General features: G+C 52.7%; 1 protein-coding gene across 2 annotated transcripts; it reads right to left on the bottom strand.

Annotated features, from left to right (window-relative positions):
* Positions 1 to 24,649: 24,649 nt before the first annotated feature.
* On the bottom strand, positions 24,650 to 71,784 carry WFS1 (wolframin ER transmembrane glycoprotein). 2 transcript variants are annotated; one of them, XM_078879730.1, is made up of 15 exons: positions 71,735 to 71,784; positions 65,422 to 65,531; positions 63,211 to 63,364; positions 62,547 to 62,717; positions 62,177 to 62,254; positions 61,427 to 61,596; positions 60,460 to 60,687; positions 59,983 to 60,164; positions 59,327 to 59,463; positions 50,421 to 50,597; positions 49,745 to 49,956; positions 49,286 to 49,471; positions 40,746 to 40,886; positions 36,690 to 36,935; positions 24,650 to 26,250 (listed from the first exon to the last, which is right to left on the bottom strand). In XM_078879730.1, the coding sequence occupies exons 1-15, from the start codon at positions 71,763 to 71,765 to the stop codon at positions 25,852 to 25,854; spliced, it is 2,622 nt and encodes an 873-aa protein (XP_078735856.1). In that variant the 5' UTR covers positions 71,766 to 71,784; the 3' UTR covers positions 24,650 to 25,851. The 2 variants fall into 2 exon arrangements, with proteins under 2 accessions (XP_078735856.1, XP_078735857.1); XM_078879731.1 differs by having other exon boundaries at positions 61,427 to 61,593.
* Between the last annotated feature and the right edge of the window lie 305 nt (positions 71,785 to 72,089).

The raw sequence follows: 72,089 nt of genomic DNA, 5'->3' as shown, positions 1-72,089 counted from the left end.
ACCCACTCACCCACCCACCCACCCACTCACCCACCCACTCACCCACCCACCCACCCACTCACCCACCCACCCACTCACCCACTCACTCACCCACTCACTCACCCACCCACTCACCCACCCACTCACCCACTCACTCACCCACCCACTCACCCACTCACCCATCCACTCACCCACCCACCCACTCACCCATCCACTCACCCACACACTCACCCACTCACTCACCCACCCACTCACCCACCCACTCACCCACTCACCCACTCACTCACTCACCCAGTCACTCACTCACCCACTCACTCACCCACTCATTCGCTCACTCACTCACTCACCCACTCACTCACTCACTCACCCACTCACTCACTAACCCACCCACTCACCCACCCACTTACCCACTCACTCACTCATCCACTCACCCACCCACTCACTCACCCACTCACTCACTCATCCAGTCACCCACCCACTCACCCACCCACTTACCCACTCACTCACTCACCCACCCACTCACCCACCAACTCATCCACCCACTCACCCACTCACTCACCCACTCACCCACCCACTCACCCACCCACTCACCCACCCACTCACTCACTCACTCACTCACCCACTCACCCACTCACCCACCCACTCACCCACCCACTCACCCACCCACTCACCCACCCACTCACCCACCCACTCACTCACCCACCCACTCACCCACTCACTCACCCACCCACTCACCCACTCACTCACCCACCCACTCACCCACCCACTCACCCACTCACCCACCCACTCACCCACTCACTCACTCACTCACCCACTCACTCACCCAGTCACTCACCCACTCACCCACCCACTCATTCACTCACCCACTCACTCACCAACTCACTCACTCACCCACTCACTCACCCACTCACTCACCAACTCACCCACTCACCCACCCACCCACTCACCCACCCACTCACCCACCCACTCACCCACTCACTCACCCACCCACTCACCCACTCACTCACTCACCCAGTCACCCACCCACTCACTCACTCACCCACTCACCCACCCACTCATTCACTCACTCACTCACTCACTCACTCACCCACTCACTCACTCACTCACCCACTCACCCACTAACCCACCCACTCACCCACCCACTTACCCACTCACTCACTCATCCACTCACCCACCCACTCACTCACCCACTCACTCACTCATCCAGTCACCCACCCACTCACCCACCCACTTACTCACTCACTCACTCACCCACCCACCCACTCACCCACCCACTCATCCACCCACTCACTCACTCACTCACCCACTCACTCACTCACTCACTCACCCACTCACTCACCCACCCACTCACTCACCCACTCACCCACCCACCCACTCACCCACCCACTCACTCACTCACTCACCCACTCACTCACCCACTCACCCACCCACCCACTCACCCACCCACTCACCCACCCACCCACCCACTCACCCACCCACCCACTCACCCACTCACTCACCCACTCACTCACCCACCCACTCACCCACCCACTCACCCACTCACTCACCCACCCACTCACCCACTCACCCATCCACTCACCCACCCACCCACTCACCCATCCACTCACCCACACACTCACCCACTCACTCACCCACCCACTCACCCACCCACTCACCCACTCACCCACTCACTCACTCACTCACCCAGTCACTCACTCACCCACTCACTCACCCACTCATTCGCTCACTCACTCACTCACCCACTCACTCACTCACTCACCCACTCACTTACTAACCCACCCACTCACCCACCCACTTACCCACTCACTCACTCATCCACTCACCCACCCACTCACTCACCCACTCACTCACTCATCCAGTCACCCACCCACTCACCCACCCACTTACCCACTCACTCACTCACCCACCCACTCACCCACCAACTCATCCACCCACTCACCCACTCACTCACCCACTCACCCACCCACTCACCCACCCACTCACCCACCCACTCACTCACTCACTCACTCACTCACTCACCCACTCACCCACCCACTCACCCACCCACTCACCCACCCACTCACCCACCCACTCACCCACCCACTCACTCACCCACCCACTCACCCACTCACTCACCCACCCACTCACCCACTCACTCACCCACCCACTCACCCACCCACTCACCCACTCACCCACCCACTCACCCACTCACTCACTCACTCACCCACTCACTCACCCAGTCACTCACCCACTCACCCACCCACTCATTCACTCACCCACTCACTCACTCACTCACCCACTCACTCACTCACTCACCCACTCTCCCACTCACCCACCCACTCACCCACCCACTTACCCACTCACTCACTCACCCACTCACCCACCCACTCACTCACTCACCCACCCACCCACCCACTCACCCACTCACTCACCCACTCACTCACCCACTCACTCACCCACTCACCCACTCACTCACCCACTCACCCACTCACTCACCCACTCACTCACCCACCCATTCACTCACCCACTCACTCACCCACCCACCCACTCACCCACCCACTCACCCAAAACTCACCCACCCACTCACCCACCCACTCACCCACCCACCCACTCACCCACCTACTCACCCACCCACTCACCCACCCACCCACTCACTCACCCACTCACTCACCCACTCACTCACCCACTCACCCACTCACTCACCCACTCACTCACCCACTCAATCACTCAATCGTGACAACCATTCCACAGTCATGGCAGCAGCCCTTTTGCAGAAATCAAATAAAATATTGGAGAGGGCTTCACACAAGAAACAAAAAGATTTAGTGGTTTGGATGTGGCTCTCCAATGAGTACAGAGAGGGTACCACAAGTAGCGGTGCATACTCGGGCGCAAGGAAATAGAAGCAGAGACAAAGAATGAGATAGATCGATGCAATAAAGAATTGGCAGTGGTGCACCAAGCACGACCCCTTGCTGAGCGCTGCAGCAGCAGCCCCCCCCCATCCCCGGACCCCTCCCCCACCCTCCACTTCTCACCCTGACGCCACACAACCCGTGGGTAGGCGATGCCCTCTGGTGGACAAGGCGCGGTACAGGCGGCAGCACGAGACGCCAGCAGCGTTGCGCTGCCAGGGTTATTCTCCCGAACACCTCCGTACACTTACACACACCTACACACACCTCTATGCACTTACACACACATACACACACACCTCTATACACTTACACACACCTACACACACCTCTATACACTTACACACACCTACACACACCTCTATACACTTACACACACCTACACACACCTCTATACACTTACACACACCTACATACACCTCTATACACTTACACACACATACACACACACCTTTACACACCTACACACACACACACCTCTATACACTTACACACCTACACACACCCCTCTATACACTTACACACACCTCTATACACTTACACACACACCGCTATACACTTACACACACATACACACACACCTCTACACACCTGCACACCTACACACACCTATATACACTTACACACACCTCTATACACTTACACACACATACACACACACCTCTATACACTTACACACACACACCTCTATACACTTACACACACCTACACACACACCTCTACACACCTACACACCTACATACACACCTTTATACACTTACACACACAAACACACACACACCTATATACACTTACACACACCTCTACACACCTACACACACACCTCTACACACCTACACACACACCTCTATACACTTACACACACCTACACACACCCCTCTACACACTTGCACACATACAGACACACCTCTATACACGTACACACACCTACACACACCTCTACACACTTACACACACCTACACACACACCTCTATACACTTACACACACCTACACACACCTCTATACACTTACACACACACCTCTATACACTTACACACACACCTCTATACACTTACACACACACCTCTATACACTTACACACACACCTCTATACACTTACACACACACCTCTATACACTTACACACACCTACATACACACCTCTACACACCTACACACCTACACACACCTACACACAAATACACACACACCTCTACACACCTACACACACACCTCTATACACTTACACACACCTGCACACACACCTCTACACACTTACACACCTACACACACACCTCTATACACGTACACACACCTACACACACCTCTACACACTTACACACACCTACACACGCACCTCTATACACTTACACACACCTCTACACACTTACACACACCTACACACACCTATACACGTACACACACCTACACACACCTCTGCACACTTACACACACCTACACACACACCTCTATATACTTACACACACCTACACACAAGTACCTCGATACACCTACACATACACCTCTATACACTCACACACACCTACACACACACACTTCCATACACTCACACACACCTACACACACACCTCTACACACTTACACACACCTACACACGCACCTCTATACACTTACACACACCTATACACACACCTCTACACACTTACACACACCTACACACACACCTCTATACACTCACACACACCTACACACAACTACACACACCTACACACACCTCTATACACTTACACACACACCTCTATACACTTACACAAACACCTCTATACACTTACACACACACCTCTATACACTTACACACACCTACATACACACCTCTACACACCTACACACCTACACACACCTACACCTACATACACACACACCTCTACACACCTACACACACACCTCTATACACTTACACACACCTGCACACACACCTCTACACACTTACACACCTACACACACACCTCTATACACGTACACACACCTACACACACCTCTAAACACTTACACACACCTACATACGCACCTCTATACACTTACACACACCTCTACACACTTACACACACCTACACACACCTATACACTTACACACACCTACACACACCTCTACACACTTACACACCTACACACACACCTCTGCACACTTACACACACCTACACACACACCTCTATATACTTACACACACCTACACACAAGTACCTCGATACACCTACACATACACCTCTATACACTCACACACACCTACACACACACACTTCCATACACTCACACACACCTACACACACACCTTTACACACTTACACACACCTACACACACACCTCTATACACTCACACACACCTACACACACCTACACACACCTACACACACCTCTATACACTTACACACACACCTCTATATACTTACACACACACCTCTATACACTTACACACACACCTCTATACACTTACACACACCTACATACACACCTCTACACACCTCTACACACCTCTACACACCTCTACACACACCTACACACACATACACACACACCTCTACACACCTACACACACACCTCTATACACTTACACACACCTGCACACACACCTCTACACACTTACACACCTACACACACACCTCTATACACGTACACACACCTACACACACCTCTACACACTTACACACACCTACACACGCACCTCTATACACTTACACACACCTCTACACACTTACACACACCTGCACACACCTATACACTTACACACACCTACACACACCTCTACATACTTACACACCTACACACACACCTCTACACACTTACACACACCTACACACACACCTCTAAATACTTACACACACCTACACACAAGTACCTCTATACACCTACACACACACACCTCTATACACTCACACACACCTACACACACACACTTCTATACACTCACACACACCTACACACACACATCTAGACACTTACACACACCTACACACACACCTCTATACACACACACCTACACACACACCTAGATACACTCACACACACCTACACACACCTCTATACACACACACACACCGACACACACCTCTATACACTCACACACACCTACACACACCTCTATACACTCACACACACTGACACACACCTCTATACACTTACAGACACCTACACACACACCTCTACACACCTACACACCTATACACACACCTCTATATACTTACACACACCTACACACACACCTCTATACACTTACACACACACCTCTATACACTTACACACACACCTTTATACACTTACACACACCTACACACACACCTCTATACACCTAAACACCTACACACACACACACCTCTATACACTTACACACACCTACACACACCTCTATATACCTAAACACCTACACACACACCTCTATACACCTAAACACCTACACACACACCGCTATACACCTAAACACCTACACACACACCTCTATACACGTACACACACCTACACACACACCTCTATACACTTACACACACACCTCTATACACTTACACACACCTACACACACACCTGAATACACCTAAACACCTACACACGCACACCTCTATACACTTACACACACCTACACACACACCTCTACACACCTACACACACCTACATACACACCTCTATACACTTACATACACACCTCTATACACTTACACACACCTACACACACACCTCTACACACCTACACACACACACCTCTACACACCTACACACACACACCTCTGCACACCTACATACACACCTCTATACACTTACACATACCTACAAACACACCTCTACACACTTACACACCTACACACACACCTCTATACACGTACACACACCTCTACACACTTACACACACCTACACACACACTTATATACACTTACACACACCTACACACACACCTCTACACACTTACACACCTACACACACACCTCTATACACTTACACACACCTACACACACCTCTACACACTTACACACCTCTACACACTTACACACACCTACACACACCTCTACACACTTACACACACCTACACACGCACCTCTATACACTTACACACACCTTCACACACACCTCTACACACTTACACACCTACACACACACCTCTATACACTTACACACACCTACACACACCTCTACACACTTACACACCTCTACACACTTACACACCTCTACACACTTACACACACCTACACACACACCTCTATATACTTATACACACCTACACACAAGTACCTCTATACACCTACACACACACCTCTATACATCTACACACACACCGACACACACCTCTATACACTCACACACACCTACACACACCTCTATACACTCACACACACTGACACACACCTCTACACACCTACACACACCTATACACCCACCTCTATATACTTACACACACCTACACACACACACCTCTATACACTTACACACACACCTCTATACACTTACACACACACCTTTATACACTTACACACACCTACACACACACCTCTATACACCTAAACACCTACACACACACACACACCTCTATACACTTACACACACCTACACACACCTCTATATACCTAAACACCTACACACACACCTCTATACACCTACACACACACCGCTATACACCTAAACACCTACACACACACCTCTATACACGTACACACACCTACACACACACCTCTATACACTTACACACACACCTCTATACACTTACGCACACACCTTTATACAATTACACACACCTACACACACACCTCTATACACCTAAACACCTACACACACACACCTCTATACACTTACACACACCTACACACACCTCTATATACCTAAACACCTACACACACACCTCTATACACCTAAACACCTACACACACACCGCTATACACCTAAACACCTACACACACACCTCTATACACGTACACACACCTACACACACACCTCTATACACTTACACACACACCTCTATACACTTACACACACCTACACACACACCTCAATACACCTAAACACCTACACACGCACACCTCTATACACTTACACACACCTACACACACACCTCTACACACCTACACACACCTACATACACACCTCTATACACTTACATACGCACCTCTATACACTTACACACACCTACACACACACCTCTACACACCTACACACACACACCTCTACACACCTACACACACACACACACACCTCTGCACACCTACATACACACCTCTATACACTTACACATACCTACAAACACACCTCTACACACTTACACACCTACACACACACCTCTATACACGTACACACACCTCTACACACTTACACACACCTACACACACACCTATATACACTTACACACACCTACACACACACCTCTACACACTTACACACCTACACACACACCTCTATACACTTACACACACCTACACACACCTCTACACACTTACACACCTCTACACACTTACACACACCTACACACACCTCTACACACTTACACACACCTACACACGCACCTCTATACACTTACACACACCTACACACACACTTCTACACACTTACACACCTACACACACACCTCTATACACTTACACACACCTACACACACATCTACACACACATCTACACACTTACACACCTCTACACACTTACACACACCTACACACACACCTCTATATACTTATACACACCTACACACAAGTACCTCTATACACCTACACACACACCTCTATACATCTACACACACACCGACACACACCTCTATACACTCACACACACCTACACACACCTCTATACACTCACACACACTGACACACACCTCTACACACCTACACACACCTATACACCCACCTCTATATACTTACACACACCTACACACACACACCTCTATACACCTACACACACACCTCTATACACTTACACACACCTACACACACCTCTATACACCTAAACACCTACACACACCTCTATACACGTACACACACCTACACACACACCTCTATACACTTACACACACCTACACACACACCTCTATACACCTAAACACCTACACACACCTCTATACCCTTACTCACACCTACACGCAGGAGGAGGTGGTAGTGCAGGAACGAAAGGACCTGGCTCGTGTGGCGAACGCGATCCGTGCGCTCCTCCGCAGCATGATGCTGTTTTGTTGCGGCCGGTCGACCGCACAGTTGGGGTGATGGAGGTGGTGCGGTGCTTACCATGGTTGGCCCCTGTCGCCCGCGTGACGTGCTGGGGCCCCTCCCTCGGCTCCTACTGTACTCGTAGTGGGAAATTCGAGCCATAGGCCTGTCGTAATGGCGGGAGTTTCGGCCGGGCGCTGTCCGTATTCGCGCCGCGCCGCTCCTTCCAGCCCCAGGCGGGTTATCTGCTCCAGCGTGGCGGCCGCTGCATATAGGAGCTCCGCCAATCGGGAGTGAGCCACCCACAGCTAGTCAGCAGACGTCTCGACTCTCTCTGGGTGCCCTGCTGGTGGTGGACCCGGCAGCAGTTGGGCATGTACGTCGGCCACGATTGCACCGCCTCTCCCAAGCTGTCGTCCCTTCCAGGGTCTTGGGTACGAGTTGTCCGTCTTGTATCCATTCTTTTTACCACTTCTAACGCCAGATGTAGTAAGTTCCCAGGGAAACAGACGACATAGTCGAGGCACACTCTTTTATTTAACCAAAGGGCAGTAACAATACTTGAAGGGGTAACGGCCCCTTCCTCAATGGGAACCACCCCTAGTACTATTCCCTGACGGTCCTATTCCCAGTCCTCCGCTAAGAGTGCTATGGGAGGCTATCTGATCCGGCCCTGTTCAAGCACGGATCCCGGCAGCCAGCTAACCAGGCCGTACTCTTACAAGAGCAGAGGTCCTGAAGCTCTTGGGGCCGCGCCACTGGCTTGCCCTGCTCGCCCTGACAAGGACAGCGAGCCAGGGGAGTCCCAGGGCCTATTCTGCCGGTCTTCAGTCTTCACTGGTAAGCTTCTAACACACTGGCCCCGAGCTCTCTGGCTCCCCGCCTTTTATAGGAATCCTCTCCGAGGGGTGGAGATATGGGGGATCACAGCGCCCCCATGGCCCCCCAGGGTTAACCGATGCGGACGTGGATGTAGACACCCGTGTGTGGGTGCAGACACCCTTGTGTTTCTGTCCACCTTTCTCCCCGTAACAACCCCTACACTTGTGTAGTGGGTTAAATTGAGGCGCACACTAAGCTGGAGGCAACACTATTTATTAACAATTATAACCAACAAGAACACTATACATAAGGTGGTGACCACCGCTCCTAACTTAGCTAACACACGGGGATACTACATTACCGGACCAGGACACGCTGCCTGGTCCACTAGCGGAGACGGGGGATTGAGGATCGTAGATGTTGTCTTCATCCCAGAGTAGAACCAGCAGAACAGCCCAGCTCTCCGTCTACAGCCTGTTGGGGTCTCTCCCTGCTGCGTGCCGACGGCAGGGGTCCCGCCGTTTGCCGACCCCTCGCTGGTCTATGACCAGCTGTTGCCGCCGCTGGGCTTATCGCCCGACGGCTCCCCTCCCTGGTCCGCCCCTCCGCTAGCTCGCGTGAGAGGCATGGCTCGTCGCCCGCTCCCGTTTGCCTGTAAACACTGCGTTGCCTCTCCGCCAATCACACGCTCTGAACAGGGGTCAGGGGTCGGAGGGCGAATGACGTTGCTCGCACCCACGCGGCCTCCGTGAGCGGGCGAGAACGCTCGTTTAAAGGGACCATGGAACAGGCGTTTACGGTGGGTGTGAGCCCTCACACCGCACAAGTCTCCGCGGCGACAGATGGAGCGGGTACCTGTGGACGCACCGACCACCCACGCTACGAGCGCACACACCTACACACAGCACCACGCGCTTTCACCCACTCGTAAAACCACACGAGGCTGCGCTGGGTTATTAATGATTTATTATCGGCGACTGCGATTTACAGTTGGGTCCATATTGATCGGCGAGGCAGGTCTACGCTATCGTCCCAGGGTCTGTACCCGATTTATCCGATTTGATAGGTTCTAAGCGGTTCTGGTTCCTCTAGCCTCTATCCCAATACTCCCTTTCCGCTTACTCACGGTTAGATGCCCACGGCATTCCGTTGATCTCGTCCTCACTGCGCACCTCGACGCGTCACACGGACGTTCGAGTGGCCGGGCTGGAGACCGTCCCGTGGGCTGACTTTGGAGCAAGAGGCCCTCTCGCTGTTTGTGTTCCCCTTTTATCGGTACTCCACATCAAAGGCCCCCAACCCGAGAGCCCTCTCGGCCAATCAGGTCATCGCACCCGTCAAGCCACATTCCTGGTTTCCTTAACAATGGGCGCACGCCGGCCGTGGTGCCGGCGGCGGCCCCCGGGTGCCTTTGTTATGTCAATCAGCTGCGGCTTGTCGTAACAAGGCTCGCCGCGTGCTGCGGCGCGCCAGCAGTTCCCGAGCACACCCCCATGCCAATCAGCCGCCCCCCCCCCTCTGGCTTCCCCTTAGTTCGTGGTTGTGGACCTCTGCCTGCCTCGCCGATACGTGTGTGTGGGGGGTGCGTTTCAACCGTGGTGGCTGGGCAGCCCCCCGCCGTGAACATGCAATCTTAACGCCGGTCAAGCGCCACGGTGCGAATTAGCATCGGGGGAGGTCGTCTAATTCCCTGGCCGCAGGAAACCGTGAAGATTATCCCTACGAGGGCTTTCGGGTGAAAACCTTCCAGCCAGGGGACCTCCCCACGGAGCTCTATGGGAGGGGAATTGTGTGAGGGTGTGTTTATGTGGGGAGCGGTGAGGGAGAAGCGGGGTCGGCCCCGTCGCTTGGTGGTGGCGAGGTTGTAGATGGGGTGCCCACCGAGTGGCTTCGCGGCGGCGGCATCACATAGCCCCCCGAGGTGCCAGTCCCCGTCCCGGGTTGACTGGAGCACCTTGCTTGGGCCGCACCCACGAGGAAATGCTGCGGGGTCTGGGGGATCCGTCCGGACCTCGTGGCTGGTCTCGGGGCGGGTGGTTCCGTCCTCTGGAGTTCCTGCGGCGGCCTCCTCCACTCCAATGGCTCTCCCCGTCCCCCGACACCTGCGGGCTGGGGCACAAACTCAGCAGCAGAAGGGTTTAGGGGCCGTCGCCTGCGCCGTCTCCTGACTGGATCGAGGCGTCTCGGGGTCGGGGGCCCAGCGGGCCCCATGTAGTGTGCGGGGCCCCTGAGCACGGGGGGTGCGGGTACTCCGGGATTTCGGGGCCTTCGGGCGGCGGGGTTCTCTCTCGCCGGGGCCGCTTTCCATGGTTTTAAGCGGCGGACGTTGACCACCGTCTCTCGACCCCTCTCCCCGCCCTGGATTAGTACCGTCAAGGGGGAGATCTGCCGCACCACGGTCTAGGGTCCTCGCCAGTAGGTCGTCAGTTTCCCCACCTGCCTGGCCCCGACGCGAGGGGTGTGTAGCCACACCTTAGCGCCTGTCAGGAATAAGGGGGGCTCCATGCGGGGTCGGGTGCCCTGTTCTTGCCGCCGATGCGCGGCTTCCCCTTGCGGGTATGCTCGGCCTCGGGCCTCCTGTAGGGTCTCCATCAGGTGTTCCACGGGGCGGCTCCCCTCCGGTTCGGGGGAAGGAACGCTGAACAGCAGGTCTGCGGGTAAACGGGACTCACGGCCAAACATCATTAAGAACGGGGTTTGTTCCGTCGACGTGTGTATGGTGGTGGCGTAGGCGAATAGGGCGTAGGGGAGGTGTTCGTCCCAATCCCGTTGATTTACATCCGCTATACGTTTGAGCTTCCCCGCTAAGGTCTGATTCATGCGCTCTACCATACCGTTCGCTTGGGGGTGGTACGCTGTGGTTCGGTCCTTCTGGATTCCGAACTCTCAGCACAGTGCCTGGAACAGCTCGGCCTGGAACTCGCTACCCTGGTCGGTGAGGACTCGTTCTGGGATCCCATGCTTAAGTACGTAATCCTCCTAGAATGCCTGGGCCACCACCAGGGCCGTTTTATCAGGGATGGCCACTGCCATGGGGTAGCGGGTGAAATTCTCCACTGCTACTAGGATATACCGGTTGCCTCGATGGGACCGCGGAAATGGCCCCTGTAGGTTGATCCCGACCAGCTGGTTCGTGCGGCTGACACGGAACGGCCTTAGGGGTACCTGATAGTGGGTCGGTTCAGGCCCGCACTGTTGACAAGCGCGGCAGCCCTGTACCCAGGTGGCCACGTCTTGCGTCAATTTGGGCCAAAGATACTGGCGACGCAGGGCCTCCCGTGTGCGCCGTTCCCCGTCATGGCCCCCGAGCGGGTGGTCGTGCACCAGCCGTAGCAGCTGGGGTCGCACCTGGGTGGGAACACAGATGCACCCCGGCTGGCCGGTTTCTGTTAGTTCTCGTACCACCTCGTTATGCACACACAACCGGCCGTACCAACCACTCCAGGGTCCTGGCAGGGCGTCCTTCTTCTCTCGTAGGGCCGCTTCCACACATCCGCAAGATCCGGGTCCCGCTGCTGGGTTCGTCTCAGCTGCTCGTCATTCAGGCACGGGAAGGCGCAGCCGACGTCCTCTTGGATCTGCCCGATCGGGGCGGGGTGGTTCGTCGGGTCCTGAGTCGTGCGCTCCGCGATCGCTGGGCGGTCTGTTGGGCTCCCGGCTTCCTCCGTGGGGGTCTCTGTGGCGCATACTGCACTCTCTCTCACTGGGGGGGGGGTCAGTTGCCGCGGCCTCCCGGGGGTCCGTTGCCCGCCGGCAGCATCCCCCCGTGAAACACGGGCAGGTCTCCTCCGCCCTTGTCTCGGCACACACCACGGGCCGCCTCGATAAGGTGTCCGCATTTGCGTGCGTCCGACCAGCTCGATACTCGATTTGTAGGTTGTACTCCTGCAACTGCGCCAGCCACCGGGCCATCTGGCCCCGCGGCTCCTTGAATGTAAGAAGGAACTGCAGAGCATAATGGTCAGTGCGTACGTGACATTTCCTGCCGTACAAATACGGCACGCAATAGTTCAGCTCGGCCCCGCTCAGGGTCCGGCTGGCGTACGCGATGACCCGCTCCATTCCATCCTGTACCTGCGACAACACCGCGCCCAGCCCGCTGCTGCAGGCGTCGGTGTCCAAAATAAAATCGGTGGTGAAATCGGGGAAAGCCAGTGTGGGGGTGTGGGTGAGGTGGTCTTTGAGGGTGGTGAAGGCCGTCTGGCAGGCCCCCGTCCACTGATTGGAGTTCTTAGGGGAAGTGAGTTGGGTGAGGGGGCGTGCAATCTCGCTGAATCCCTTTACACATCGACAATGATAGGTGGCGAGCCCCAAGAATGATCTGATCTTCGTCAGGTTCCTTGGCCGTGGCCAATCCACTATGGCGCGTACCTTCTCCGGATCGGTGCGCACCCCTGCCTCGCTGACGCGGTGCCCGAGGTACCCCACCTCGTGCTGTGCAAGGTAACACTTACGCGTCTTGAGTTTGAGATGGGCCGCTCGCAGTCGCTGGAACACCTCCCGTAACCTGGACCAGTGCTCAGACAGAGATCTACTGAACACTATCACGTCATCCAGGTAAATCAGGCACTGTTCCCACTGCAAGCCCCGCATCACCAGCTCCATCAGCCGCTGGAACGTCGCGGGCGTGTTGGTGAGTCCGAACGGGAGTACTCGAAACTCGAATAGTCCCATCGGGATGGTGAAGGCGGTCTTTGGTCGATCCTCTGCCGCCATCTCTATCTGCCAGTACCCGGACGCGAGATCGAGGGTGGAAAAATACCGCGCTCCGGCGAGGCTGTCAAAGGTGTCGTCGATGCGGGGTATGGGGAAGGCGTCGCCGAGGGTGACCACGTTCAGTTTGCGGTAATCGACGCAAAACCGGGTTGACCCATCCTTTTTCGTTACGAGTACCACCGGGGCTGACCAGGGGCTCGCCAAGGGCTGGATTATGTTATCACGGAGCATGTCCCCGACCGCCTCCTTGATCTGGGCCCGTTCGTGTGCGCCCACTCGGTACGCGGGGAGTTTGATGGGTGGGGCTGCGCCGGTGTCAATTTGGTGCTTAACAAGGTTTGTCCGACCCACGTCCGAGTCGTGTTCGCTGAACACGTCAGCATACTCCCGCAGTAACTCGCGCAGCTGATCGGCTTCCCCCTTAGGTAAATCTGCCGAAGGTTCGTGTAACGCGTCGAGCAGGGGAACGACCTCGGCTCGGGGAGTCTGGCCGACTCGCCAGGCCAGGTCCTGGTCGCCCTCGGGGCGACCGGGAACCTCAGCCCAGAGTGCAAACACCGAGTCGTCAGAGTGGCGTGCGTGCAGGGGGTGTACGGTGGCTATCGGGGTGCGCCGTCGCAGTACCGCCGGGGTACTGTGAGGGTTAAACATCCGCATAAACAATTGGCCCCCATCTGCGTTTACCAACGTGGCTGAGCCCACCACCCCATACCGTTTCGCCAACTCCGGGTGGGGGGTTAGCATTACCTCACCCGATGGTCGGTGCGCGGGGTCGGTGGAGGGTGTTGTCACTGGTACCAGCATCTCGGCGAGCGGCCCGATGGTGACGGCCGTCACCAGGGTAGCGACCACGGGTGCGAAGAGGGGTCGATTCGGCTCTCGACCCAGGAAGGGTATCCGCTCCCCGCTGCTCTCCATGGTGGCACACCGCTGGCGGGGTTGCACGTTGAGTCCCAGCTTTTCCAGGAGATCGGTACCTGCAATGCACTCGTGGCACAATACACTCGAGACGTAGAACTCCTGGGTGCACACCTGGCTGCCTATGCGGACCTCTAGGGTGGCCCTCCCCAGTAGCCCCATTCCGGCTCCGCTCGCTGTGTACAGCGCGCGGTCCGGGGCCTGCAGGCGGCTCACATCGACCCCGATCATGCTGCAGTGCACCGCACTCACGAGTGAGGCTACCGCCCCCGTGTCCAGTAGGATCTGGGTACGCCGTCTGTTGACCTGCCCCTCCACCAGCGATGTAGCCCCCGTGATTCCCGCCACCAGTTCCCGTCGGTTGCACCCCTAGTTGGTCCGCGTTCTAGGGGGCGTTGGAGTTTAACCCCCGCGCCTGCCTAGAACGGGCGAGCTCAGGGCAATCTCTTATGAGGTGCCTTCGACGGTCGCACATATAACATGCGGCTCTGTAGTGGGCCCCTTGCCCGCTTCCTCTCCCCCCAGTATGTCGCTGCCCAGACCCTGCTTCTAGTCTGGCTACCCTTCCAGTTAGCTCCCCCACCTCGGATTGGATGGTCTCAAAGGAGGACTGCAGCTTGGTCATACATCGGCTCATTTTGTCGTCTACTTGGGTTACCCTCTCACCTACTTTGGTTACCCTCTCACCTACTTGGGTTATCATATCTCCCATGCTGGCCTGTAACCCGGCAACCCACCCCGGGGTTGTCTCGCGGGGTCTCTTGGGCTCTCTTGCCCGTCTCCTTATTGGGCTGGCGGGCTCCTCCTCATCCTCCTCCTCCTCGTCCGGGATCAGGCTCGCCACGGTGCACTCCTGTCCCGACCCTCGGAGTTGCGCGCGGTCCCTTTGATACTGCTAATCCTGCATAATGCATGGGCATAATGACTTTAAACCCCTCGCCAATCCTCCTAATCGCATATCTGCATTTCCCATAAATATGCTAAATTCCTCTTGATATGCACTCCGCAGAGAATGGATTCTTTGCTCCGCTGCAAGCTTTCTACCACCATTCTCCCATTGACATATTTCGTTGCTTTCTCTTAGTACCTTTCACGCGACGGTTTATGGTATAGTGTATAGCATATTATATAATAATAAATAGCATTAAAGTGTAATGTTTAATACAATGTATAAAGTAATATATAGTATCGTAATTTTATAGTGAATATATAGCAGTGTGCTATACAGTTGAGTCGGTAGAATAAAACATAGTGTAATATGACAAGGTATAGTCAATAAGCATATTAGTTGCTGCGGCGCCATATTATTAACATTCCTTCCCTTTATTAATTCTGACCTTACTCCCTCCCTTTGATGCTGCTAATCCTGCATAATGCATGGACATAATGACTTTAAACCCCTCGCCAAACCTCCTACGCATTTCACAAGTAGTGCTAATCGCATATCTGCATTTCCCATAAATATGCTAAATTCCTCTTGATATGCAAATTATTTTGTCAAGACGCTCTTCGCATTGTCTTTGAAACTGATTGGTCCACACCAGAGACAGCTTTCTTTAGAGCCTAGTCTCATATGGTGTTCGACCAGATGACACAAAAAGGCGCACAGTTCAAAGACAACGCACTACCAGAGTAATGAGAGCTCGGGGTGAGCAGCTACATCATGGGACCTCCTTTGCCAGTACCAAAATATACTAATAGGCTCTAAAGAAAGCTGTCTCTGGTGTGGACCAATCAGTTTCAAAGACAATGCATAAATTATCAGAGTATTGTTTTTTGTTTGCATTTGACTGCAAGTATTGTCGTTAATATAAGCATGATTCCTTGCAAAAGGTGTCAGTTTTGTTGCCAGAAAAAAGGGGGAAAAACCCTATTAGACACATTTATGTTTACGTGATCGAACCCAAAACAACTATATTATGAATATTGGTCGTGAAATCCTACGTGTTAAACTGTGCACATATATTTATTACTGTGTAAATATTATTTGTACATGAAGTAAGATTTTTGTACATTAAACATTATTTATAAACGCACCAGGGTCGCAAACGGGTCTTTAATATGTTTTCGTGTAATTTTAGTCTTAATACTAGCCAATACTAATCACAAAATCTATTGAAATAAAAAATAAAAACAATTTCTACCGATTACATTTACGACACATTTATATTTACGTGATCGAACCCAAAACACCTATATTATGAATATTGGTTGTGAAATCTTACGTGTTAAACTGTGCACATATTATGTTATTTATTACTGTGTAAATATTATTTGTACATGAAGCAAGATTTTTGTACATTAAACATTATTTATAAACTAATTAACCAGCTGAAGTCTCCGTTAAATCACGTGACTTATGTGTGGCCATCCCTAATTTAAATCCCTCCCCTCTCCCGGCACACTTGTGAAAACACACGCTGTTCCGAGAAACTCACTGTTGCTGAATCCTTATGTAACCCGCCGGAACAATTGGTGGTGTGGGATGTGGGTGTGGTGCACCAGTCACCTCGCTACGCAGATGATGGGCTTTACTTTGTATACAAGACAAAGATCCCCTGTATAGCCTCAAGCGACTTTTGGGGCAAGTGCCGTTAGCGAGCACCTATGAAGGCCGACACGGAATTAATGGGTGGGGAGCAAAACCAATCCCGGTCGCGTTTGTCTCCCTCGTGGCGATTTTTACAAACCATACCAAGTACTCATTTGAGGCTGAGTCGACCTAGGGGATGCCCAGGACCGGTTCAGATAGTCATCACTGGTGTTGGCCGTGAGCGGGATTCAAACTCGGGTCGCCAGGCTGATAGCGTAGTCCGCTAACCACTATGCTACCGGTCCCCACAACCCTGCAACAACAACCGCCATTCGCCAATAAGTGGCAGTGACATCACCACGACGCTTGTGCCAGGCCATGTGCACCTTGAGGCTACGTTAAGTGTCGAACGCCCGCTGGCAGGAGGTCACGGGGCAGACCCAGGTACCACGGGTCGACTGACTGAGATGACCGAGATGACTGGCTGATGCACCACCTTTGCCCCCGACTGTGCCAACTTGCTGTGCTCGTTGTTGTGAGCGTTGCTCCTCCGCCCTCCGTTGTTGTTGGAGGGCGACTGCCTCCAACTGCCCAGTAGTGCCCTTCACGAGCCTCCTACACAGAGGCCGATCTTGACACCGCTGGTACCAGTCATCGGCAAGTCCACTCAGCTCCACGTCCTCCTGTACCACATCACTCCATCTCTTCTCTAGCCCATGCCGCGCCCGTTTAGCCCCCTCGATCCGGCCGAACAAAAGCTGTTTAGGCATGCGATGGCTGGGCATGCGGGCTACATGACCCAGCCAACGCAGCCTTGCCTGCCGGAGGAGCTCACCGATGGGACTTTGCCCAGATATTTCAAGGAATTGTGAGCTCCTCACACAATCCAGCCAGGTTAAACCCAGGATGGATCGTAGGCAGGCCAGCCTAAATGTTTCCAACCGGCGAAGATGCTCCATTAGGGGGGTCCACGTTTCGCAAGCGTAGAGAAGACCTGATGTGGCCGAGAAGACCTGATGCTTCATGCGGAGCGACAGACCAGGTAGCTTCCACACAGCGTTACGCAGCCGATGAAAATACATTGCCGGTCGACTGATTCGGAGTGAGACCTCTGCTGTTAAACTGTAGGTCATAAGCACACTGCCCAGGTATGGGAAACTCTCCACTCTCTCCACTACTGCCCCATCACCGATTGGGAGTTGTGGGGGTGGAGTGTCCGATGGTACAAAATACCCAGGCAGGTGCTTAGTTTTGGTGGGGCTGATGGTAAGGCCCCACCTCTTAGTGGCACGCTCCAGTCTCAGCAGCAGCGTCTCCAACTCGTCTTCTGAATGAGCAGCTATTATCAAATCATGAGCATACATAACGTGGTTGACCAATAGGGAGCCATCCCTTGATCGCACCCGGGCATCGATCAGCCTCCCATTATATCTGTACCAAATGGGAATTCCCCCGGTACAGCTATTGAAGGCTTCACGAACTACGTGGTCAAAATAGATGTTAAATAATGTCGGAGCCAGAGGACATCCCTGTCGCACCCCAAGGTGTACAGGGAAAGGCTCTGACTCCCGGCCACGTAGTTTTACCCGTGCCCGCTCACCATTATGAAGGTCCTTAATGATCGTGAGCAGAGGGTCAGGGACTCCGAAAGCACGAATAACAACCCAGAGCCCAGGCTTACTGATGGTATCATAGGCCTTGACCAGGTCAATAAAGCAGAGATGTAGGTCTTGTTGGAATTCCCTACACCTTTGCTGTAGCAAACGGACAAAATATGGCATCTGTGCAGGACCGCCCTTTCCTGAAACCGCATTGGGGCTCCGCAAGCCTCTCCTCAGCGTGCCTAGCAAGGCGATGTTGAATAATCCTTGCCAGGACCTTTCCCGGCACACTGAGTGAGATTCCCCTGTAGTTGTTACAGTCTATGCGGTCCCTCTCTTTAAGAAGGGCATCCTTCCAATCCTGCGGAACCCATCCAGTGGTTCAGACTGTTGTTATGATGTCATATAGGGCAGTATGTGCACAAACGCCACCCTCCCTCAGCATTTCACTTGGGAGATCTTCTCTGCCCGGTGCCTTTCCTGGTCTCAGACTCCGGATCGCCTTCAGTACTTCCTCAACAGATGGCACCTCAGCCAGCCACTCACAGGGGGTGACTTCCAATAGAGGCACCGCAGCCTCAGCAGGGTTATCCCCACTTTGTGCCATGTTTTCCTGGCTGAGGGATTTCCCCTCCCCCAGGACCTCACAGAAATGCTCAGCAAATCTGCAAACCTGTTCCTGGGGGTCGGAGATTGGTTCACCGTTTTTCCCCATAATGATGGTAATAGGTGTGGCGCTGCAGGTTACTTTTTTGATGGAGTTAAATAGTGATTTGTGATCGCGGACCACTGAGGCAGACTCCATCTCCTCAGCAACCCGCGACCACCACCCATCCTTGCAGCGCCTTACGACTCTCCGAACCTCCGAGCGAAGGCTGCGGTAAACCTCCTCATTCTCTGACGTGGGATGCTGTAGCCGATGAGAGTGCGCCTGTCACTTTTTCTCAACTATCCTGAACACCTCCTCTGTCAGCCAGGGTTTCTGGGGAGGTCTGGACCGCGTACCCAAAGCAGCCATTGAAGCTGCATGAGTCACAGTCCTAAAGCTCGCCCATTTACCCTCGACATCAGGAGTGGGGGATGATGCCAACCACAGCTGCAAGCGATGATGAAATTCTCGCTTGCAACTTTCATCAGATGAGACCAGGCCATTTTAGATTTGAAGCTTTCGTGACTGCAAGGATTCATATTCTTAGGTTTTTTTCGGTAAAGTCACTTAGGTAAAAAATAAAAATTTATAAAAATAAAATAAAAAATCACGACGTTTCGGAGGCAACACAAGCTTCCGTCTTCAGGTGGAACCGTCACAGCACGCTCGCTGTATCAATACAGCAAGCGTGGGGGACGACACAGCAAGCGTGCTGTGACGGTTCCGCCTGAAGACGGAAGCTTGTGTTTCCTCCGAAACGTCGTGATTTTTATTTTAATTAATTTAAATTTTTTTACCTACGTGACTTTACCGAAAAAACCTAAGAATATGAGACCAGGCCACTTTAGGTTGGAATGGGGTCCTGGGTGTACACCCACCAAAGGAGTGGAAGAATGGCAGGTGCATCTTACAGATGACTAGTCGATGGTCAGAGGGCAGATCAGCTTCACGGTAGGTCCTGGTGTCAAGGACATGGGCTCGCATCCGCTGGTCCGTCACTATGTAGTCCAGCAGATGTTCTTGCTTGGACACGGCATGTATCCATGATATTGTGTGGATGTGCCGATGTCGGAAGAGCGTGTTGGTAATTACAAGCGCATGGGCTGCACAAAAATCTAGCAGCCTCCTACCGTTGTTATTGAGCTGATCTGGCCCATGCCTTCCAATCACTCCAGACCAGGTGCCAGCATCATGACCAACTCGGGCATTGAAGTCACCCAACAAGATGACTCTGTCCCGAGTGGCCACTTTAGCCAGTACCTGTGACAGGAGGTCATGGAAGGCATCTGACTCATCGGCTTTGCCTGCATCCCTCCACGGATGTTCGTCTTCGGTGGGGGCATAAGTAACCACGACCACCACTCCTCGCCTCCGGTTTATGGGAAGGCGAGCTAAAGTATACTGGGGCTTACAGCTTCCCACACCTCACCGCCACGCTCCCACGCCCCCTTCATTCTTTTGTTCAAAAGAAGAGCCACGCCCTGTTGTTTGGCAGTCTCCTGCCCCGAGTAGAGGACTGTCCACCCCTCATGGTGGCAGGTAAAAACCCCTTCGGTGCAGTATTCTTGCCTCTCCCCGCCTTCCCCCCTCCTCCCCTGATTTTCCTGTTTAATAAATGAAAGCAACAGATGCAAGTAGTAGTGGAGCTGTGGATTGAAAAAGTGAGAGAAGAGTCAAAGGTGACATCAAAGTTGAGGATAGAGAAAACAGGAGAGAGAGGAGGGAAGATGGTTTGGATGGGAGAATGAAAGGATGTGTAATAACAGCCATAGAGGGTTCACGTGGGGATTGGCTTGCCGGTCCTGCTTGTAGCCAATAAGGGTTGAGATAGGGACCATGGCCCATGCGTCATCACGACAGGTCATCAGGAGTGATTGGCCTAGCCATTCGGGGCCCCAGCTAATGGGGAGCCGGATGAGGGGCGTGGTCCCGGGATTGACAGGGAACCATCGAGAATGGTCGAAGCTGTCCATGAACGATTGGCTGGGGGAACCACGTGACGAAGGTATTAAGAGCGAGTGGAGGAGAACGATCGAGAGCAGACTGAAACTGACAAGAGCAGGGTCACGCGCGGACGGGGGCTGGGGTTGCCACGTGCGCGGTGGGGACTTAGTGCGTGGTCTGTCCTCTCTCCGTTGTCTGCCAGCAACGGAGAGTGAGTGAGCAAAGTGTACTGTGGAGTGGAAATAAAAGGACCGATTCCGAAGCCGTCTCTTGAAGGATTATTACAGATGTAAAATGATTGATGTTTTGAAAGGATGTAGATAGAGAGAGTGCCACACCATCTAGGCTGGATAGCAGCCAGACAGGAGGAGATACGAGAGGAACGGTCCAGGGGCAAATGAAGGAAAGGAGAATATTTGGGTATCAGTCAAGAAATTCTGAGAAACACAGATGGGATAATAGATTCAAGAGGTGAAACACAGGCACTCCCCGACTTACCAACATCCGAATTACAAACATACACACTTATGAATGGCCATAAGATGTTGTGTTTTAACCATCCGATTTGTGAACGTTCGCTCGTACTTGCGAACCGAACAGCGAAACAATTTTGTTTCGTGGAGCGATCCTCCACGAGATTTCATAACGGTGCACGTGGTTTTAACGAAACAAGACGCTGCTTAATCCATGAAAATCGGTGGTTTTGTTGGATGGCACTCAGGCAAATAAAATTGTGTATCCGTTTTCTACTCATCTGTCGTGTGAGCATCACATTAAAAATGGAGTCTGGTCCTGTAATTTTCATATCAGGGCTCTACGACACATTCGATCACTGTTGAGTCATGACATAGCCAACACGGTGGCGTGTAGCATAGTATTGATGTCTGGCAAAAACATTACCAAGCTGCAGTGTGTAAAAAAATGTTTTTGGACATGTCGCGACGGGAAATGCAAGGTCTGACGACGTCCATCCAGTGCTCACAGAGCTGCGAATACATTATAAGGTTGTACTCATTACACATAAAGTGCTTGCCACAAATGAATCACAATACCTTACTGATCTCGTCAAGGAGCATAAACCAGCTAGTCATCGAACGAAGATGATCACTGCATCCAGCAGTGCTTTGAGATGGGCTTCTGCGGCCGTCTGGAACGCTCTTTCCTTCCGATATTCGGAAGCAACAGGAGCGATGCACTTTTAAATCTAGACTGCAAACTCATTTCTTTAGAACTGCTTATTGCGTTTAGTTTGTTGTCTTTCCCCTGCACCACCGATTACCACGGTTGGCTACGCACGGTGCGAAATAAGTTTAACATACATACACCACACTGTACACTACACTATACCCACTTAACATCCCACTATAATACTAGTGTACAGTGTACTCCACATTTAATGCAACAAAGACAAAGATCCCCTGAATAGCCTTAACAGACTGTTGGGGCAAATGTTGTTAGCGAGTACCGATGAAGTACGGTACGCATGGGGGTGGGTGGCCAGCACTACGCACGACCGCCTTTGTCTCCCCAGTGGCGATATTTTACACACCACACGAAATAATCATTTGAGGCGGCCAGGGTAAGGTCCAGGGCCCATTCAGATAATCGTCAATGCTGTTGGCCGTGAGCGGGAATCAAACTCAAGCCGTCAGGTTCGTAACGCAGCGCCCTAACTGCTACACTCACGCTCCCCTTATTAAATATAACATGCACACATAAACACGCACACACAAATACAAAACACAAATATTGACGCAAATACAAATTCACAAACAAGAATGTTAAAATTAATATCCTAACGGTCACAAAACGCACCAAAAACCCCGTTAAAACCGACAAACTTAAAAAAACATGAAATAATGTTAATAACAAAAAATTCACAATCCCCTTCACCACTAAGTGGCGGTGACGTCATCATGGCACTTGTGCCACGCTAGATGCACTTTGAGGCCACGTAAAGTGTCTCAGGCCTGCTGGCAGAACAGACCCAGGTGCCATGGGTTGACTGAGATGACTGGCAGATGCAACCACGAAGACACGCACATTCACATTATCACAGGAAAAAATTTAATGTGATGTGGAAATGCTTCAAATATTAAAGAACTTAGCTTCGGCAAACTTGAGACGATGGATGCCTACGGTCCCATCACGTGCACACTACCTCCATCATTACCATCACCAGCATTACCACCACCATAACCACCACAATCATCGCCAACACCACTGTTATCACCACAATCACCAACATCATTGCCACCATCTCCACCATGCCCTGCTGCGAAGCAGATGGGAGACAGGAGCCCCATGCAGAAAGAGGTTTGAGTCTCTGGCGAGGCGGCTCAGCTGGGGAGCCGTCGGAGTCGTTGATCTCGGCGCTGGGCTGAGGTGCCGGGTGGTTGCATCGTGGGGCGCGCGCAGAGGCCCATGATCTCCGCTTAGGCAAGAGCCACACGATGCTGGTGATGGTGAGACTGTAAGAGCGATCCTTGAAGGTCGTGCCGATTGTGCAACGGGCAGCTTTATTGCGGTTGTGCGCATCACATCAAGTCAGCATTTGCAACATCATCATGAGCTGCAACATCACCAGCAGCTACAATATGATCATTCGGGCCATGGGTTGATGTAATTCGCATCTGCATTCAACCTTGTAGGCTTACAGACTGGTTAAGTGCTAATAAGGTTTTTCCCCTTTTTTCTGGCAACAAAACTGACACCTTTTGAAAGGAATCATGCTTACATTAACCACAATACCTGCAGTCAAATGCAAACAAAAAACAATACTCTGATATTGCATTTGACTGCAGGTATTGTTAATGTAAGCATGATTCCTTTCAAAAGGTGTCAGTTTTGTTGCCAGAAAAAAGGGGAAAAACCTTATTAGTATATTTTGGTACTGGCAAAGGAGATCCCATGATGGTTAAGTGCTGTTTGTGAGAATTTATTAAGGCTGGCACTCCACACTCACAAACACGGCCAAATATTGACTCACTCACCAACTAACTCAACCACCTACTCACTCTTTCACCCACACACTTACAAACCCACTCACCGCATCGCTCACTCACTCATGCACTCACCCACACACTAAAACTATTAAAACTAAAAGTATTTATATTTTACCAAGTAAAGCCTAGAGCCATTAGCTCTTTTTCACAAATTATAGCTCAACCAAGTGGTTTATTACGTGGAAATGGATTGCAGCCAAATACTCTAAACGCATATTTCTAATTGTGGCGGGAAAAACCGGAGGACCCCGAGAAAAACGCAAGCTACAATGGGGAGAACATGCAAACTCCACAAATACAGGCGTCAGGGTTGGAATCCAACCCACGACATCCTGTACACCAAGAGGGAGATAATATCTCACCACCGCAGTGCCCCGCCCACTCATTCAACAACCCACTCATCCATTCACTCACCCATACACTCACCCACGCACTTACTCACTAACCCACTTGCTCACTCACCTAATCACTCTCACTCACACACCCACCCAACCATTCACCCCCTCCCCCCCGCCCGTTCACTCACACGCCTACTCACCCACCTGCCCACAAACTCGCTCACTAACACACTTGCCCACCCACTCGCCCACCCACCGACTCGCTCAACCACTCACCCACCAACCCACTCGCTAACCCACTCGACCACCGACATCATCACCACAGTCATGGTGGTGACCTTAGTGTCACGCGGCAGAGAGCACGGGCGAGCAGAAGAAGTCGAAGGCGAACCGTAGGGCGCTGCGCAGGGCGGCACGCCAATCCCGCTCCACCTTCTCTTGGCGCGCCGACGTAGCCGCCGGCTCCAGCCTCCGTATGCAGCTGAGGCAGCGCAGGGCGCGCAGCTCGAACGCCGGCCACTTGCTGCCCAGCCGCCCCTCCAGCACCGTGCTGAACTCGATTACGCTGCCCTGCTTCAGGGGCAGCAGCGCCGCACGGAACTCACCGCTGGCGCGCAGCACCACATCCTTGGTGGGGTCCTCCTCCGCCAGGTTGGGCTGGTTGTTGTTGCTGGCGGTGGTGGCGCCGTTTTTAGGCGGTATCGGCATTCCCACCGTGATCTCAAACTTGTAGCGGTCAAATTTCTACCGGGGGTGGTGGGAGAGAGAGGTAGAGAAAAGAGTGGTGAGGAGGAGGGGGAGACAGAGCGCGCATCATATCCCCCTGTCGCAGAGTGGACATCGCTAAAGCCACCACTCTCCCTGTATTCAACTGCTGTGAGGTCTCATGCAGAGATGCCTAAGGCAGTGGTTCTCAACTTTTGTTGGCTAAAGTACCCCCCATTGTTTAATTTTATTCAACCGAGTACCACCCCCTTGCCTGACCCAACATGGTTCTGAGAAATACATTTATGAATAATGAACATCAATATTTCAATCTATCCTCAAGAAATTACGTAATTTGTTCACCCTCGCTGGTTCCTCTTGTAGCCCACATTGTTCACGATCAATAAGTCCAGAAAAGCATTACTGGTAGGAACTCACTAGTTCCACCAGCCCACAGGGGATTATTGTGTCCGTCCGTCGTGCAGGGAGGGGCTGGGTGGGGAGGGAGGGGCTGGGTGGGGATGGTGGGGAAGGACTGGGTGGGGAGGGTGGGGCTGGGTGGGATGGGGCTGGGTGGGGAGGGTGGGGCTGGGTGGGGGGTGGGAGGGGTGGGGCTGGGTGGGGAGGGGCTGGTCACCAGAGGTCGCAAACGGGTTTTGATTCATTCTTTGGTTCTTTCGGTAAAGTCACGTATAAAGATAAAATAATAAATTAAATTAAATACTAGCATACGACGTTTCGATTGCAACACAAGCAATCATCATCAGGTATAAATTAAATAGAAACACAAATCTAGTATACTTAGAAATGTAATGTAATACAACAGAGAGTCGGATAACATAACAGTCAACACCCTATCTGGTTGATTACGTTCTTCCTGAGAATGCTAAATTTGAGAGAGAGATTAAACACAGAACCAGAAACATAGACAGACATATAAGCAGACAGATATAACAGAGATACATAGAGAGAGAGCAAACATAGGCACAAAGAGAAACTACGCCTCTGTGTCGAGGCCTTAAATAGAGAAAGGGGGGCGGGGGCGGGGAGAGAGGGAGGGGTTAGAGAAATTAGCATGTCCATGAGTGGAAACGGTGAGTTGCAAGGTGTAAACAGCTTGAGAGAGGGGGGCAGGGGCGGAGAGAGAGGGGTTAGAGAAATTAGCATGTCAATGAGTAGCACGATGAGTGGTACGGTACGAAAGCTTGAAAAAATTAGGAGGCAGGGAGAGAGACACACTAAATTAACTAACCTAGCAAAAATTTCGAAATGTAATGCAATGCAACACAGAGGGTCAGTCAACACACAATTAACGCATAGCCTGGTTGATTACGTTCTTCCAAAGTTAAGTGTGTATCGGTCTTCGTGTCTGTGTTTTTTCAAATTTCACACTTAACTTCTAATTTAGCAACCCGGCCGGGTACGGGTAGCTGGGTATCGGGTAGGGTACGGGTATCGGGTACCCGATTGCGACCTCTGCTGGTCACCCCGTGGTGTCCTGATAAAGGTCAACGTTTAACCTACTCACGCCGGCTTGTGCCCGCCCTCAGAGTCGGGCATATTTGCAGAATACACCAACCCGCCGTTCACCCTGGCCATTGACCGAGCAACCCAACGTTCCTACCAGCTCCCTCCGCAGGAATGTGTTTTATATCGTTCGAGGTTACCATATGTGTAATAAAGGACTCCTTCACACTTCGTTGTTCTCCGTGTCCTTTATTGGGTTCTTCCACGCACCCGCTGTTCCTCGTTCCGGCCTCGCCTTCCGCACGTCCGTGCGCCCCGCGCATGCTCCCCTGTGGCTCTCGCCCACGCCGTCACCTGGCTCCCTTCCGTGTGCTCTCCCTTACCCGGCCCGGCCACACCGCCCTTCGGGTACTCCGCACACGCTCCCTTCTGTGTCTCTCTCCGTGCGATCCCACATGCTCCCCTGCCTCTCTCTCCGTGCGATCCCGCACGCTCCCCTGTCTGGCCGCTCCCCAAGCACGCTGCCTTCCCGTGGGCGCCTATCCCTTCTCGACCACGTGGCAATGGCGCCACGGCTCCTTCCACCCTCCTGCGTGGATCCCTCTTTGGTTCTCACTCTCTCTTCCCCTTCTCCTTCCGGCCCTCCTCTTATATCCCCCTCTCCCACGTGACCCAACTCAACCTTCCATCCTGCCTCTGCCTCCGCCCCCCCGTTCACCCCGCTCCCATTGGAGCGAGGTGAGCAGTGGCCCCTCCCACACGCTCTCAATACACCGGCGCGTGTGAGCGGCGTGGAGGCCGGCAACAACCCTGTCCTTGCTCGCATTACATATGTGTAATACTTGTCTTAGAGATGACTTTTGGAATCGGTCCTTTTATTGACTCAAGTTCACATTTACTCCCCACTGCTGGTAGGCAACGGAAAGTGGACAGACAGACCACGAGACACGCACGGCCACGTGGCACTCGGAGCCCCGCTTGCGCGTGGCCCCTTCCTTCCTTCGTTTCTCGTCTGACCACGTGTCGTTCATCTCTCCCCTTATTTAATGCCTGGGTCACGTGGTACGCTCCAGCCAATCCTTGGTAGCCTGTGCCGAATCTTCTAGATTCCCCATCAACTCCCGGGACCACGCCCCTGACTTATCTTCCCATTGGCTGAGGCCAAAGCCAGCAGAACCAATCTCCCTAGCTGGCACCTCTCGATCACGCCAAGGCCATGCTCCCAGGCTTCCCCCCCATTGCCCCCCATTGGCTGTAAAGCAGGACCGGCAGAGCCGATCACCACGTGAGCCGGACATAGGCTCATATTACATTACCCCCCCCCCCCCCCCCCGGTGTAAAAGTCAGCCGTCTCGGCTGGGAAAAGGGTGACAAGCCGATCCAATTAAGTAGATTATTAGGGCGTCTAAGACGCATTAACAAGGAAAGGGGTGAAACAGGCGTCTATGCGCCGAAAAAAATAAAAATAAATCACCCATGAATAACAGACACACATTAGGGCGCCCCTGTAGCGCAGTAACAACAGGGAAAGGACTGTAAGGCAATCAATGCTATCGAAACGGAAGAGATTTCGACCGCGTACGCGACGCGGGACCCTCTTCGCTTCCCGCGCATGGTTGCCTTGCCGCCCGATCTGCAGGAGGTGGTTGCCGTGGAGAAGAAAGTGCGGATTTTCTTTGTGCCCAGCGCAGCGCAAACATCCTTGAGCAATTTGGAGAAGTTACGTCCCTGATCTGTGAGCAGCCTTTCGGGTGCTCCTTTATCCATGACATAACCATTCAAGAAAGCATCAGTGATGGAAGCGGCCGTTTGGTCAGGCAGAGGCCAGGCCATAGGCCATCGAGAAAAATATTCGACCCCGACCAAATGGTATTTGTTACCCCTAGCCGATGGAGGGAACGGCCCCAGGATGTCCAGAGCAACTAGTTCATTGATACGGGATACCTCAATCGAACGTAGTGGCGGCACATAATGTTGCCGAGGCGGTTTCCTTTTTGCACAATCATGGCATGACCGGACAAAGTCGCTAACGTCTGCCGTCATGCCGGGCCAAAATAAATCTTTCTGAATTGCGGCCAAAGTCTTCTGCACGCCGAGGTGCATTAATTTGTCAGCGTGCAGAGTGCGGAGCAGGTCATGGCGAAGGGATGTAGTAACGACCAGGCCTGATCGGTCAGACAATCCATCGGTACACATCAATAGTCCCGCCCGGCCCCGGAACATCTGCCATTTCCATCCCGTCAGATGAGCCCCCGGTTTCCCGATTAGTTTCCGCAGTGGAGCCAGAGAGGTATCGGCCTCCTGCTCGCGTAGCCACACCGAGTGCGGCAGCCGCAGGGTATCATCAGTATCCACTGGCACATCCTGGCCGTCCTCGTTCGACATCGCTCCCATAACCAGACAGGGCGAGGTAGGCAGCGCTGCACAGCGGTGCATACCCGTCAGACAGGCGCATGGAGGAATGGGTGGTAACCTGGAGAGCGCGTCCGCGTTGCCATGGCGAGCACCCTTGTGGTACGTGATATCGAAGGAAAATTCCTGTAACGATTCCAACCACCGAGCCAATTAGCCTGATGGTTGGTCCAATTTTAACGAGTATTGCAAAGCCGCGTGATCAGTGCGAACGAGGAATTTCCTTCCATACAGGTACGGCCGGTACTGCCGGACAAAATGTACGATCACCAAAAGTTCCCGCCTCGTCACGCAGTATCGTGTTTCGGCAGGGGATAGAACCCTGCTGCCGTATGCAACCACTCGTTCGACTCCGTCTTTACGTTGCGACAAAACGGCCCCGATGCCGATATCGCTAGCATCCGTGTCAAGGATGAACGGCTGGGAAAAGTCTGGGTAGTCGAGCGTAGGCGCCGTGGCGAGGTGATCCCGAAGAGAGTGAAAAGAGCATTCCTCCTCCGGACCCCATTTAAACCTCTGATTTTTCCCCGTCAGAACATGCAGTGGTTTAGCCAGTGTCGCGAATTTCTTAACAAAACGGCGATAGTAGGATGCAAACCCAATAAAGCGCCGAACGTCGCCCACCGAAGTGGGTGTGGGCCACTCTCGGACACATTTCGTTTTCTGATGGTCAGTGGACACGCTGTCCGAACTGACGATGTGACCCAAGTATCGGACGGAGCGTTGCAAAAGGTGGCATTTCTTTGGTTTAAATTTTAGGTCAGCCGAACGCATCCTCTGAAAGACAGTCTCCAGGCGTTGGAGGTGTTCCTCGAACGTGCGGCTGAAAACGATATCGTCCAAATATATGAGGCATGTTTCCCACTGCTATCCCGCCAGCACCAGTTCCATCAGGCGTTGGAACGTCGCCGGTGCCGCATTCAAGCCCATAGGTAAGCGGTTAAACTCAAAGAGGCCTTGTGGCGTGCGGAACACCGTTTTGGGTTTCGACGCGTCATCGAGGGGAAGCTGCCAAAAGCCCGACGACAGATCGAGGGTGGAGAAGAAATTTGCCCCTGATAAAGCGTCCAATGAGTCGTCCATCCGTGGTAAGGGGTATGCGTCCGCCACGGATATCTTATTCAACTGCCGGAAATCTACACAAAATCTCGTTCCACCATCTTTTTTCTTAACCAGTACCACCGGCGCGCCCCAAGGACTGTTGGACGGCGAAATAATATCCGCCGCCAACATTTCGTCTACCGCGCCGCGCACGTATTCCCTTTCAGCAGGGCTTATGCGATGCGGGTGCATACAAATCGTAGGCGTCGCACCGGTGTCAATATGGTGCGACAAAAGCGAGGTATGTCCGAGATCCAAATCATTTTTACTGAAAATGTCAGCATACTGTAACAACAATGAATGCAAAGCAGTCTTTTGCGTGTTCGACAAAGATAAATTTTCCCCGCACAAATCCGCGATCCACCTTTCCTGTGAACGATCGCGTGGCGGTCCATCGGTGGGTGTTTTAGTTGGTGGTTTACCGTCAAAGCTGGTGAAATCGGTAGTGGCGTGAGCCAATACCGATCCAGCCGGAACAACGACCCGGTCCGGGCCACCATTCAACACCTGTATGAACGGGGCCTGACCCTGCCGAACGATCGTTTGAGCCGCTACCAGGGAAAAAGATTTAGCCACCGAATTCGACGGGGATAACAGCACACCCGTCGCACCATCCTTAGCATGAAAAGGTTTTCGGTAACGCAGCGGAATAAGCATCTGCGAGCCTGACGGAACCTCTACCGTGGCAGCGACCATGGCGTTAACTGCGTTACCCGGGGGCGAACGGGCCAGCAGGGAAGGCAGGAACGACATCCTATGACCTCCTGGCATTTCTAAACAATCTTGGTCGACAAGTATCTTAAGTGGCATGCGGCGCAAGAAATCGGTGCCTAAAAGGCATGGGACGGCCAGTGAGCGAGAAATTAATACTGGTCCTTTCGCGGTAATATTACCGATAGCAATGCGCACATCGATTTGCCCGAAAATACCCATGCTACCCCCATTTGCAGCTACGCACGCGTCAGTAACCCGGCGGATTCGTGACGTGGGAATAGACAAGAGATGAAAAATGACATCGGAAATGATGGTGGCAGACGCGCCAGTGTCCACCAAAATACGGACGTCGATCCCAACGATGCTACCCCGTACCGTCGATGAGCCCGACGCAGCGGCCACAACCCTACGAGCCAATTTTTTCCATTGTGTAGTAGAGCGTGGCAATGACACAGATGTACAACATTTATCATTTGAAGCGCAACTATGTGTGCGAGTGGATGAATGATGTGACAAGACCTGCCGGGTGTCCGATTTGTGCCGACTCGCCCGAGGGTGTCGTGGATCCGCACCCGGTGGAGGAGATGGAGGTCCACTCGGCGGAAGCGGCGAAGGCAGAGGTCGGCAGCGGCAGTCGCGGGCAAAATGGCCCCGTCGGCCACACTTAAAACACGTGGCCATCGTCGGCCGGCGGTCGGTCGTCCTGGCCCCTGCACGTGGTCGACCTGCGTAGTCACCACGCTGGTCGCGCAGCCGTCGTCTCGGGATCCAGTGCGGAACAGCAGCCACCACCTCTTCGTCGCCGGAGTCATCGGAGCAGTGGACGACCCGCCGTGGAGACCACCCCAAGGGTGGGCCGTCTATTTCTGGTTTGCTCGTCCATGCCGCCATCTGATCCCAGCGCTTGAGGTTGAATTTAGCGTCCAAGCAGCGCGCCACCCATCGCGATGTAAGCGGTTCATGGCCGCATACCGGCAGCGAGATGTTGAGTTCTTGGGACAGCTCCAGCATTCGGGAAAGAATGAGAGGATCGAGGTGATCAGCCATCGAGTCGGGGTAGGCGGCCATGGCCAACGCCAACAGCACCCCCCGGTAAGCCAAAGGCGATTCCTCTGATCCTCGACGACGTGACATACATTTTCTCGTGGCCGCCGTCGGCGGGTCGTAAAACTCCGCCATCTCTGTGAAAGCATCACGATGCGTCTTCTTCTTGGTCGCCGGGATGGATCGGAAGACCGCCAGGGAGACATCATCCAGCAGCGTGGGCAGCGCTTCCAGCGCCTCCGCCTCCGTCCATCGAACGGATCTAAAGGCCGACTCGAAGCGCCACGTGAAAGCACCCCAATCGCCCCCGGCGATAAATTCTTTAATCTGTGGAAGACGATGTCCGCGGTGGCAGGCAGACGCCTCGAGCGTCTCAATTTCCGCTTCCCGCGTTCTGCGCGTCTCCGTCAAAATGGCGTCCGGTGGCCGCGTGGTGGCAGCCTCGTACAAGATGGCGTCCAACGGCTCCGTCGCAGCCGCCCCGCCCAATATGGAGGCCTCCCCCCGTGTGGCAGGAGCAATGGCGGACGTCGATTCCCACCGAAGATCTTGGTCCTCGGCATTAAGCTGAACCGCTGGCGGCCGTCCCAGGGCCGTTGAGGATGCGACCGCCGTCACCAGACTCAGCAAAATCGCGCGGAGCGACTCGATCTGCTCCGCCATCAGCCGCCATCCTTCGTTCGCCCTTGAGGTGGTCGTTTCTTCCTCCTGTCGGCGATGAGCGGCGTCGAGGAGAGCAGCAGCCGGAGGCAGAGGAGCCGTAGCTCCCAGCAGATCGTCCTCGTCCGTCTCCACTACTTCCTCCGATGGAGGGTCCGGTGGGTTCTTCTTTATGAGGTGCTTGGACATCTTGAAGATCGTCCAAACGGTCCCAGAAGAACTTCTGACACCAATGTAATAATTGTCTTGGAGACGACTTTTGGAATCGGTCCTTTTATTGACTCAAGTTCACATTTACTCCCCGCTGCTGGTAGGCAACGGAAAGTGGACAGACAGACCACGCGAGACGCACGGCCACGTGGCACTCGGAGCCCCGCTCGCGCGTGGCCCCTTCCTTCCTTCGTTCCTCGTCTGACCACGTGTCGTTCATCTCTCCCCTTATTTAATGCCTGGGTCACGTGGTACGCTCCAGCCAATCCTTGGTAGCCTGTGCCGAATCTTCTAGATTCCCCATCAACTCCCGGGCCCACGCCCCTGACTTATTTTCCCATTGGCTGAGGCCAAAGCCAGCAGAACCAATCTCCCTAGCTGGCACCTCTCGATCACGCCAGGGTCATGCTCCCAGGCTTCCCCCCCATTGGCTGTAAAGCAGGACCGGCAGAGCCGATCACCAAGTGAGCCGGACATAGGCTCATATTACATATGGATAAACATTTTATCGTAGTTATTTTATATTGGCAGCTTCATACGTGATTATTTACCAATGGTGCTCATATATGGTATAATTTCACACGTTTATAAATCACCCCACGTATCCCCAGGGGTACGCGTATCCCCAGTTGAGAACCACTAGCTCAGGGGATTGCCCTGCACCCCCCCCAGCCCCCTGCACTCCCCCAGCCCCCTGCACCCATCACAGCCTCCTGCACCTCCCCCAGCCCCCTGCACCCCTCACAGCCTCCTGCACCTCCCCCAGCCCCCTGCACCCCTCACAGCCTGCTGCACCCCCCCAGTCCCCTGCACCCCTCACAGCCTCCTGCACCCCCCCAGCCCCCTACACCCCTCACAGCCTCCTGCACACCTCACAGCCCCTAGCACCCCCCAGCCCCCTGCACCCCCCACAGCCCCCAGCACCCCCCAGCCCCCTGTACCCCCCACAGCCCCCTGCACCCCTCACAACCCCCTGCACCCCTCACAGCCCCCTGCACCCCTCACAGCCCCCTGCACCCCCCACAGCCCCCTGCACCCCCCACAGCCCCCTGCACCCCTCACAGCCCCCTGCACCCCCCACAGCCCCCTGCACCCCCCACAGCCCCCTGCACCCCTCACAGCTTCCTGCACCCCCCACAGCCCCCTGCACCCCCCTGCACCCCCTGCACCCCTCACAGCCCCCTGCACCCCCCACAGCCCCCTGCACCCCTCACAACCTCCTGCACCCCTCACAGCCCCCTGCACCCTTCACAGCCCCCTGCACCCCCCTGCACCCCCCACAGCCCCGTGCACCCCCCACAGCCCCCTGCACCCCCCACAGCCCCCTGCACCCCCCACAGCCCCCTGCACCCCCCTGCACCCCCTGCACCCCCTGCACCCCTCACAGCCCCCTGCACCCCCCCAGCCCCCTGCACCCAGCCCTCTGCACCCCCCCAGCCCCCTACACCCCCCCAGCCCCATGCACCCCCCCAGCCCCCTGCACCCAGCCCCCTGCACCCCCCCCAGCCCCCTACACCCCCCCAGCCCTCTGCACCCCCCCCAGCCCCCTGCACCCCTCACAGCCCCCTGCACCCAGCCCCCTGCACCCCCCCAGCCCCCTACACCCCCCCAGCCCTCTGCACCCCCCCAGCCCCCTGCACCCCCCACAGCCCTCTGCACCCCCCCAGCCCTCTGCACCCCCCCCAGCCCCCTGCACCCCTCACAGCCCCCTGCACCCCCCACAGCCCCCTGCACCCCCCCCAGCCCCCTGCACCCCTCACAGCCCCCTGCACCCCTCACAGCCCCCTGCACCCCCCACAGCCCCCTGCACCCCCCACAGCCCCCTGCACCCCCCTGCACCCCCCACAGCCCCCTGCACCCCCCCAGCCCCCTGCACCCCCCACAGCCCCCTGCACCCCCCACAGCCCCCTGCACCCCCCACAGCCCCCTGCACCCCCCCCAGCCCCCTGCACCCCCCACAGCCCCCTGCACCCCTCACAGCCCCCTGCACCCCCCACAGCCCCCTGCACCCCCCCAGCCCCCTGCACCCCCCCCCCAGCCCCCTGCACCCCCCACAGCCCCCTGCACCCCCCTGCACCCCCTGCACCCCTCACAGCCCCCTGCACCCCCCACAGCCCCCTGCACCCCCCCCAGCCCCCTGCACCCCTCACAGCCTCCTGCACCCCCCACAGCCCCCTGCACCCCTCACAGCCTCCTGCACCCCCCACAGCCCCCTGCACCCCTCACAGCCCCCTGCACCCCCCACAGCCCCCTGCACCCCCCCCCAGCCCCCTGCACCCCCCACAGCCTCCTGCACCCCCCCCAGCCCCCTGCACCCCTCACAGCCCCCTGCACCCCTCACAGCCCCCTGCACCCCCCACAGCCCCCTGCACCCCTCACAGCCCCCTGCACCCCTCACAGCCCCCTGCACCCCTCACAGCCCCCTGCACCCCCCACAGCCCCCTGCACCCCCCACAGCCCCCTGCACCCCTCACAGCCCCCTGCACCCCCCACAGCCCCCTGCACCCCCCACAGCCCCCTGCACCCCTCACAGCCTCCTGCACCCCCCACAGCCCCCTGCACCCCTCACAGCCCCCTGCACCCCCCACAGCCCCCTGCACCCCCCCCCAGCCCCCTGCACCCCTCACAGCCCCCTGCACCCCCCACAGCCTCCTGCACCCCCCCCCAGCCCCCTGCACCCCTCACAGCCCCCTGCACCCCTCACAGCCCCCTGCACCCCCCACAGCCCCCTGCACCCCTCACAGCCCCCTGCACCCCCACAGCCCCCTGCAATGGGGGTTGCAGAGGTGTGGGGGGGGGGTTTCAGAAGCGGGCCACAGACCCCGCTTCCCGGCAGAACTCTCAGTGTCTGTGACCCGGCAATCAGAGACCTTCATGTGGCAGTCGTGTCTGGTGAGCGACTTGAGTTGGCACAGCTCCTGCGTGGTGATCACTCCGAGGTTGCTGTCGCTGTTGTCGCCGTTGTTGTTGCCGTTGTTGTTGCCGGTGGTGGAGGAGGTGGAGTTGCACGCCGGGTAGTGCTCCCCATACACGCATCGGAGCCAGTCACCCAGGAAGGTGGGCAGCATGTCCACCGAGGTCTCGGCAGTGTTGTCGACCTCGGTCACACGTACGTACTGGTGGACAGGTAGAGATAAGGGCGAAGGGATACGGAGTTTGTAGGAGCAAGCGCTGTGAGCGAGTAGCGGCACCTATGAAAGCCGGCAGTGCCCGTGTGGGGGTGGTGGCCAGAACCACGCCCTGCCGCCTTTGTCTCCCCAGTGCTGATGGTTTATACACGCTGCACCAAGTACTCATTTGTGGCTAAATCGACCTAGGGCAGGCCCAGGACCGGTTAAGATAATCGTCACTGGTGTTGGCCGTAAGTGGGGATTGAACGCTGGTCACCGGGCTTGTAGCTCAGCATGCTAACTGCTACACTACAGCTCCCCACATGAAAACAACAACCGCCATTCGCCACTAACTGGCGGTGACGTCACCACGAAGCTTGTGCCAGGCTATGTGCACCTTGAGGCCACGTGAAGTGTCGAACGCCCGCTGGCAGGAGGTCACGGGACAGACCCAGGTGACATGGGTTGACTGACTGAGACGACTGGCAGATGCACCACCTGTGCCCCCTACTATGCCAACTTGCTGTGCTTTAGCCACCCGGCGCTCCGCTCGTTGTTGTGAGCGCCGCTCCTCCGCCCTCCGTTGTTGTTGGAGGGCGACTGCCTCCAACTGCCCAGTCGCGTCCTTCACGAGCCTTCTCCACAGAGGCCGATCTTGACACCGCTGGTACCAGTCATCGGCAAGTCCCTCCACATCCTCCTGTACCACATTACTCCATCTCTCCTCCGGCGCGTGCCGCGCCCGTTTCGCCCCCTCGATCCGGCCGAACAAAAGCTGTTTAGGCATGCGGTGGCCGAGCATGTGGGCTACATGGCCCAGCCAATGCAGCCTTGCCTGCCGGAGGAGCTCACTGATGGGACTTTGTCCAGATCTTTCAAGGATTTGTGAGCTCCTCACACAATCCAGCCTGGTTAAACCCAGGATGGATCATAGGCAGGCCAGCCTAAATGTTTCTCACCGGCGAAGATGTTCCACGAGGAGGTAGGGGGTTGTTTTGCCGGACCCCACATATATACAAAGACAAAGATTCCCCATATAGCCTTAACAGCCTGTAGGGGCAAGTGCTGTTAGCGAGCACCTATGAAGGCCGGAAAGGTACACGAGGGGGTGGGTGGCCAGCACCACGCCCGACCGCCTTTGTCTCCCCAGTGGCGATGTTTACACACCGCACCACGCACTCATTTCAGGCTGAGTCGACCTAGGGGAGGCCCAGGACCGGTTCAGATAATCGTCACTGGTGTTGGCCGTGAGCGGGAATCGAACCCGGGTCTCCAGGTTCATAGCACAGCGCGCTAACCTGCTACACTACCGCTCCCCATATATACATACACGCACACACACCAACTCACTCAACAACACCAAAAACTGGCCTTCGCCATTATGTGATGGCGGTGTCACCATGGTCGGTGCACTTTGAGGCCGCGTGAAGTGTTGAAGGCTTGCTGCCAGGAGGTCATGGAACAGACCCAGGTGCATTGGGTTGATTGAGATGACTGGCAAGATGCATCAACTGTGCTCCCCACTGTGCCAACTTTGTACGTTTTAGCCACCCAGCGCTCCGCTCGTTGTTGTAAGCTTCACTCCTCTGCCCTCCGTTATTGCTGGAGGGTGACTGCCTCCAACTCCCCAGCAGCATTCTTCACAAACCTTCTCCACAAAGGCCAATCTTGACACCACTGGTACCAGTCATCAACAAGTCCAATCAGCTCCATATCCTTCTATATCACATCAGCCCATCTATTCCTCTGTTTGTCCGGGTCAAATCTTATAATACAAATTGTGCCCACTTCCCATTGTCCAATCAATGCCACACTTTGCACACGTACTCAGATCTGGTGACAATGCATGCCTGTATCAAAATCGGCATCAATTAAACAATTAATTCGCTACTTTAAAGCAATTAACATTTTGTATGGACGACTTATTATTTATATATTTGTGTAGGTCAAAAACGCCGCAGTCCCTAAACTGTGGATTCGGCTCGGACAAAACCGTGAGTTAAACGAAGTTGTTAATAAAACTGTTGTTTTTCAAAAACTTTTTTAAACGAGTTTATATAGTTTTTAAATTTGCATTGCCTTTGTGTTTTTCGCCTTTTGGCATTCTCTGGTCTAACACTGGTGAGACCAAGGCCATAAGAAAGACTGTCTCTGGTGTAGGCCAAACAGTTTCAAACACAATGCACATATTGTCAGAGCATATTTGTTTGCATGTGTAGTGACATATGACGTCACTACCATGTCGGGTTTGTACACACATGATGTCACTACCATGTCGGGTCTGTACACACATGACGTCACTACCATGTCGGGTTGGTTCGGATGACGTCACTGCTGGGTCGGGCGGTGCGGAGGTCGTTGACGAGTGCCACAAGGGTTGTGGCAGGCCGTGGCACTCTTGAGTGACCCCGGCTGGACACGTGACCGGATCAAGGTGGGGGCCACGGGCCCAGGGGGGACCTTGGGGTCACGTGGTTGGGGTCGGAGCCTTCTCGAAGGTTCGAGAAGGGGGGCGTGGCCGGGGTTCGGCCGGCCACGCTGGGGGAGCTCATAAGCGGGTACCGCTGAGGGAGCGGGGCTGTTCATGCCTGGGATGAAGACGCCTCATGGAGACTGAAGCCCCACATCGTCATGGCCAAGCAGAAGCCCTCCTGGCTTGGCCATGCCAAATAGTACCCGAAAAATAGTACCCGAGTGTTAGTGAGACTAGGACGGTGGTCACCACACTATGTATAGTGTGTGTAACAGTTGTGTGTTAAATAAATAGTGTTGCCTCCACATGCGTGTGTGTGCCTCTATCGAACCATTACACATGTTTTACCAAAAGAATTCCATTAATGCAGACTTGATGCCTTGCAATAGGTGTCTATATGGCATTTGAACATCTTCACACGTCCTGTATTATTTCCAGAAAGGGTAAAGCCTCTTCTTTTTTCAACCTGTTGGAATTACCTACACCTCTGCTGTAGCAGACGGAGAGAGACAATGGCATCTGTGCAGGACCTCCACAGTCTGAAACCATATTGGGGATCCTTAAGCCTCTTCCTCAGCATGTCTGGCAAGGTGATGTTGAATAATTATCCTAGTCTGGCAAGAGGCCACAAGTGCATGCTTCCAATCCTGCGGACCCCTTCCTGTGGATGAAACAGCTGTAATGATGTTCACTTGAGAGGTCATCTCTACCTGGCGTTTTACATGGTCTCAAGCTCCGGACCACCTATCGCACTTCCTCAATAGATGACACGTCAGCCAACCACTCACAGGGAGCAGCTATTTCCTTCAATATTTGAGGCATGACAGCACCAGCAGGGTCAACCCCACCTTGCCCAAAGATGATGTTGTTTCAGCCATGGGGTTTCCCCTCCCCCAAAACTTCACACAAGCACTCCATCACACAGCCGCACACTCACAAAAAAACAAAGATAAAGATCCCTGTATAGTCTGAACAGACTGTTGGGGCAAGTGCTGTCAGCAAGTACCTATGAAGGCCGCCTCGGCACACGAGTGGTGATGTTTACACACTGCACCAGGTACCCATTTGAGGCTAAGTCGACCTAGGGGGTGCCCAGGACCGGTTCAGATAATCATCACTAGTGTTGGCCGTGAGCTGCAATCAAACTCGGGTCGCTGGGTTCATAGCGCAGCTCGCTAACCGCCACACTACTGCTCCCCACCGAAGACTTCACACACGCACTCCCTCACACAAACGCACACTCACACACTCATTCACATACATTCATATGCAATCCCTCGCAAACCCACTCACATCCACTCTCACACACAGACACAATCTCACCCCTCTTCCCTCCCTCTGACCTTGAAGCGACCGCTCCACGTGACCCTGTGACCCTGCAGGTGGCCACACAGCATCTGCACACGCGCCATATTTGTCTCTCTCCACGCGCGCGGCCCACACAGGGAGCCATATTGGCTCCACGTCAGCGTCGAGTTGTAAACCTGGGCACAAAGACAAAGACCTTCCGTGTAGCCTTCACCAGGCTGCTGGGACAAGTGCTGTTAGTGAGTAGCACCTATGAAAGGGGAGGGGTGGCCAGGACCACATCAGCCCGGCCGCCTTTGTCTCCCCAGTGCTGATATATACCAATACCCGGCATTCACCACTAAGTTACGGTGATGTTACCATGGTGCCTGTGCCAGGCCAGGTGCACATTGAGGAGGCCACATGAAGTGTCGAAGGCTCGCTGACAGGAGGTCAAGGGACAGACTCAGGTGCTGTGGCTCGTGCCCCTAGTGTGTGCTTCAGTTGACTGGCACTCCGCTCGTTATTGTGAGCATCACTCCTCTGCCCACCACTTTTGTTGGAGGGCGACCGACTCCACTTTCTCCATAACTCCCTCCACTCATAGGATGGAGATTTCACCAGAAAATCCATGGAAAGCTTCTTGAACGTGGTCGAAGAATATGTTAATTAGTGTAGGGCCAGAGGACATCTCTGTCACAGCCCAAAGAGAGCAGAAAATGGTTCTGACTCCTGGGCACGCATCTTTACCCAGGACTGGCCACCATAATGAAGGTCCTTAATGATGGTGATCAGAGGTCTGGGACTCCAAAATCGCAAAGAATAAACCAGAGCCATGGCCTACTGATGGTATCATAGGCCTTGACCAGATCAATAAAGCAGAGATGTAAGTTTTTCTGAAATTCTCTACACCTCTGCTGTAGCCGATGGACAAAGACAATGGCGTCCTTGCAGGCCCGCCCTGGCCTGAAACCACATTGGGGCGCCACACAGCGTGTCTGGCAAGGTGATGTTGAATAATAATCCTTGCAAGGACCTTTCCCATTCTCACACTGATGGGGGAGAAGCTCCAGTAGTTGTTGCAATCAGTGCAGTCCCCCTATTTCAATCTTCATTAAGACTCCTCACACACTCACACCACTCAGTCACTTACTCACACCACTCACTCACACCACTCACACTCCTCACTCGCACTCCTCACTCACACTCCTCACTCAGTCACACTCCTCACTCAGTCACACCCCTCACTCGCACTCCTCGCTTACTCACACTCCTCACTCACACTCCTCACTCACTCACACTCCTCACTCGCACTCCTTACTCACTCACACTCCTCACTCACACTCCTCACTCACTCACACTCCTCACTCACTCACACCACTCACTGACACTCCTCACTCACACTGCTCACACACTCACACTCCTCACACAGTCACACTCCTCAATCAGTCACACTCCACACTCACTCACACTCCTCACTCACTCACACCACTCACACTCCTCACTCACTCACACTCCTCACTCAGTCACACTCCTCACTCACTCACACTCCTCACTCACACTGCTCACTCACTCACACTCCTCACACAGTCACACTCCTCACTCAGTCACACTCCACACTCACTCACACTCCTCACTCACACCACTCACTCACTCACACTCCTTACTCACACCACTCACTCACACTCCTCACTCACTCACTCACACTCCTCACTCACTCACACTCCTCACTCACTCACACCACTCACTCACTCACACTCCTCATTCAGTCACACTCCTCACTCACTCACTCACTCACTCACTCACACTCCTCACTCGCTCACACTCCTCACTCCTTCACACTCCTCACTCACTCACACTCCTCAGTCACAGTCCTCACTCACTCACACTCCTCACTCGCACTCCTCACTCAGTCACACTCCTCACTCAGTCACACTCCTCACTCAGTCACACCCCTCACTCACACTCCTCGTCCACTCACACTCCTCACTCACATTCCTCACTCGCACTCCTTACTCACTCACACTCCTCACTCACACACACTCCTCACTCACTCACAGTCGTCACTCACTCACACTCCTCACTCACTCACACTCCTCACTCACACCACTCACTCACACTCCTCACTCACTCACTCCTCACTCAGTCACACTCCTCACTCACTCACACTCCTCACTCACACTGCTCACACACTCACACTCCTCACACAGTCACACTCCTCACTCAGTCACACTCCACACTCACTCACACTCCTCACTCACTCACACCACTCACACTCCTCACTCACTCACACTCCTCACTCAAACTGCTCACACACTCACACTCCTCACACAGTCACACTCCACACTCCTCACTCACACCACGCACACTCCTCACTCACTCACACTCCTCACTCAGTCACACTCCTCACTCACTCACACTCCTCACTCACCATGCTCACTCACTCACACTCCTCACACAGTCACACTCCTCACTCAGTCACACTCCACACTCACTCACACTCCTCACTCACACCACTCACTCACACTCCTCACTCACTCACACTCCTCACTCACTCACACTCCTTACTCACACCACTCACTCACACTCCTCACTCACTCACACTCCTCACTCGCACTCCTTACTCACTCAAACTCCTCACTCACACTCCTCACTCAGTCACACTCCTCACTCACTCACACTCCTCACTCACACTCCTCACTCAGTCACACTCACTCACTCACTACTCACTCACTCACACTCCTCACTCACACTCCTCACTCACTCACACCACTCACTCACACTCCTCACTCAGTCATACTCACTCACTCACAGTCGTCACTCACTCACACTCCTCACTCACTCACACTCCTCACTCACTCACACCACTCACTCACACTCCTCACTCACTCACTCCTCACTCAGTCACACTCCACACTCACTCACACTCCTCACTCACACCACTCACTCACACTCCTCACTCACTCACACTCCTCACTCACTCACACTCCTTACTCACACCACTCACTCACACTCCTCACTCCTTCACACTCCTCACTCACACTCCTCACTCACTCACACCACTCCTCACTCAGTCACACTCCTCACTCACTCACACTCCTCACTCACACTCCTCACTCAGTCACACTCACTCACTCACTCACACTCCTCACTCACACTCCTCACTCACTCACACTGCTCACTCACTCACACTCCTCACTCAGTCACACTCACTCACTCACACTCCTCACTCACTCACACTGCTTACTCACTCACACTCCTCACTCAGTCACACTCACTCACTCACTCACACTCCTCACTCACACCACTCACTCACACTCCTCACTCACTCACACTCCTCACTCACTCACACTCCTCACTCAGTCACACTCCTCACTCCTCACTCAGTCACACTCCGAACTCAGTCACACTCCTCACTCGCTCACACTCCTCACTCCTTCACACTCCTCACTCACTCACACTCCTCACTCACTCACACCACGCACTCAGTCACACTCCTCACTCCTCACTCAGTCACACTCCTCACTCACTCACACTCCTCACTCACTCACACCACTCACTAACACTCCTCACTCACTCACTCCTCACTCAGTCACACTCCTCACTCACTCACACTCCTCACTCACACTGCTCACACACTTACACTCCTCACACAGTCACACTCCTCACTCAGTCACACTCCACACTCACTCACACTCCTCACTCACTCACACTGCTCACTCAGTCACACTCCTTACTCACACCACTCACTCACACTCCTCACTCACTCACACTCCTCACACAGTCACACTCCTCACTCAGTCACACTCCTTACTCACACCACTCACTCACACTCCTCACTCACTCACACTCCTCACTCGCACTCCTTACTCACTCACACTCCTCACTCAGTCACACTCCTCACTCACTCACAGTCATCACTCACTCACACTCCTCACTCACTCACACTCCTCACTCACTCACACCACTCACTCACACTCCTCACTCACTCACTCCTCACTCAGTCACACTCCACACTCACTCACACTCCTCACTCACACCACTCACTCACACTCCTCACTCACTCACACTCCTCACTCACTCACACTCCTTACTCACACCACTCACTCACACTCCTCACTCAGTCACACTCCTCACTCCTTCACACTCCTCACTCACACTCCTCACTCACTCACACCACTCCTCACTCAGTCACACTCCTCACTCACTCACACTCCTCACTCAATCACACTCACTCACTCACACTCCTCACTCACACTCCTCACTCACTCACTCACACTGCTCACTCAGTCACACTCACTCACTCACACTCCTCACTCACTCACACTGCTCACTCACTCACACTCCTCACTCAGTCACACTCCTCACTCACACCACTCACTCACACTCCTCACTCACACCACTCACTCACACTCCTCACTCACGCACACTCCTCACTCACTCACACTCCTCACTCAGTCACACTCCTCACTCCTCACTCAGTCACACTCCTAACTCAGTCACACTCCTCACTCACTCACACTCCTCACTCGCTCACACTCCTCACTCCTTCACACTCCTCACTCACTCACACTCCTCACTCAGTCACACCACTCACTCAGTCACACTCCTCACTCCTCACTCAGTCACACTCCTCACTCACTCACACTCCTCACTCACTCACACTCCTCACTCACTCACACCACTCACTCACACTCCTCACTCACTCACTCCTCACTCAGTCACACTCCTCACTCACTCACACTCCTCACTCACACTGCTCACACACTCACACTCCTCACACAGTCACACTCCTCACTCAGTCACACTCCACACTCACTCACACTCCTCACTCACTCACACCACTCACACTCCTCACTCACTCACACTCCTCACTCACACTGCTCACACACTCACACTCCTCACACAGCCACACTCCTCACTCAGTCACACTCCACACTCCTCACTCACACCACTCACACTCCTCACTCACTCACACTCCTCACTCAGTCACACTCCTCACTCACTCACACTCCTCACTCACTCACCATGCTCACTCACTCACACTCCTCACACAGTCACACTCCTCACTCAGTCACACTCCACACTCACTCACACTCATCACTCACACCACTCACTCACACTCCTCACTCACTCACACTCATCACTCACACCACTCACTCACACTCCTCACTCACTCACACTCCTCACTCACTCACACTCCTTACTCACACCACTCACTCACACTCCTCACTCACTCACACTCCTCACTCGCACTCCTTACTCACTCAAACTCCTCACTCGCACTCCTCACTCAGTCACACTCCTCACTCACTCACACTCCTCACTCACACTCCTCACTCAGTCACACTCACTCACTACTCACTCACTCACACTCCTCACTCACACTCCTCACTCACTCACACTGCTCACTCACTCACACTCCTCACTCAGTCACACTCACTCACTCACACTCCTCACTCACACTCCTCACTCAGTCACACTCACTCACTCACTCACACTCCTCACTCACACCACTCACTCACACTCCTCACTCACTCACACTCCTCACTCAGTCACACTCCTCACTCCTCACTCAGTCACACTCCTAACTCAGTCACACTCCTCACTCACTCACTCAGTCACACTCCTCACTCACTCACACTCCTCACTCGCTCACACTCCTCACTCCTTCACACTCCTCACTCCTTCACACTCCTCACTCACTCACACTCCTCACTCACTCACACCACTCACTCAGTCACACTCCTCACTCACTCACACTCCTCACTCACTCACACCACTCACTCACACTCCTCACTCACTCACTCCTCACTCAGTCACACTCCACACTCACTCACACTCCTCACTCACACCACTCACTCACACTCCTCACTCACTCACACTCCTCACTCACTCACACTCCTTACTCACACCACTCACTCACACTCCTCACTCAGTCACACTCCTCACTCCTTCACACTCCTCACTCACACTCCTCACTCACTCACACCACTCCTCACTCAGTCACACTCCTCACTCACTCACACTCCTCACTCAATCACACTCACTCACTCACACTCCTCACTCACACTCCTCACTCACTCACTCACACTGCTCACTCAGTCACACTCACTCACTCACACTCCTCACTCACTCACACTGCTCACTCACTCACACTCCTCACTCAGTCACACTCCTCACTCACACCACTCACTCACACTCCTCACTCACACCACTCACTCACACTCCTCACTCACGCACACTCCTCACTCACTCACACTCCTCACTCAGTCACACTCCTCACTCCTCACTCAGTCACACTCCTAACTCAGTCACACTCCTCACTCACTCACACTCCTCACTCGCTCACACTCCTCACTCCTTCACACTCCTCACTCACTCACACTCCTCACTCAGTCACACCACTCACTCAGTCACACTCCTCACTCCTCACTCAGTCACACTCCTCACTCACTCACACTCCTCACTCACTCACACTCCTCACTCACTCACACCACTCACTCACACTCCTCACTCACTCACTCCTCACTCAGTCACACTCCTCACTCACTCACACTCCTCACTCACACTGCTCACACACTCACACTCCTCACACAGTCACACTCCTCACTCAGTCACACTCCACACTCACTCACACTCCTCACTCACTCACACCACTCACACTCCTCACTCACTCACACTCCTCACTCACACTGCTCACACACTCACACTCCTCACACAGCCACACTCCTCACTCAGTCACACTCCACACTCCTCACTCACACCACTCACACTCCTCACTCACTCACACTCCTCACTCAGTCACACTCCTCACTCACTCACACTCCTCACTCACTCACCATGCTCACTCACTCACACTCCTCACACAGTCACACTCCTCACTCAGTCACACTCCACACTCACTCACACTCATCACTCACACCACTCACTCACACTCCTCACTCACTCACACTCATCACTCACACCACTCACTCACACTCCTCACTCACTCACACTCCTCACTCACTCACACTCCTTACTCACACCACTCACTCACACTCCTCACTCACTCACACTCCTCACTCGCACTCCTTACTCACTCAAACTCCTCACTCGCACTCCTCACTCAGTCACACTCCTCACTCACTCACACTCCTCACTCACACTCCTCACTCAGTCACACTCACTCACTACTCACTCACTCACACTCCTCACTCACACTCCTCACTCACTCACACTGCTCACTCACTCACACTCCTCACTCAGTCACACTCACTCACTCACACTCCTCACTCACACTCCTCACTCAGTCACACTCACTCACTCACTCACACTCCTCACTCACACCACTCACTCACACTCCTCACTCACTCACACTCCTCACTCAGTCACACTCCTCACTCCTCACTCAGTCACACTCCTAACTCAGTCACACTCCTCACTCACTCACTCAGTCACACTCCTCACTCACTCACACTCCTCACTCGCTCACACTCCTCACTCCTTCACACTCCTCACTCCTTCACACTCCTCACTCACTCACACTCCTCACTCACTCACACCACTCACTCAGTCACACTCCTCACTCAGTCACACTCCTCACTCACTCAAACTCCTCACTCAGTCACACTCCTCACTCCTCACTCAGTCACACTCCTAACTCAGTCACACTCCTCACTCACTCACTCACACTCCTCACTCGCTCACACTCCTCACTCCTTCACACTCCTCACTCACTCACACTCCTCACTCACTCACACCACTCACTCAGTCACACTCCTCACTCAGTCACACTCCTCACTCAGTCACACTCCTCACTCACTCACACTCCTCACTCACTCACACTCCTTACTCACACCACTCACTCACACTCCTCACTCACTCACACCACTCACTCACTCACACCACTCACTCACTCACACTCCTCACTCAGTCACACTCCTCACTCCTCACTCAGTCACACTCCTCACTCACTCACTCACACTCCTCACTCGCTCACCCTCCTCACTCCTTGACACTCCTCACTCACACTCCTCACTCACTCACACTCCTCACTCACACCACTCACTCAGTCACACTCCTCACTCCTCACTCAGTCACACTCCTCACTCACTCACACTCCTCACTCAGTCACACTCACTCACTCACTCACACTCCTCACTCACTCACACTGCTCACTCACTCACACTCCTCACTCACTCACACTGCTCACTCAGTCACACTCCTCACTCAGTCACACTCCTCCCTCCTCACTCACTCACACCACTCACTCAGTCACGCTCCTCACTCACAGTCCTCACTCACTCACACTCCTCACTCACTCACTCACAGTCCTCATTCACTCACACTCCTCACTCACTCACACTCCTCACTCACACTCCTCGCTCACTCACACCACTCACTCACACACCATTCACTCGCTCACTCCTCACCACTCACACTCCTCACTCACCCTCCTCACTCACTCACACTCCTCACTCACTCACGCTCCCCACTCACACCACTCACTCACACTCCTCACTCACTCACACCACTCACTCACACTCCTCACTCACTCACACCACCCACTCACTCTCACCACTTACCTCACTTACTCACTCCCTCCCCTCCTCACCTTAAGGCCCTCGCTGCGGAACACGTAGAGCCAGCAGAAGACGGCCGTGGCCGTGAGCCACACGAGCGCCAGCTTCACCAGCGAGCTGCGGCCCAGCGAGCGCAGCAGCTGCACGGGCGCCGCGCGGTGGCGCCACGCCAGCCACCCTGCCAACGGCACGGCAGCCAGCAGTGCTGTTGCGCCCACCTGCTCCCCACGCCGCCCCGGCGGGTCACATAAGTCAATAACAACGACGACAACAACGACAACACCAACGTCGGCAACGTCGATCACAACAACCTCGACGTCAACAACATCACCGTCAACAACATCGTCAACATCATCGTCAATGTTAACAATGTCAACAACAAAATCAACAACATTAACAATATTGTCATCGTGACCACCACCATTACCGTCACTACCCCCATCTCCACCACCACAATTACCACCATCACCACTACTGCCATGGTTCCCCACCTTGGTGAGGCCGAGGGTGAGGAACCAGCGCACGGACTGCACGGCGAGCCCGACAGCAGCGCCCACGGCGAGCACGGGCAGCGCGAACACAAAGAGGAAGTAGCCGATGGAGGCCCTGAGGAGGCCCAGGGTGGTGGAGTCCCAGAGCAGGACCACGGCCAGCTCCCACCACAGGAAGCACACCAGGTAGGGCACCAGGTAGCAGTAGATGCCTGCACCCGTGCCAGGGTCACGGTACCCACGTCACGGTCATAATGGACGGGTCAGGTTCTTAAAGACTGGGTCAGGATCATCATGGCTGGGTCAGCATCATAATGGCCAGGTCAGGTTCATAATGGCCGGGTCAGGATTATAATGTGATCCCTAAGTACCCCTCTATTACTGTCGCTCATTCCTCAGCCCATGTACGCACCTCCCATCTACATAATTACATCATACGCTTTGTCAAATGCCTCGAGTGAAGGCAGTCTATAAATACGAATTAGATTAGATAATGGCCAGGTTAGGTTTATATGACACTGCTGCTGGTGATGGTGATGAGTCTCCTCCTGTTGCTACTGCTGCTGGTAATGATGGTGATGATCCTCCTGCTGCTGCTGGTGATGATGGTGATGATGATGATTCTCCACCTGCTGCTGGTGATGATGATGATGATTGCGCTGCTGTGGCCGCTCACCGCGGTATCGGCGCTCGCGCGCCTTGCAGTAGAGCAGGTAGATGAGGTGGGCGTAGAGCAGCGTGGGCAGCCCGAGGTTTAGGTGCACCACTCCTCCCAGGGAGACGGAGCGCACACAGGTGCCCAGCATGCACAGCGCCCGCGACACGAGGTCCTCGCCTGGCAGCAGGGTCAACCCTACGTGCACACACACACACAAAGGTCCCCCGCACTGCCTTTAACAAACTGTAGGGGCAAGTGCTGTCAGTGCTGGCTTGTGAGCATAAGTAGTGTCTGACTATGGCCGAGTGTATCCGTGGCTATGGCCTAGTGCAGCGGTTCTCAACCTTTTTTGGCTACTGTACTCCCCCTGACCCAACCTATTTCTGAGAAATAAATGTGTGAATAATGAACATCAATATAATGAATAATGAACATCAACGAGCTAGTAACTGCAAGTGAATACAAAAATATTGAATGTATGCTCTGCATGCATGACATAATTTGTTCGCGTATGCTGGTTACTCTTGGAAACCACATTTTATACGGCCAATGAGTTTGGGAAGATATTTTATATCGTTCTAGATTACCATATGGACTTCAATTTTATCGTAGTTATTTTATATTGGCAGATTCATACATGATTATTCACCAATGACTATGACGTACGCTATAATTTCACACATTTATAAATAACTTCACGTACTCTCAGGGGTCTGCCTCGTACCTCCGGTTGAGAACCACTGGCCCAGTGCATTGGTTCCCAATCTGCGGTCCGCGGACCCATGGTGGTCTGCGAGGCTACTACAGGGGGCGTCGGCGCAAATGACAATTAATTCCAAAAAAAAAAATGTTGCTTAACTTGACATCAGTTTACGGTTGTTCGGTGAACGTTTCGCCTCCCAGGGGACTCTATGGTTTCGATTGACGTTTTAACATTTTGATTAACGCTATGTTTACGTTATGCACGGGGGTGCCAATTTTAGCCAATCCGAGCGCTCGTAAGTGAGGCTGAGCCATGCGCTCGGCCAATTAGTGACGCCTATCTATGAGTTTCTAGATCTCGACTGTCTTTGTTTACATCATGTCTTCTTAACACGTAGGATTTCGCGACCAATATCATGCATAATCCAGGTTTTTTTGGGTTAGATCGCGTAAATATATAAATGTGTCATTAAAACCCGTCACCACCCGACAGAGACAATTAGTAAGGTTTGTCACGTAAACAGAACATGCCAATTCGTTACTAGTACGACATTTTGCCAGAAAATTACAACTAGCTTCATCAGGTGACAGCTAGATTTGTGGAGAAATACTGTTTAGTTCCTTAAATAGAGTGGTAGATGAAAGGAACGAAACAGGACATTGAAAGAGAAAGTATTTTCACCATGACAACAAAAGTTGGTCTTCACACAAAAGGTACCTGACTGGCTTCTGGTTACACATTGGTCCTGAGTACCAAGATGGCCTAGTGTATCTGTGTCTATGGCCTAGTATATCCGTAGCTACGGCCTAGTGTATCTGTGGCTATGGCCTAGTGTATCTGTGGCTATGACCTAGTGTATCTGTGTCTATGGCCTAGTCTATCTGTGTCTATGGCCTAGTGTATCTGTGTCTATGGCCTAGTCTATCTGTGTCTATGGCCTAGTGTATCTGTGTCTATGGCCGAGTGTATCTGTGTCTACGGCCTAGTGTATCTGTGTCTATGGCCTAGTGTATGTGTCTACGTCCTAGTGTATCTGTGGCTATGACCTAGTGTATCTGTGTCTATGGCCTAGTGTATCTGTGTCTATGGCCTAGTGTATCTGTGTCTATGGCCTAGTGTATCTGTGTCTACGGCCTAGTGTATCTGTGTCTATGGCCTAGTGTATCTGTGTATATGGCCTAGTGTATCTGTGTCTATGGCCTAGTGTATCTGTGGCTATGGCCTAGTGTATCTGTGTCTATGACCTAGTGTATCTGTGTCTATGGCCTAGTGTATCTGTGTCTATGGCCTAGTGTATATGTGTCTATGGCCTAGTGTATCTGTGTCTATGGCCTAGTGTATCTGTGTCTATGGCCTAGTGTATATGTGGCTATAGCCTAGTGTATCTGTGTCTATGGCCTAGTGTATCTGTGTCTATGGCCTAGTGTATATGTGTCTATGGCCTAGTGTATCTGTGGCTATGGCCTAGTGTATATGTGTCTATGGCCTAGTGTATCTGTGTTTATGGCCTAGTGTATCTGTGGCTATGGCCTAGTGTATATGTGTCGACGGCCTAGTGTATCTGTGTTCATGGCCTAGTGTATCTGTGTCTATGGCCTAGTGCATCTGTGTCTATGACCTAGTGTATCTGTGTCTACCGCCTAGTGTATCTGTGTCTATGGCCTAGTGTATCTGTGTCTATGGCCTAGTGTATCTGTGTCTACGGCCTAGTGTATCTGTGTCTATGGCCTAGTGTATCTGTGTTTATGACCTATTGTATCTGTGTCTATGGCCTAGTGTATCTGTGGCTATGGCCTAGTGCAGGGGTCGGCAACCTACGGCTCCGGAGCCGCATGCGGCTCTTTATGGGCTGCTTCTTGACGATATGTACGTATGTATAGTATGTACTCGGATGCATTGCGGCTCTTGAAATGCTGAATTTTGTACCGAATTGGAAAGAAATGGCTCTTCTTGTTATTTTGGTTGCCGACCCCTGGCCTAGTGTATCTGTGTCTATGGCCTAGTGTATCTGTGTTTATGGCCTAGTGTATCTGTGTTTATGGCCTAGTGTATCTGTGGCTATGGCCTAGTGTATATGTGTCTATGGCCTAGTGTATCTGTGTTTATGGCCTAGTGTATCTGTGTCTATGGCCTAGTGTATCCGTGGCTACAGCCTAGTGTATCCGTGGCTATGGCCTAGTGTATATGTGTCTACGGCCTAGTGTATCTGTGTTTATGGCCTAGTGTATCTGTGTCTATGGCCTAGTGCATCTGTGTCTACGGCCTAGTGTATCTGTGTCTATGACCTAGTGTATCTGTGTCTATGGCCTAGTGTATCTGTGGCTATGGCCTAGTGTATCTGTGTCTATGGCCTAGTGTATCTGTGTCTATGACCTAGTGTATCTGTGGCTACGGCCTAGTGTATCTGTGGCTATGGCCTAGTGTATCTGTGGCTATGGCCTAGTGTATCTGTGGCTATGGCCTAGTGTATCTGTGTCTATGGCCTAGTGTATCTGTGTCTATGGCCTAGTGTATCTGTGTCTATGGCCTAGTGTATCCGTGTCTACGGCCTAGTCTATCTGTGTCTATGGCCTAGTGTATCTGTGTCTATGGCCTAGTGTATCTGTGTCTATGGCCTAGTCTATCTGTGTCTATGGCCTAGTTTATCTGTGTCTACGGCCTAGTCTATCTGTGTCTATGGCCTAGTGTATCTGTGTCTATGACCTAGTGTATCTGTGTCTACGGCCTAGTCTATCTGTGTCTATGGCCTAGTGTATCTGTGTCTACGGCCTAGTGTATCTGTGTCTACGACCTAGTGTATCTGTGTCTACGGCCTAGTCTATCTGTGTCTATGGCCTAGTGTATCTGTGTCTATGGCCTAGTGTATCTGTGTCTATGGCCTAGTGCAGGGGTCGGCAACCTGCGGCTCCGGAGCCGCATGCGGCTCTTTTGAACCTTGACCGCGGCTCCGGGGCGGATGCTAGCGAGGGGAGGAGGCGCACTGTGACACCTGCTCTGGCGTTGCCGCTGCTGACAGGTCGCCGCTCCGCTCCACACTGCCCGCCCGGTGACAGGCAATAACGTTGCCGTTGCTTTGTCACATGTTTGGAAGAAGTAAAAACCTTCCTGGGCAGCAAAGAGCTCACCTTTGCTGAGCTGGAACAGCCAGAGTGGCTGGAAAAATTACATTTTATGGTAGACATGACAGCACATCTAAACACGCTAAATACAACCCTTCAGGGGAAAGGAGGCACATCCCTGCACATGCTGGAGGAGGTTTTGGCATTCGAGCGCAAGTTGACAGTGTTTGTCAAAGATTTACAGAGAGGTACACTGTCTCACTTTCCCTCTTTGAGAGAGTTCAAACAAAGTCATGATACGATAAATTTGGAATATTTCAAGTCTGCAATCACCACAATGCAAAGTTCGTTTGGGAAACGATTCTGTGAGTTCAGAGAGGAAAAAACGACATTATCCTTCCCTGTCACTCCCCTGGCGATCGATCCATCCCTATTGAATATGACTGCATTTGCAGGTGTAAGTCAACCTGATCTTGAGATGGAACTGGCCGATATAGCCGACAAAGATATATGGGTGTCCAAGTTCAAATGCTTGACCGCTACTCTTGAGGATGTTGCCCGTCAGAAGGCCATTCTGGCTCAGAATCATAAATGGAGTGATATTGAAAACCTTCCCAAACAGGACAAACTTGTATTCGAAACATGGAATGCCATCCCCAACACTTATATAAACATGAAAAAGTATGCATTTGGAGTCCTGTCGATCTTCGGCTCCACATATGTATGTGAGCAGGTCTTCTCCAACATGAACTATATTAAAAACAAACATCGATCACGCCTCACAGATGACAGCTTGCAAGCCTGTGTGAAAATGAAGGTGACGTCTTACAGCCCTGATGTGCAGACACTGTGCACTGAGGTTCAGGAGCAAAAATCCCATTAACCAGGTAATTTAGCTATTAATTTGCAAAAATATATTTTACATTGTTAAGTGAAAAAGTCCTTTTTTTATTCAGATTGACAGCTGACTGCACGATCCTGTATATAGCAATAAGGTAAGAAACAATATATGCAGTGTTATATTTGTTTTAAATGTTGCAATGGTTTTGCGGCTCCCAGTTTATTTTTTCCTTCGGAAACGGGTCCAAGTGGCTCTTTATGTCTTAAAGGTTGCAGACCCCTGGCCTAGTGTATCTGTGTCTACGGCCTAGTCTATCTGTGTCTACGGCCTAGTGTATCTGTGTCTACGGCCTAGTGTATCTGTGGCTATGGCCTAGTGTATCTGTGTCTATGGCCTAGTGTATCTGTGTCTACGGCCTAGTGTATCTGTGTCTATGGCCTAGTGTATCTGTGTCTATGGCCTAGTGTATCTGTGTCTATGGCCTAGTGTATCTGTGGCTATGACCTAGTGTATCTGTGTCTATGGCCTTGTCTATCTGTGTCTATGGCCTAGTGTATCTGTGTCTATGGCCTAGTCTATCTGTGTCTATGGCCTAGTCTATCTGTGTCTATGGCCTAGTCTATCTGTGTATACGGTATCTGTGTCTACGGCCTAGTGTATCTGTGTCTACGGCCTAGTCTATCTGTGTCTATGGCCTAGTGTATCTGTGTCTACGGCCTAGTGTATCTGTGTCTATGGCCTAGTGTATCTGTGTCTATGGCCTAGTGTATCTGTGTCTACGGCTTAGTGTATCTGTGTCTACGGCCTAGTGTATCTGTGTCTATGGCCTAGTGTATCTGTGTCTATGGCCTAGTGTATCTGTGTCTATGGCCTAGTGTATCTGTGTCTATGGCCTAGTGTATCCGTGTCTACGGCCTAGTCTATCTGTGTCTATGGCCTAGTGTATCTGTGTCTATGGCCTAGTGTATCTGTGTCTATGGCCTAGTGTATCTGTGTCTATGGCCTAGTGTATCCGTGTCTACGGCCTAGTCTATCTGTGTCTATGGCCTAGTGTATCTGTGTCTATGGCCTAGTGTATCTGTGTCTATGGCCTAGTGTATCTGTGTCTACGGCCTAGTCTATCTGTGTCTATGGCCTAGTGTATCTGTGTCTATGACCTAGTGTATCTGTGTCTACGGCCTAGTCTATCTGTGTCTATGGCCTAGAGTATCTGTGTCTACGGCCTAGTGTATCTGTGTCTACGACCTAGTGTATCTGTGTCTACGACCTAGTGTATCTGTGGCTATGGCCTAGTGTATCTGTGTCTACGGCCTAGTGCATCTGTGTCTACGGCCTAGTGCATCTGTGTCTATGGCCTAGTGTATCTGTGTCTATGGCCTAGTGTATCTGTGTCTATGGCCTAGTGTATCTGTGGCTACGGCCTAGTGTATCTGTGTCTATGGCCTAGTGTATCTGTGTCTATGGCCTAGTGTATCTGTGGCTACGGCCTAGTGTATCTGTGTCTATGGCCTAGTGTATCTGTGGCTATGGCCTAGTGTATCTGTGGCTATGGCCTAGTGTATCTGTGTCTATGGCCTTGTGTATCCATGGTTATGGCCTAGTGTATCTGTGGCTATGGCCTAGTGTATCTGTGTCTATGGCCTTGTGTATCCATGGTTATGGCCTAGTGTATCTGTGTCTATGGCCTTGTGTATCCATGGTTATGGCCTAGTGTATCTGTGTCTATGGCCTCGTGTATCTGTGTCTATGGCCTAGTGTATCTGTGTCTATGGCCTAGTGTATCTGTGGCTATGACCTAGTGTATGTGTCTATGGCCTAGTCTATCTGTGTCTATGGCCTAGTGTATCCATGGTTATGGCCTAGTGTATCTGTGTCTATGGCCTAGTGTATCTGTATCTATGGCCTAGTGTATCTGTGTCTATGACCTAGTGTATCTGTGTCTATGGCCTAGTGTATCTGTGTCTATGGCCTCGTGTATCTGTGTCTATGGCCTAGTGTATCTGTGGCTATGGCCTAGTGTATCTGTGTCTACGGCCTAGTGTATCTGTGTCTACGGCCTAGTGTATCTGTGTCTATGGCCTAGTGTATCTGTGTCTATGGCCTAGTGTATCTGTGTCTATGGCCTAGTGTATCTGTGGCTATGACCTAGTGTATCTGTGTCTATGGCCTAGTCTATCTGTGTCTACGTCCTAGTGTATCTGTGTCTATGGCCTAGTGTATCTGTGTCTACGGCCTAGTCTATCTGTGTCTATGGCCTAGTGTATCTGTGTATACGGCCTAGTCTATCTGTGTCTATGGCCTAGTGTATCTGTGTCTACGGCTTAGTGTATCTGTGTCTACGGCCTAGTGTATCTGTGTCTATGGCCTAGTGTATCTGTGTCTATGGCCTAGTGTATCTGTGTCTATGGCCTAGTGTATCTGTGTCTATGGCCTAGTGTATCCGTGTCTACGGCCTAGTCTATCTGTGTCTATGGCCTAGTGTATCTGTGTCTATGGCCTAGTGTATCTGTGTCTATGGCCTAGTCTATCTGTGTCTATGGCCTAGTGTATCTGTGTCTACGGCCTAGTCTATCTGTGTCTATGGCCTAGTGTATCTGTGTCTATGACCTAGTGTATCTGTGTCTACGGCCTAGTCTATCTGTGTCTATGGCCTAGTGTATCTGTGTCTACGGCCTAGTGTATCTGTGTCTACGACCTAGTGTATCTGTGTCTACGGCCTAGTGTATCTGTGTCTACGGCCTAGTGTATCTGTGTCTACGACCTAGTGTATCTGTGTCTACGACCTAGTGTATCTGTGTCTATGGCCTAGTGTATCTGTGGCTATGGCCTAGTGCATCTGTGTCTATGGCCTAGTGCATCTGTGTCTACGGCCTAGTGCATCTGTGTCTATGGCCTAGTGTATCTGTGTCTATGGCCTAGTGTATCTGTGTCTATGGCCTAGTGTATCTGTGGCTACGGCCTAGTGTATCTGTGTCTACGGCCTAGTGTATCTGTGTCTATGGCCTAGTGTATCTGTGTCTATGGCCTAGTGTATCTGTGGCTATGGCCTAGTGTATCTGTGTCTATGGCCTAGTGTATCTGTGGCTATGGCCTAGTGTATCTGTGGCTACGGCCTAGTGTATCTGTGTCTATGGCCTAGTGTATCTGTGTCTATGGCCTAGTGTATCTGTGTCTATGGCCTAGTGTATCTGTGTCTACGGCCTAGTGTATCTGTGGCTACGGCCTAGTGTATCTGTGTCTATGGCCTAGTGTATCTGTGTCTACGGCCTAGTGTATCTGTGGCTATGGCCTAGTCTATCTGTGTCTACGGCCTAGTGTATCTGTGTCTACGGCCTAGTGTATCTGTGTCTATGGCCTAGTGTATCTGTGGCTATGGCCTAGTCTATCTGTGTCTACGGCCTAGTGTATCTGTGGCTACGGCCTAGTGTATCTGTGGCTATGGCCTAGTGTATCTGTGTCTATGGCCTTGTGTATCCATGGTTATGGCCTAGTGTATCTGTGGCTATGGCCTAGTGTATCTGTGTCTATGGCCTAGTGTATCTGTGTCTATGGCCTAGTGTATCTGTGGCTATGACCTAGTGTATGTGTCTATGGCCTAGTCTATCTGTGTCTATGGCCTAGTGTATCCATGGTTATGGCCTAGTGTATCTGTGGCTATGGCCTAGTGTATCTGTGTTTATGGCCTTGTGTATCTGTGTCTATGGCCTAGTGTATCCATGGTTATGGCCTAGTGTATCTGTGTCTATGGCCTAGTGTATCTGTGTCTATGGCCTCGTGTATCTGTGTCTATGGCCTAGTGTATCTGTGTCTATGGCCTAGTGTATCTGTGGCTATGACCTAGTGTATGTGTCTATGGCCTAGTCTATCTGTGTCTATGGCCTAGTGTATCCATGGTTATGGCCTAGTGTATCTGTGGCTATGGCCTAGTGTATCTGTGTTTATGGCCTTGTGTATCTGTGTCTATGGCCTAGTGTATCCATGGTCATGGCCTAGTGTATCTGTGTCTATGGCCTAGTGTATCTGTGTCTATGGCCTCGTGTATCTGTGTCTATGGCCTAGTGTATCTGTGGCTATGGCCTAGTGTATCTGTGTTTATGGCCTTGTGTATCTGTGTCTATGGCCTAGTGTATCTGTGGCTATGGCCTAGTGTATCTGTGTCTATGGCCTAGTGTATCTGTGGCTATGGCCTAGTGTATCTGTGTCTACAGCCTAGTGTATCTGTGTCTATGGCCGTGTGTATCCATGGTTATGGCCTAGTGAATCCATAGCTACGGACCAAGTGGGCCAGGTGTACTGATTGGGATGTCTGTGGGCCCATTACCCTCGATGGCCGAAGCAGCCACCTGTGTGAGGAATGTGCGGGTGGTGAATGGCCCACACCGCTGCCTCAGGCTGAGGAAGATGGAGGTGGAGAAGAAGGTGGAGATCAGGGCCAGCTCGGAGGTTGGCAGCCATGACCTGAAACACAAACAAGGTGAAGGTCAAGGGCAGAGATTGAGGTTTATTCTGTGTGACTCAAGAGGCCACAATAGGAGCCTCATCTTCAATAGAGACTTGGGTTGTCACCAGAAAGGCTAAAGTCAAACAAATACACAAACCACATAATGAAAGGCACGGGGTGGCGGGTTCACAATGGCCAGTTCCGAAACATTAAGAAATTTTGGTTTGGGATTCAAGCCATGGGTTTGGGTCTGTGTGTGGGTCTCTCTATGTGGTTTCACAATGGCTGTGGCCAATTCACAATGGCCATGTCAGTTACTGTAGATTAGCACACTGCCAATGAACCCGGTGACTTGAGTTGCACTGGAGAGACAAAGGCGGTTAGGATAATGTGAACATATGGACAGAGGGACAGGCAGACAGATAGATGGACAGACATATGGTTGGACGGATGGACAGAGAGATATGAAGGGACAGAGAGATGGAGAGAGACAGACAGATGGAGAAAGAGGCGGACGGACAGGGAGATGGAGGTACCTGTCAGTGAGCGGCAGGGAGAAGATGACGAAGAAGACGGCGAGGATGAAGTGGAGGTATGGCTCCAGGTGGGTCCAGCCGAACTCGCTCTCTGCCTCCTCTATGCTCAGGGCCGGCTCGAAGCGCCGCAGCAGCTCCGTCCACGTGCGGAAGTCGTCCCACGCTCGGCCGCTCTGAAACACCTGGGGGTTGTCACGGGGACATCACGGGGTCATGGTTGGTTTCACGGGATCATCACGAGGTCATGGTGGGGGATGCGGCGTAACGGCGAGGAGGGCCCGGGTCTAACTCTTTCTCTCTGCGTAAGTCTCTGCGTCTACGTGTCTCTAGGCGAGTCTCTCTGCATCTCTGTACGAGTCTCTCTGAGTCTCCGTGTGTCTAGGCAAGTCTCTCCACGTCTCTGTGCAAGTCTCTTTGCCTCTCCGTGTCTCGGCGTGAGTCCGTCCCCCTATGCGAGTCTCTCCGCGCGATAGCCACCTTGAGCGTGCACACGACCATTGTGGCGAACGCGAGTGCAAAGACGGCGAGCGGCACAGCGAGTGCGAAGAAGTCCAGGGTGAGGCGGCTGACGACGAGGAACACGAGCAACGCATTGAGCTGCTGCGTGGGCAGCGCCGCTTGCAGCCAGTGCAGCCCCGCACGCGATGCCGCCTCCAGTGCTTGCTCCTTGGCGTCCAGCAGCGCGCCCAGCGGGTAGCGCAGCAGCTGCACACGCGCCAATGCCGGGCGATGGCGTTAACTACCTCGCCTCGTATACAGGAGGGCGTGGGTTAGATCCCGACCCTGACATCTGTATATTGGGAGTTTGCATGTTCTCCCCGTGGTTGTGTGGATTTTTCTCCGTGCCCTACGGTTTTTCCCTCCACATTTAGAAACATGTGTTTAGAGTCTTTGACTCCTATAAGTGTCCACACGATAAGCCACTTCGTTGAGCTCTCACTTGTGGCCAGGTCACTTCTGAAAAAAAACTATGTAGCTCAGTGGGCCTTAACTGGTAAAATAAAAAATAGTTAGTCAGTAATGGCCAGTTTAACACGTAGGCTTTCGCGACCAATACTATTCATAATATAAGTTTTTTGGGTCAGATTGCGTTATTTATAAATGTGTCGTAACCCTCCACCACCCGACACGGCCAAACAGTAAAAAATGTGTCACCTTTTTCAAAGGACAAAATAATTTACATCTTTAGCCCACCGGTGTGTTGAAGAGAGAATCAACAGCATTTTAAAATTTGAGTACGATGTTTCGCTGGTAATTACAATCAGCTTCATCGGGCAAGAATGGTGAAGCTCTCCTGTTGCTCCCGGTCTTAAATAGAGCAGCAGTAGGGCGACGTCATCATTTAATTCAATCTGGTGCAGTGATTCGAGGCAAAGAGGGTTAGGGCTCTTCCTCGACGCCCACCCATGGGGAAGGGAGATGGAACCGATGGAGAGTGGTGCACCTTGTCGCGCAGGGCCATGCCGGATGGCGCCGAGCGTCCTCTACCGTGATTGCCGTCCGGGAGGACAGTGGAGGTGGCGGCCATGGCGGCGCGGCCTGCGGGGGGCAGGCCGCGAGCGTAGCCCCCCGTGAGCTGCAGGAAGTCGGCCTCCGAGAGGCAGCGCGAGTCTGCTGCCCAGGAGGGAGAGAACACATGCAGCTTAAACCCAGCGGGCCACCCTACAAGCAGACAGAATCAACTTGTCTCTATGTGAATCTATGGGTCTCTATAAAAATATATGGACCACTGTGTTAGTCTAAGGGTCTCTATGCAAGTCTGTGGGTCTCTATGCGAGTCTATGGGTCTCTATGTGAGTCTGTGGGTCTCTATGTGAGTCTATGGGTCTCTGCGTGAGTATAGATCTCTATGTGAGTCTGCGGATCTTTACGTGAGTCTATGAGTTTGTATGTGAGTCTGGGTCTCTGCGTGAGTCTATGGGTCTCTGTGTGAGTATATGGATATCTGTGTTAGTCTATGGCTCTTTGTGTTAGTCTATGGGTATCTATGTGAGTCTATGGGTCTCTATGTGAGTCTATGGGTCTCTATGTGAGTCTATGGATCTCTATGTGATTCTGTGGGTCTCTGTGTTAGACTATTGGTCTCTGTGTGAGTCTATGGGTGTCTGTAGCTGGCCATGCCACCCCACTTGCCCCCTCTGTCCCTGCCTGTTCAGACCCGCCCACCCCCGTGTCCCACCCCTGTGCCCCCCACCATTGGAATTGAGCAGCCGCGTGACCACCTCGCTCTGCTGGCGCAACAGCTTGGGCAGTGGAGTCCGGCTTGCAGCCTCTAAGGGTGGGGGTGGGAAGCAACGGGATAGTCACCCCAAGTCATGTGTTCACTTTCTCGTCCTCACAGCCATGCAGCCGCTGACTGCGTGCATCGTTGTAAGTTTTGATCAATGTTGCCGAGCGCCTGCCCCCGAGGCCTGCTGGAGGCCCCAAGAGACCTCAGAGGCTCCTGGAAGCCACCTGGAGGCCCCTCGAGGCCCTGGAGGTCCCCTGGAGGCTCCCGGAGGCCCTGTGTGACGGCCTCCGGGGACACGCATGGCCCACGGTGGCGGCGGTAGGGGTGGTGGCACCGTGGGCGTTGATGGAGGGGACGTTCTCCAGCAGCTCGCTGGGCGCCACGCGGGCCTTGCGCTGAGGATTGAGGCGCCAGTAGAGCAGCAGTGAAGCCCTGCGCACCGAGCGCTCAAACGCAGACTCCTGCGCCAGCTCCCGCACGCGCTCACGGTTCTCCTCCGTCAGCCCTGAGGGGCGGGGTAAAGAGAGTGGGGAGCCCATCAAATAAATGAAAAAATAGTGGTCCTGTCGAGACACTGGGATCATGGGTTCCAACCCTGGGTCTGAGTCTCTCTCTCTCTCTCTCTTAGAAGGTTCATAATGGCCAGGTAGGAGACACTGAAATCCTGGGTTCAAGCCCTGGGTCTGGGTCTCACTCAGCTATTCTTCAGTGGAGATGTTGGATTGAGAAACTATAATGATGGTGGTTGTTGTGGTGATCATGTTGGCGGTGGTGGTTGTTGTGGTTGAGATGGTGGTGATTGCGGTGGTAATTTTGGTTGCGGGGTTTGTGTTGGTGGTGGCGGTGGTTGTGTTGGTGGTGGCTGTGTTGGCCGTGGTGGTTGTGATGGTGGTTGTTGTGGTTGAGATGGTGGTGGTATTGGTGGTAGTTGTGGTCATGTTGGTGGTTGTTGTTGGTGGCCGTGGTGGCTGTGGTGGTGGAGGTGGTGTGGGCCGCACCTCGCCCCTCGCGCTGGCACCTGCGCAGGAGGCGCACGGCCAGCGCGTGGCCCTGGGCGGCAGCGCGCAGCAGCCAGCCCACCCCCTCCGTGCTGTGCAACTCCTCCTCCCCCTCCTCCCCCTCTTCTGCTTGCGCAAAGTAGTGCCTTGCCAGCTGCTCCACCACGGGGCATGGGAGGGGTGGAGGGGGCCACGGAGGGGGGTGGGTGGGGACCCAGGGGGGGGAGAGGGGGAGGGGGGTAGGGGAGAAGAGGGGGGGGTGACGCAGGGGGTGTGGGGGGCACGGGGGTGGGCACAGAGGAGTTGGGGGGGAGTGGGGCACGGGGGGGGGGGGGGGGGCCCTGGGTTGGTTTGGGGCCATGGGCGGTGGTGCCGCTGGCTGCACCGCACAGCGAGACGTGGCCTGGGTTCGACTCCCGACTCAGGTGCCACTCAGCGTGTACTTCATAATTAACTGTGTAACAAAACACTTTTTTTTTGTTCCTGGGTAGTAAGTGTTATTTCATAATTGCTTATGCCTCAAAAGTACAGAAAATGGCTATTATTCCCCCCAAACTGTCCTTTTGTGACCAGGACAATGATATTTAGAAATTTACCTATTTTCAATGAGAAAACGTGTGCATTTGTGTCTTTCCTAGGACATAAAGTCCTATGAAGGCCAACACCAGAACTGGTCCTGGGCCTCCCCTAGGTCGACTTAGCCTCAAATTAGTACTTGGTGCGGTGTGTAAACATTGCCACTGGGGAGACAAAGGCGGTCGGGCGTGGTGCTGGCCACCCACCCCCTCGTGTACCGTTCTGGCCTTCATAGGTGCTCGCTAAAGGCACTTGCCCCTACAGTCTGTTAAGGCTATATGGATAATCTTTGTCTTTTTTGAATGACAGTGAGCGAGAGTGAAGTTTGAACGAGTTTCCTCCGGGTTCTCTAGTTTCCTCCTCCCATAGCTAAACCCACACCCACAGTGGAACTAACATCGACCCAACACCCCCCCTCCCGCCCCCCAATGCTGAACCCTTGCAGCAGTGAACTCCTCAACAGGAACCTCAAAACAGCCCGGCAGCACCCTCCTTGCAGGTGCCACCACGCAAACGCACTCGCCCCCATCACCTCTACCACCACCATCATCTTCACCACCATCACCATCATCTCCAACACTGTCACCTCCATCACCACCCCATCACCTCTAATAATAATAAAATTTATATCGCGCGCAATGTTGCGGACCGAAGACGCAATTCTAAGGTGCGGAGCCGAGCAGTGTCAGATCGCGTCGCGTGGTTCCAGGGAGATGTCGAGCTGAAGAGATGTACCTTAAGATTTTTTTTTTTATTAAGAAAATGATGGATCGTTATGGATGTTAATAAGGATGGCATTCCAGATGACGGGGGCTGCGATGGAGAAACAACAGTCCTTGTCCTGGGAGTTTCAATAAGGTTCTGTGATGCACTACGAAGGTTTCTACGATTAATTGAAGTGTAAGGCATCAGCAGAGAACTTAGGTACGTAGGTAACCGGATTTTAGGGCACGGTAGCAGAGGCAAGCGATCTTGAAGGTATATTCTGGTCGAAATAAGCAGCCAATAAAGGGCCCGAAGGATGGACAGGGAGTCAGGGCCAGGATTGCAGGGGCCATGGACAACTCGGGCAATGTGGTTTTGGAGGCGTTGTAGCTTATTTTGGTTGTCTGGAGAGGACTAAACGAGGACTGAGTTACAATAGTCGAGCTACGACTCAACGATGCTGCAGGCAAGAGTATTTGCGATGTCAGAGGTGATGAGCGGATGTAGATGGCAGAGGGCCCTGAGATGGTAGTTGCAGGACTTGAGAACGAGATTGACAAGGGTGTCGAAGGAGAGAGTGGGACCCAGATTGACGCGAGAAATGTCAGATGGTCGGAGAGTGGAACAAAGGTACCAGCAATTGAGATTCCCGAGGGGAGTGGGAGTGAAACCAGTCTTTGCCGAGTGCCAATTAAGATGGTCTTGGATTTGGTCGGGTTTAGGGAGAGGTCATGATCTTGAAACCAGTGCTGTAATGCGGTCAGGCAAGCAAGTCAGAGCAGCCTCGAGAGTCTATAGTTAGACCAAGTTCTAGAGCTACCATCACCATCATCTCCATCACCTCCACCAGCATCACGTCCACTACCACCACTGTCAATCACCACCTACACCATCACCATAACCACCACCTCCACCATCACCACCACTCACCTCCACCTGGGCATCAGCAGATCCATCCCTCGCCCTCTGCTTGAGGTCGTTAAGGTCAGTGGCGGATGTTGTCCCCACATCGCCACTACTGCCACCACCGCCATCGCCACCTTCAAAACAACATCGCACTGCCATCAACACCTTCAAAATAAAATCGCACCACCAGCACCACCTTCAAAACAACATTGCTATCAACATCATCACCATCAAAACAATTACTCCTACCATCACCATCACCACCTTCACCACCATCACCACTGCATTCAAAAGCCATAGCAATCTCACCACCATCACTACCAATCAAAGACAAAGATCTCCCCCTGTCGCCTCTTAACACATTGTTGGGGCAAATGGTGTTAATGAATAGCACCTATGAAGGCCGGCACGGGGTAGGTAGGTAGCCAGCACCATGCCTGGTCGCCTTTATCTACCTAGTGGCGATGTTTATACACTGCACCAGATACTCATTTAAGGCTGAGTCGACCTAGGGGATGACCAGGACCGGTTCAGATAATCGTCAATGGTGTTGACCATGAGCGGGAATCGAACCCAGGTTTCCGAATTCGTAGCACAGTGCGCTAGCCGCTACACTGCCACCATCATCACCCCTGCTTTCAAACCAGCATCTGCACTGAACTGTAACTGAGAGAGACCCAGACTAAGGGATTGAACCCAGGCTCTCGGTATTTCCCACACGGCCATAATGAAGCCCTAAGAGAGACAGAGAGGTTTAGATGTGAAACCCACCTTGGTGCAGATACCACATCACAGTCCCCTCTCCGTGCTGCTCCTCCATTCCCGCAAAGCCCTTGGAACAACTCAACTAAAACCTCGTAACCAGGGATTTTCTAGAACCTCAAGTCTGGACCACGGTCTAGAGAGACAGAGGAGGAGAGAGGGACAGGGGAGATAGAAAGTGACCAGAGATAGAGGAGAGACAGATGAGACAGAGAGTAGCAGAGAAGACAGAGGAAAGATACAGGAAATAGATAGAAGAGAGAGACAGAGGAGAGAAAGAGGAGACAGAGGAGAGAGGCACAGGGAAACAGGAGAGAGAGGGAGACAGGAAAGAGACAGAGGAAAGAGGCAGAGGGAGACAGGAGAGAGACAGAGGTAGACATGAGAGAGACGAGACTGAGTCGAGGTTGCAACATTGCGAGCCTGGGTTGGGGATAGGACAGAGGGCAAGTTCCATCGGGTGACAGGTTTAAAGTTCTAGAGTCCATGTCATGCAATATTTAGGAAGGTGAGATTCTACATGGACAAGGTCTTGGAGAATCAACATAGACGTGGATTTCCAGTCGAGAGAAAGTTCTAGAGAGAGCAAGAGAGAAGAATGTATGGGTTGGTTCCAGAGAGAAGGAAAATCTGAATCTATAGTGCCTCATGTCTTGAGATATGATATTCTATAGACTAGGATATAAAGATGTGATAATCTACAGACTGTGTTTAGAGATATTAGAATATAGACGAAACTAGGTGTTTGAGTCGATATATGGATCAGTTTCCAGAATCTATGGTCAGACCATATTCCAGAGTCTAGAGATATACTAGTTTCTGAAGTCTATAGACAGACCAGGTTATCAAGTGGAAAGTCATAGCAGGCTCTAGAGCCTATAGTTAAACCAAGTTCTAGAGCCTATAGTCAGATCGAGTTCTAGAGTCTGTAGTTAGATCGAGTTCTAGAGTCTATAGTTAGACCGAGTTCTAGAGTCCATAGTTAGACCAAGCTCTAGAGTCTATAGTTAGACCGAGTTCTAGAGTCTATAGTCAGATCAAGTTCTAGAGTCTATAGTTAGACCGAGTTCTAGAGTCTATACTTAGACTAAGTTCTAGAGTCTATAGTTAGACCGAGTTCTAGAGTCTATAGTTAGACCGAGTTCTAAAGTCTATAGTTAGACCAAGTTCTAGAGTCCATAGTTAGACCGAGTTCTAGAGTCTATAGTTAGACCGAGTTCTAGAGTCTATAGTTAGACCAAGCTCTAGAGTCTATAGTTAGACCCAGTTCTAGAGTCTATAGTTAGACCGAGTTCTAGAGTCTATAGTTAGACCAAGTTCTAGAGTCTATAGTTAGACCGAGTTCTAGAGTCTATAGTTAGACCAAGCTCTAGAGTCTACAGTTAGACCGAGTTCTAGAGTCTATAGTTAGACCAAGCTCTAGAGTCTACAGTTAGACCGAGTTCTAGAGTCTATAGTCAGACCAAGTTCTAGAGCCTATAGTCAGACCAAGTTCTAGAGCCTATAGTTATACCGAGTTCTAGAGTCTATAGTTAGACCGAGTTCTAGAGTCTATAGTCAGACCAAGTTCTAGAGACTATAGTCAGACCGAGTTCTAGAGTCTATAGGTAGACCAAGTTCTAGAGCCTATAGTTAGACCAAGTTCTAGAGCCTATAGTCAGAACATGCTCTAAAGTCTATAGTTAGACCAAGCTCTAGAGACTATAGTTAGACCAAGTTCTAGAGACTATAGTTAGACCGAGTTCTAGAGCCTATAGTCAGATCAAGTTCTAGAGCCTATAGTTAGACCAACTTCTAGAGACTATAGTTAGACCGAGTTCTAGAGTCTATAGTTAGACCAAGCTCTAGAGTCGATAGTCAGACCAAGCTCTAGAGTCTACAGTTAGACCGAGTTCTAGAGTCTATAGTTAGACCAAGCTCTAGAGTCTACAGTTAGACCGAGTTCTAGAGTCTATAGTCAGACCAAGTTCTAGAGCCTATAGTCAGACCAAGTTCTAGAGCCTATAGTTATACCGAATTCTAGAGTCTATAGTTAGACCGAGTTCTAGAGTCTATAGTCAGACCAAGTTCTAGAGACTATAGTCAGACCGAGTTCTAGAGTCTATAGGTAGACCAAGTTCTAGAGCCTATAGTTAGACCAAGTTCTAGAGCCTATAGTCAGAACATGCTCTAAAGTCTATAGTTAGACCAAGCTCTAGAGACTATAGTTAGACCAAGTTCTAGAGACTATAGTTAGACCGAGTTCTAGAGCCTATAGTCAGATCAAGTTCTAGAGCCTATAGTTAGACCAACTTCTAGAGACTATAGTTAGACCGAGTTCTAGAGTCTATAGTTAGACCAAGCTCTAGAGTCGATAGTCAGACCAGGCTCTAGAGTCTATAGTCAGACCGAGTTCTAGAGTTTATAGTTAGACCAAGTTCTAGAGCCTATAGTTAGACCGAGTTTTAGAGTCTATAGTTATACCATGTTCTAGAGTCTATAGTTAGACCAAGTTATAGAGCCTATAGTTAGACCAAGTTCTAGAGCCTATAGTTAGACCAAGTTCTAGAGCCTATAGTTAGACCAAGTTCTAGAGTCTATAGTTAGACCGAGTTCTAGAGCCGATAGTCAGATCAAGTTCTAGAGCCGATAGTTAGACCAAGTTCTAGAGTCTATAGTTAGACCAAGTTCTAGAGCCTATAGTTATACCATGTTCTAGAGTCTATAGTTAGACCAAGTTCTAGAGCCTATAGTTAGACCAAGTTCTAGAGTCTATAGTTAGACCGAGTTCTAGAGCCGATAGTCAGATCAAGTTCTAGAGCCGATAGTTAGACCAAGTTATAGAGCCTATAGTTAGACCAAGTTCTAGAGTCCATAGTTCACTCAGACCACCAAAGAGACAAACCAGGTCCCGGGATGTGGAGAGCGCAGCTCCTGACTCCTGTGGGGACGTGAGCGCACGGCGCGTGAGCTCCGTGCGCGGCACTATTAATACCCGCGGCGAGTACCGCATCAGCACCGCCGCCGGCGCCAGCGACGCCGCAGTGCAACCTGCAGGCTGGCTCCCAGCCCACCCGCCATCCACACCACCACTACACTCACGGACTAACGATGTCCTTTACTTAGCCAGGCGAGAGCCCCCATTGAAATTCACCGTCTCAAGTGACTGACGTCCTTTATTTGACGAGGTGAGAGTCCCATTGATGTTTACCATTTCTTGTGAAGTCCTTTATTAACCAGGCACCACCGCCACCACCAAAGACTGTTGGGCCAAGTTGCACACCGCACCAGGTACTTATTTGAAGCTGAGTAGACCTAGGGGAGCCCCAGGACCGATTAAGATAATCGCAATCACTGGTGTTGGCCGTGAATGGGAATTGAACTCGGGTCGCCGGGTTCGAAGCACATTGCACTACCGCTCCCATCACCACGACTACCACCAATGACACCTCCCGCATCATCACAAGTTGCCCCAAACCCACAAATGAACCTTATGTCAGGACCCAGGGGTCCCGATTAAACGGAAGTCAAAATCGTAATTTATTCATTTATTTTTGCCGACTCCGTCCCACCGCGCACATAAACGCCGCGACCCGCCTGGCGCGGATCGTTCCGTCGTCGTGTCGTGTCCAAGCGCAGCAGCGGCGAGGACGAATGCGCAGAAGAGCTGAACAAGCTAAATGCGCTCCATGCTCGGGTACGGGCAGGATCATAAGTCTTATCCAAAGCTGCTCAAACTGCCTACACGACTTAAGTACTTTGTCATAACGGTTTGCATAATACAGTGAAACTGCTCTCTTATCTTCATTAGTATTTGTGACCTACCAATGTTTGCAGCCAGGATCAATCGATGACAATCCTATTACCTGCAGATATTTAACAGATGAGATGCGTTGCACCGTAAATTCCTCCTGTTTGATAATACTTCTCTTGAACGTATATATGCATCTGTGCAGATAGTTTTTTTTGCGGTTAAGCCATAGTCCCCAACGCTCGTATCAATGTGAATAAGAGGACATTGGTATAAACGCTTGTTACAATATGAACAGCGCATTGAAAACGTGTACTATTTTATGTACTGTTTACAGAGTGTGTTCACAAATTCACACTGAGAACCCCGATGATTGAAAGAGGGGTATACATTTTTTAGTGAATTTAAATAGAGGTACTGCAGGTAAGCAGTTTTCAGTTTTAAAGGCATAGTTTAACAAGACAACACTTGCCACCATCCTTCAAATCCATTGGTGAAAAGAGCAAAGTTTTTGTTTACATTATATGTTTATGCGAGAGCCGGGGGCTTATGGGACCCCGGGGTCCCGCCATAAAAGGTCTAAATGTCAACAGCTGGAATGTCCTTGCAGGAACAGCGCCACCAGACATGCGGAGAGCAGCAGCCGTGTGCGAGTCTGGAGGAGAGACTGGAGACACCGGACACCCTCCCCACGGGCGGCGCTAGCCGGCACCCCGTGTGGTCGTGAGGGCGCGGCGCGAGACGTGGCGGCGGGTGCGAGCGAGCGAGCGAGCGCGGGGCAGGCAACACACGGAGCGCTCCAGGTCGACTTGGCACCCGGGTGGGGAGCTCCTGCCTGGCCACGTGGCAGAGCTCCGCACTGACACACGACGACCGTGTGGCTGTGAGAGGTGGCCATGCCACAGCGCTGGCTCTGGCAACACCACACCTTCGTGTGCCTTGCCGACCTTGATAGGCGCCACTCGCTAACAGCACTTGCCCCAACAGCCGGTTAGAGGCGACTTGGGGGTCATTATCTGTGTCTGGTTGAAGTGGAGTGTCTGGGTGTGGTGAGCTGTTTATGGAAGTGATTGGTAGCAAAAGTCTACGGTTCCCTTTACTTATAAACCAGCAGTGACGCCCAGTCACCCACCCTCGCCGTTATTCTGGCTCTGTGAGCCCCAGTGATTAACACCGGCCCCTATGGGAGCCTTAGTCTGGCTCTGTGAGCCCCAGTGATTAACATCGGCCTTTATGGGAGGGAGCCTTCGTCTGGCTCTGTGAGCCCCAGTGATTAACACTGGCCCCTATGGGAGCCTTCATCTGGCTCTGTGAGCCCCAGTGATTAACATTGCATCATATGGGAACATGAGTGTGGCTCTATGAGCCCCGGTGATTAACACAGCGAACTGATGGTGGCAGGCTCGGGGCAGGAAGACAGAACAATGCCAGGAGCTCTGGGTTGACCGGGATGACTGACAGATGCAACACCTGGAAACACAAAACAAAGTTCATCCGTATAGCGTCTAACACTGTTGGGGCAAGTGCTGTTAGCGAGAAGCAGCACCTATGAAGGCCGGCACGGCACGCGAGGGGGTGGGTGACCAGCCCCGCGCCCGGCCACCTTTGTCTCTCCAGTGCTGCTGCTGCTTTACACACAGCCCACAAGGTGCCCACATGAGGCTGAGTCGACCTAGGCAACCCCCAGTACCGGTTCAGATACAGCACTCCCCATCACCGCTGTTGGTGGTGGCCGCGAACTCGATACGTCCAGGTTCGCATCGCGACGTGCTAACCGACTACGCTCACCGCTAGCCCACCCGCTCACTCATAGACTCACTCACGGCAGCTGCCACCCTCGCCCACCTTCACTGTCGGCTCGCTCCAGGCTCGCCATGGGACTGCGCCGACTTCCCCCTCCCACCACCCCTTGCCAAGATGGCGGCGCGGTTGTTGCGGTCTCGTGCTTGAGACTTCACGCCTACAAGGAACAGCCCGTACCAAGATGGCGGCGCGATCCGCTGGTCGCTTGTGAGAACGTCACACGAAGTCAATAAAGCAAATTCAATCGATTTTCGAGTTCACATTTAAAGTTAATTGTTGCCGCTACGTTGGCAGTGGTGCACAAAAAAAATGTCAACGCGATTCCGACGTTTCGGGAAATGACCCTTCTCAAATCATGTGCTCTGACAAAAGGCAATTTCTAAAACGTCGTCGCCTA

Source organism: Lampetra fluviatilis, chromosome 54, assembly GCF_964198595.1.
Source record: "Lampetra fluviatilis chromosome 54, kcLamFluv1.1, whole genome shotgun sequence".
Lineage (NCBI taxonomy): Eukaryota > Metazoa > Chordata > Hyperoartia > Petromyzontiformes > Petromyzontidae > Lampetra > Lampetra fluviatilis.
The sequence above is the reverse complement of the archived record's forward strand: the minus strand, read 5'-3'. Positions and strand labels throughout refer to the sequence as shown.

Bases quoted from the DNA above. Each gene is read 5' to 3' on its own strand.
- WFS1 (XM_078879730.1), bottom strand. From the start codon at position 71,765: ATGGCGAGCCTGGAGCGAGCCGACAGTGAAG. The intron at 60,688-61,426 runs GTGCACCACTCT...GCGCGTGTGCAG, and splicing joins GCATGGCCCTGCGCGACAAG to CTGCTGCGCTACCCGCTGGG. The intron at 59,464-59,982 runs GTACCTCCATCT...TTTGTGTTTCAG, and splicing joins TCCCTGCCGCTCACTGACAG to GTCATGGCTGCCAACCTCCG.